The sequence below is a fragment of the Helianthus annuus genome, chromosome 11 (genome assembly GCF_002127325.2).
Source record: "Helianthus annuus cultivar XRQ/B chromosome 11, HanXRQr2.0-SUNRISE, whole genome shotgun sequence".
NCBI classification, from domain to species: Eukaryota; Viridiplantae; Streptophyta; class Magnoliopsida; order Asterales; family Asteraceae; genus Helianthus; species Helianthus annuus.
The window spans coordinates 30,408,775-30,480,863 of NC_035443.2; the positions used below are offsets into that span (position 1 = coordinate 30,408,775).

Here is a 72,089-nt window from a genome sequence, read left to right on the forward strand (position 1 = left end):
GAAATTACCTGAAGGTTTTAGCTAGGAGAATTTTACGTGGGATGATTATATTCCTGATCAAGCCACAGCCCATACAGCTCACACAGCTTTTGTTGCAAGAATTGAAGAAGATAGTGATGATGATGGAACTGAGTATTATGCAAAAAGAATGGTAGAACATCTGAAGATGCTGTCTGAAAGTGATAGTGAAGATGAGAGAGCTAAGAAGAAAAAGAAAAAGGTAAAGACACCGGTGAGTAGTGATGATGAGACAGTACCGGTGGTGAGAAGAAAAGTGAAAGAAGTTCCAAAGTTCGAGATTAATGAAGAAGCTGTTGCAAAGAAGTGTTCAGGAACTTGTGAAAATTGTGAAGCAATGAAGAAACAAAATAGTTCTTTGATTCACAATATGAACAGACTGAAAGAATCTTATGATGTGCTGAACAAAGCGATGAATATGTACAACGACACAAGTGAAGAGCAAGCTACTGCAATGAAGACACTTTAAGGAGCGTTCATGGTCAAGCAAAAAGTTGTGAACAATTATATCGAGAAGTGTGCTGCTCTTGAACAGAAACTGGAACTTCAAAGGATTGAAACTGAAAGAGTTAATCGTTTGTTGAAAAGTTACTCATGTTCGTCTTATGTCATTGACAGGATTTATCCGACAGCTGAAAGTTTGAAGGCATTTGAGGACAATGAAGTAACCGAAGAAAAGAAAGTTTTAGAAGAAAAGATTGAAGAAAAGACTCCAGTGAAAAAGACTAAAAAGAAGAAAGACACTGAAAAGACGACATCTGGTAAGAAACAAGGTGTCAGTTACAACAAGTGTCCACCCCCGCTGGAAAATGGATATTTGGCTAGAAATCCAAATGATGAAAGAGTCAAAAAGGCAACAAATTTACAGTGGGAGTCGGAGTCGTCAGTAAACTTGCCAGATAGTATTGATGTCGTGTTTACATCGTCTGACACTGATCAACAATCTCAATTGATGAAGAAAGTCATGGATCATGTGTTAAATAACGATGAGACAGAGGAGTCAAAGTCGGAGTCTAGTCCAGAGTCAAAGTCTGAGTCCAGCATTCCGTGTCAAACAGAAAAACGGGGCAAAATAGTTTATGACAAAGAATTCCTGTTATCAAAATCTAATTTGGATGATGAAACGTTTAAAGTTGCTTATACTTTGAATGATTCTGACAAATTATATTCTGATGAAGAATTTCTAATAAGAGGTGTCAAAACTGAACTGATAAAAAAGGTTTTCAAATTTACAGAAATTAATATTTCTGAAACAAAAGACTTATGTCTTAATGCAAAACCTAAAAAATACACCTCAAGAGTTCAACAGAGATTAAACAAGAAAAAGGGTTACAGTTCTGGTTCAGGTTTCCAAAAGAAATCTAACCATAATGGTAATTTCAAAAAGAAAGGTTTAGGGTTTACTCCAATAGAAAAACAGAAAAATGAAAAATATATTCGAGATTTTAAATCCAAGATGACATTTGTTTCAGGAACATCATCTGAAGAAGAAGAAAAGAAAGATTTCTGGAGGCAGTCAAACAATGAGTTCCTTGCAAAGAAGCAAGATGAAATGAAAAAGATGGCTGAGCAGAAGAAAGATACGAGAACCTGTTTCCAATGCAACACTGTTGGACATATTGCCAGAGATTGTTCTAAGGCAATAGCACCAAAACAGGGAGTATCTCGTAAACTGAAGAACAAAGTTATTGAGTTTGAACCACCACTTGATAGAACCAAACTGTTCAAAAATTCAATTTTTGAAACTGGTGAATGTTCAAACAAATTTTACAAGAAAAGAGCTAAATCTGATAATCAAAAATGGGTTGTTAAGAAGTCTGTTGAAAGCTCTAGCGATGATTCTGATAGGTCAAAATCAGAGGAGCTATCTTCTGGTGATGAATCTGATTCCACAAAATCAGATGAGCCACAGGTTGATTCAAAAAGTGAAGCTATTTTGAAAGATGAAAAATCAGTTCCGATTATGAATGAGGAGGATTTTCCATCACTTCGGGCTGAAAATTATAAGAAGAAAATTGGTAAAGTTGAAATTTCTAACCAATTTTATTCTAACAAACAGGATTTTGATGCTGAGAAAGTCTTTAACCCCAAGGTAAAACATATCTTTGGTAAGATGATTGACCGAAAAGTCAAAGGGGTTAAAGAATTTTATGAGAAGAAGAGAGGAGGTAAAAAACCGAGTGATGGTGACTCGGTGACACCCAAGGCTGTTCAGGCTTGGGTGGATATTTTCTTTGAATAGAAAAACCTGACTTGCCGGAACTCCCAGGATGGTAAGTGAGGAGTAGGAATCGGCACCTTGAGAATTCAACCAACAGATGATAATTGGTTGAAAAGGTTTGTGGCAGGTGTTTGTTTTTGATTCTACAAGTGGTTAATCAAGGTCATTAAGTTGAACTTGATTTAAATATCATTCAAAAGATTGGTAAACAATGTAATGAAATGACCCCAAACCTACAAATGGTTGATAAACAAACTTATTTTCCGGAAAAACCATTCTGATTAAAACAAACTTAAGTGTTTTGAAATCTTAATGGGAAAATAGTTTGTTGAGAGGGGGAGTTCTGATTGTTTATGCCAAGTGGATGGAAAATTGAGGCGATTCATATCAGTTGTCATGTTCTGTATAGTTTGTTTTCCAATTTCTTTATGTTTTTAAATTTTAGGGGGAGTAAGAAATTTTTAGAAAATCCAACAACATTAGAAAATTCAAAAAAGCCAAAAACATGATAAAATGAAAAATGAGTTTTTGTTGCATAAAAGAGGAAATGATAGTACATCAAGTGGACTATCACAACATGCTAAAGAAATGTAAAGTTAAAAATGTGATAAACAATCTCACTATGGATGTGTCAGTAGGTTTTTACACATTTAGTAGATTGTGACGAGATATAAACCTAAAAATTCAATCTTGCTTATTCTGTGGGTAACAACTTCATGGATATATAGGCAACCCCTGAAATCTTGTTTGAAAGGTCCCTTATTCTGAGATACTAGGTATTTATGCTCAGTGATATCTGGGGTATTATACCGGGACTTCTGCTGTATAGAAATACTGACCTAGTCCCCGTATAATACTTTCTGCAAAATGCTTGAAATACAGCAAAACCCTCAGCAAAAATGATTAAACAATAAAATTGATAATCATTGCTGTTGAAGAAAAGATCCTCTAAAGGGGACACACCGAAAGTCGAAGCCGTCATCTCTTTGCGTATACGGAAGTATCGACCTGAGCTCTCACGGCCCTCGCAATTTAACCCCTTTACCGATATCATCTGTGGTATACTCACCTGTAAGACTGAATATTGGGATCAGGATACGGGAGTATATTTAAGTGGTGGGACACACGAATAAGCTTAAGTAATTAAGACACTAATTGCGTATCTCGAATCAGTTGAAATTTGTGTGAAAATTTAAGAGGACAAACATACTCACAATATAGGTGAATTGTTTAGAGCTTAAAATGAAATCAAGCTTAACGGTGTTGGTGATGTGTCTCAAAAACTAATATGATCCTCTTGCACGAACTCACAAAAATATTGTCTGTAAATATTTTATTTCTGCATTTTGTTCTTTCAAGAAAAACGAAAAAGATTTTAGTGTGTTTTAGCATAAATTTTGAAAAATCCAAAAAGATTTTCGACAAACTGGTATTGAAAAGCTGATCTTTGAAATTCCAAGTGCTAAACATGAAGAACAGGTTTGGGAGAAAATGTATGAAGATGTTATGTTTTCAAGTGATTTTCAGAGAACAAATCATTTTGAATATAATCTGCAATAGTTTATAAAGTTTAAAGATGTAATCTTTGAAGAAACTTATGTGTTGGGTAGAGTTTTACAGGATAATAGCTAGGAAAAGATCCTGAACTTGTGAAAGCCAGACTGTGATCCCAGCTGATTGAGAGGGGGAGTCTGAGTTGCAAAGAGTCAGGTTCTGATCCTAAGATTGATTCTATTGATGAAGATTGAGGAGATCAACATCCAAGAGAGGAAGTTTGTTGATGATGAAAGAGAAAGAGATGATAGGGATTGAGGATGCTTACAGCGTCAAATATTTCAAAGGGAAGCCCAAAAGACTGATAAAGACTGAAGATGCGAAGACTCGACACTGAAGACTCCGTCAACATCCGAGGGGGAGTTTGTTGGTGCATCCGTCTGTCGTCTTCGTCTTGTATCGAGTCTTGCGTAGAATAGGCTAGATCAGGGCACGGAATCCAAGAAATCTGTTATTGGATGTGATTCCGCTCCAAATGACATCATGTCATTTGGAGCGAAACCCCTTAGATTTCTGATTTCGCTCGTATGTACTTATAAGCTGATCCCGCCCGAGAGTGGTTTAGGTCCTGATTTCGCTCCAAACGAAAGGTGGTGATTCCACTCGTGCATGTTCGAGCGGAATTAGAACAACTATAAATAGGTGGTCATTAGGAGCGAAATCACATAGTTAGGGTGATTGTCTTCCGGTGAGCCACGAAGTGCTGCCGAAGTGTTGAGTCGATTGTAAACGTCATCCAGATCAATAGAATCAACAATTGAAAGTGAATACTCGGTGAATTGAACCTGATTTGTCTGTTTCCGCCGTTCAAATCAGGAATAGTTCTTCTGATAGACTCAATTGGGTCCGAATTCGATCCTTCAAAAATTAGATCTATTCAACCAATTAAAACAAAATACTACCATAATTTTATAAAAAAAAAAACTAAAACGATGGCATGACTGTAATTTTTCATTGGGGCCAAAATCGTAATTTGACACAGGAGAAAAACAAAAGGAATGGCAAAACTGTAAATTTGGACTGTGGACAAAATCGTAATTTGGCTGGGAAAAAAAACCAAAACCAATGGCAAAACTGTAAATTTAAACGGGCAAAGGCGTAATTTAGCTTGACTAATGGCGAAATACTAGCATAGCAGTTAGCCGACCATTTCGACAAATGGCAGGAAACACTGTTCCCTGCAATTGTTGTTATATGAAACTATTTTTTAGCACGCCCGCGTTGCAGGGCACTAAGCCGAATATTTATCTCTCATAAAATGTACGTATGTATTTCATTTACTTGTACATACTACTCATAACATGACCTAAAAGAACCACAGCGACTCAATCAATTAAGACAAAACACTACTATAGTTTTGTGAGAAAAAAAACGATGAAAACACTATAATTTTTAATTGGGGCAAAATAGTGATTTTTTCGGACAAATGAACGTGTGCCAGACAACCGCCTGACACGAATAAAAATTACACCTAGTCAACCAATTAAACCAAAACAGTATGTCGCAACCCTCGACCCTTCTCCTTGGGAGCGGGCGGCCGCGAACCAGTATCGGTGTTTATCAATTTGGCAGCGGAATTTACATCAGGACCATAGTTAGGAAATATTTTATTAGAGTAAAATACCACATTTTTATAATAATAAACACATGGGAAATTCTCAAGTTTCCATTGCAAACATATTTATAGGGGTCAACCCTAATTTATTGAAATAAAACATCTTCTTTATTTAGATAACTTTTATAGCCACTTTTCCAAGCCTTCAGTGCTGTCCAGCTGGCTTCTAATTGATTTCACATTTTGTTACCTGAAACGCGTTTAGAAACATTTTATCAGCAAGAAATACTAGCGATTGAATCCCAATTTAATCAAAACAGGTTTTATCATTGTACAGCATTGAGGGCAATCCAGCAATTACATTTGTTTACATCTACTTTAATTACCACCCACGGTACTGTCAATCCTGACTGGTGGAAATGTTACTACTCACAGTGTAGTAACAAATTTTGTATACAAAACCCCAACATACCGATGATAATTGTAGAATCACAAATACTCAATCACTGTGAAATATAATTTAAACATTTGAGGTTTTGTAAAAACAGTTTGCAAAAAGGTTTACAAAAAGAGGATTACTCACATTGCTAATTTAGGTATTTCCCTGTGACTTCCTGGTTATAATCTATTAGTTAAAACAATGCACACGTGTTAGTATAATACCCCAATTTACATTAGTTATACCCTCCCCGAGACAGAACTCCAACGACTGAGTCATGCAGAACCTCGACATGCGTTACGGAGCACTAGATCAATCGGGCAGCGTATCTAATAGGTAACCGGGGGTTATAATACTTACATCGAGGCAGAGATTCGCTATTTTAGTGGGTATTATACCCGATATTATTTCTAATATTAGAGAAATTGAGAGAGAGAGATGGAGTTTTAAACGATTTCAAATGAATGCCGATGGCCTCTATTTATAGTGTCTGGTCGAAACTTTCTCGCGCCCCGCGAGAGATACACAAAGGGGCTTCGCGGCCCGCGAGCTAGACTATCTAGGGTTTTGCTTTATCAAATCAACGGTATAGGTTGGCCACGACAGGGACACGTGGCAGCTCAGGGTTCGCTTGATGGCAAAGCTGTCGCGCCCCACGACAGAGTTAGCTAAGGGCTTCGCGCCCCACGAGCACCCTTAATTCTTGTTTTTATTTGATTTTTGTTAAAATAAAGGTATTTCGGACCTATTTTTCGTATATGGCGTGTATTTTAGGGCGTATAGGGGTGCAATAATGGTTTCGGGAGAGTTGTTATATCCTCCCCACCTTGTTTTAGAACTCGTCCTCGAGGTCTACTGGAACATGTGTGGATATTTCGTCTGCATCTCTGATTAAAGCTCCCAAGTGTATTCTAGTCCTCTTTTAGAATCCTATCTTACTTTGACTAGAACCAATCTCTTATGTTTGAGATTCTTGATTTTCCTGTCTTCAATCTGTAGGAGTCTTTCTACAAATTTAAGTTTCTCATTTACCTCTATGTCCTTGAGAGGTATTACTAGTGACTCATCGGCTAAGCACTTTTTGAGATTACATACACGAAATACATCATGTATTCCTGCCATTTCCTCTGGTAGTTGTAGCTGGTACGCTACAGGTCCTATTCTTCTAATAATCTCAAAGGTCCAACATACCTGGGGCTTAGCTTTCCTCTCTTGATGAATCTTACCACTCATTTCCAAGGAGAAACTTTTAATAATACCGTATCTCCTACTTGAAATTCCAATGGTTTCCGCCTGTTATCAGCATAACTCTTTTGTCGATTGCGTGCTGCTTTTGGTCTTTCCTTGACTTGAATAATCTTGTCCATTGTTTCTTGTACTATCTCTGGTCCAGATAGTTGCTTTTCTCCAATTTCTGCCCAACAGACTGGAATTCGGCACTTTCATCCATAAAGTGCTTCGAATGGTGCAGCATTGATGCTGGTATGATAGCTGTTATTGTAGGAAAATTCTATTAATGGTCAATGATCATCCCAATTTCCTCCGAAATCAATTACACAAGCTCTAAGCATATCTTCCATTGTCTGAATTGTCCTTTCGCTTTGTCCATCCATTGGAGGATGGTAAACGGTGCTTAGATTCAACTTGGTTCCCATTGCTTTTTGGAAACTTGTCCAAAAATGAGAAGTAAAACGGCTGTCTTTATCAGAAACTGTGACAACCCGCACTTTTAGGTAAACACCATTTCCTTACTCTGTCTAATCCCAGCTAAACTCAAAGCATCCGTCCGTGTTATTTTCTTTCACGGTTGGCGATCATGTTTGTTTTACATTTATATATATTTATTAATAATAATAACAATTATAAAGAAAATAACAACACTTGGATTAAGTTAGGGTAACTTGAGTATTCTTAAAAGTTGAGGGGTAATAATGAAATTAGGAGTTTGAACAATTGTATTTAATTTAGTAAATACCCAACCCATCGTCTCCCCCCACGAAAACCCTAAAAAAACATTCACACAACAGCCGAAAGACACACCTCTCGGCTCTCTTCCCCTTCCTCCCTCCCGTTCAGAGTTTCCGGCGGTCGGAGTCGTCCGTTATTTGTCAGACAAGCAAAACTTGAACCCCTCATCCTTCGGTCACCTTCTCACCTTCACAACCCTTCTTCTTGTACACAACTAAACCACGATTCCCTCTAAATTCAGCCATCGTTCGCACAGTTCTATAGACGAGAGAGAAAGAGTAACGTTGAGAGAGAGGGGCTGCGAAGGAAAGAAGAGTCGCAACGGCGGAGGCGTCGGCAACCGCGGCCGCACCGGCGCCGGCAATTCTCTAGTACCTTGATTCCTTCGGTTAGTATAATCTCGCTACACTGCAAATCAAATCCTCTTGTTATGCATAGCGGTATCGATACGTGATTGTTATTATGATTTATGCTCGTATATGGTATTATGTGTTAATTATTTGCATGGTAATAGGGTTTTGGTGGTTAGTTATTAGCATGTTAATCAATGATAAGTTACCTGAATGATAAGGAAATCATGAGTCGGTGATAGATTATACATGATAACATAATTGATATTAGTTCAATGTTGATGTAATTGTTATGTGTTAGGGGAACAGAAAGCACTGGTGTAGAATACAAATTAGCTATTGTGTTAAATGAAAAACTTGAAGCTGAGGATATGTAACCACTATGGGCCGCTAAGGGGAGTGAATAATTTACGAGTTGGGTTGGGCCATACATGGGTAACAGGATTGCATGGATGTATGCATGTAATCGGCCAAGAAAAAAAAATAAAAAGGATGGTTATTAATGTAGTGTTAGTGGTAAATATCACAGATCGTTTCATGATGTTGATTTCTATTGGACCGATCAATTCACCAAATGTGTTTATAATTGGACCGCTAAACTTTAGAGTTGTTGAACTTGTTCATGATTAAACTATGAAATAGGGATGGGTCATGTGCAAGATGTCAGAATGCAAGTGAGGCTCACGTGAAACATTAAAAGATTGCTAAAAATTCTAATTGCATAACTGATTCAATCACATAACTGGTTGGGCCGAAATTAGTGGGTAATGTTATGAGAATTATGGAAAGTTGGATTTGGTCAGTTGCACAATAGAAAGCAGTCACACATAGTTGTTTCGATCACACACTTTCATTCAAATCGCACAAACCTTTGAATTGGATTACGTCCAGGTCGTTCATGCTAACTGGGCTGCATAACTGTTTGGGCCAAGTTTTGTTCTTTTCTTAAAACACCATGTTGGGTAAGTAAAATTGTGTTGAGGTTAATTGGGCCGAAAGTAATGTCGACCCACATATATGTATAACTTAAACACGCCGGGCCTGGTTGCAAAACACTCATTTGGGTCGAACAGTGTAGTTGGGCCGTGCAAAGCAAGCGGGCTGTTGTCACGACCCCCGACCCACCCTGGACGGAATCGGGTGCCGTGAGCAGTCCCGTGGTACCGGTGATTATTTTTGAAAAACATTGCAGCGGAATTTTCATCAGGATCGTGAGTTAGGAAAAATATCAGAGTTTAGAAAACACCGGATTTGATTTAAATAGATGGGATAACTCCCTATTTTAAAATGGTAGCTTTAATAAAAATAAATTTTATTTTATAAAACAATATTTCTTTAATAAGCCATTTCTTGATGCCTTTCAGTGCCGTATCCAGCCTTATGATAATTACCTGAAACATGTTTGAAAAAGGTTTTGTCAGCGGGAATGCTGAGTGAATTCATTCCATTTTTATACAAATATATTGTTATACCTTACAGTATTAAGGTTTTATATTTATTTGTATTTACCTTACTCAATCAGTATTTTGTCACATAATAGCAATTCCAATATAACAGCAATAATATCACTCATTGGTTTACTTTCATCCAATAGTGAATTAATCAAATAACTATACTTTACTGTTATTCAATTTATCTATCATTAAGCAATTCCTATGACTGGGTCATATCACTGTTGATCATTCTTTCAACTAGTGATTCTGACCATATCACTTGTTCATAACACTGTTGATCATTCTTTCAACTAAGGTCTTTGGTCATATCGCTGTTGATCATTCTTTCAACTAGCGATTCTATTCATGGCACTGTTGATCATTCTTTCAACTAGTGCTTCTGGTCATTATCACTGTTGATCATTCTTTCAACTAGTGATTTTAATTATAACACTGTTGATCATTCTTTCAACTAGTGTCTTTTGGACATATCACTGCTGATCATTCTTTCAGCTAGTGACTTTGGACATAATGATGTCTTATTAGTTTGTCAAACATATTATCTCTAGCACCAAGTCATGCAATCTAGAATAATGACATTTCATGTCAATTACTATAACTTACCAAAATATATTAATTCACTAATTGTAATAATATGATATAATAACTTGACTACAAATAGAATACAGTATACTTGACTTTGTTATGGTATCTGCCATTTAGATTTATATATAATAATTATGGTTATGCTAACTTTCTGGGTAATGAAAATCAAATAATGTATAATACCTCCTATATCAGTAAAATATAATAACTTAATCACTGTAAGTATAACTGGTAACCATTTAGGATTTTTAGAAAGCATTTTGTAATATAATTGTTTCACAAAAAGGTGATAAAATTGTGATAAAAGAGTATGGACTCACAAACGGTGAGAAAAGAGAAATGAACTCACAGTGCAGATTTCTACGGGCAAAGTTTAGTCTACAGATAAGCCTTGATGTATTGCTGATTCAATTTAAGCAGAGTCTAGTCTATTGATTAGCCTTTTTATCCTAAGTTTAATAACAAGCACACAATTCTGGGTTAATGATCAATACAGCAGTTACGATAATTTACGAGATCAAATTCTCCCAATGAATGACCAAGTGCAATACTTCAACTCATTTATCGTATTAACGACAAACGACAAAGTATAATACTTCAACTCATTTATCGAATTATCGACAAACGACAAAGTATAATGCTTCAACTCATTTATCGAATTATCGACAAATGACAAAGTATAATGCTTCAACTCATTTATCGAATTATCGACAAACGACAAAGCATAACCCAATGTGGGCGGCACTTAGACATTCTTTGGACATATTAATCCTGGAAATGAATCGTAATAGCGATCGAGTTATACCCTGATTGCGGCAGCGATTTGTGTTTTTGGAGTAATCTGGTGATATCTCAACGTACAGAACGAATTTTCTCGTCGATTTTGTGCCAGAATTCAAGTCCCAACCTCTACTATTTATACCTGAAATTTGACCCTGTCGCGTAGCGCGAGGGGTACCCCCCATAGGCGTCGCGCTACGCGAGGGGTAACCTAGTTTCTATAGGTAGCTTCGTGTCTAAGTAGCTTAGCTGAGTCGATGAAATTATAAAATTCAAAACGGCCAGCAAGTTATTTAGATAATCGTAACTAGGGTTTTGCCCCCCCTGAGTTTTAGGGGCCCTGATCCTGATTCTGATTGTTCTGGAAATTTTAGGGTTAGTGCAGAATTACTTGGGTTTCTTAATTAGGGTTTTCTTAATAGCTAATTACCGTCCTAATTATGGATTTTAGTGACAGTTGTTACAGCTGTACACAGAACTGCGGGCCATCTGTTTTGGGCCGCTGGGTACGGTTACGGGAACTGCATTTAATTGTTAAGTGATATTGGGCTTTCATGCAGTCGCATACCTTCTTGTCGGATTATGTGACATAGGCCGTGCATGCCTACACAATTGAATAGAGAACATATCGTGGGCTGTTGCATTGTGTAACGGGTACCTGAACCAGAGATTGGTGTATGAATGATTTATTACGTGAATATTTACAAGGTGATGTTCATGATTGAATACATGCAATAGTTAAGTGACATGAACTTGTATCGTAAATGCACTATGACTCGGATACTTGGTATGACATGCGTGATGTTATATGCTTAATTGTTTATTGCTTGAACAATACATGTGACTAGATAAGTGAATTATGAATTCGTGAAACTGACTATTTCTGGTAACCACAATAGGGTTTGATTGATCATTGTGTGAAACATGTAATTGATTCTACCGAGCAAAACTAAGGTGAGTTCACTACTTTTGAGCATGCGTCCCGGTGGTTGGGACAGTCAGTGGGTATCCCGTGGAGGGATAAGTCTTTTGGGTAAAAACGGGTATATTGGTTAATATTCTCACCTATCATTTTTGTAAGTCCCTTATTATGTTACCTGGAGGGTAACGGGTATTAGTTGGTAGCGCTACTTAGGTTTGGCACCCTCACACCGCTCCTAGAGAGGACGGATGTGAACTAATGACCCAGTCGGGCCCAGTAGGAGTACGTGGGAAAGGGCAGTCATGTACTTCAAGAGCCGTCTTGTTCGGAATTGAGATATTAACAATATTACTTGCATTCGTTAATGAACTGTTTTACACACCTGGTAACCAATATTTTCATAAACTGTGAACTCGCCAGCTTTGTCTGATACACTTGTTGCATGCTCGCAGGTCGTTAGGTGTCTAGGATTTGGAAACTTGCTGTCTGGAGGAGCAGGAATGGTCATGGGTCGACTGAGGGGACTCATGTGATTACTTAATTATTATTTTACATTGGTTTTTGAACAACGTAGTTATGGTTTGTTATTTGCTTCCGCTGAACATATTGGTTTTCGAATAAACTTGTGATGGGATTTATTTAATAATTTGGAAAACTTTATTTGAAACGTGTGGGTTCAATGTAATTAGTGGCTCATTGTCAGTACGTCACACGCCTATCAGGGACACTCACTAGGTGGTATTTTGGGGGTGTGACAGAAACAATAGATAAAGGAATTCCATGTAATGAAACTATTTCATTTACATATAACTTGGCTAACTGTTCCATACTGAAGGTTTCCTTCATTGGTAAGAAATGAGCAGACTTAGTTAACCTATCTACAATCACCCAGATTGTATCATTACCTTTTCGTGTCTTGAGTAATTTGGTAACAAAGTCCATTGTTATCAATTCCGATTTCCATATTGGCATTTCAAGTCGCTGCAATAAACCTGAGGGTTTCTGATGTTCAGCCTTGACCTGTGAACAGGTTAGACACTTGGCAACATAAGCTGCTATATGCTTTTTCATTCCTATCCACCAGAAATTCTTTCTTAAGTCTTGATACATCTTATCACTTCCAGGATGTATTGTGTACTTAGACTTATGATCTTCTTCTAATATTCGGTGGCGTAGGTTTCCTTGTTTGGGTATCCAGATTCGTTTCTTATGAAATCTCCAAATTCCATCTGTTCCTTATTCTAATTCCTTAATCATTCCTTTCATTTTTTCAGTATCGTCCTTGATTACTGATTCTTGTACGGCTCTAATTTGTTCATTTAAATCTATCTGCAGATTTACTTTAAGAGAAAGTACTTTTCTTGGCATTCATGATATTTCCGACTTAAAGCATCGGCTACTACATTAGCCTTTCCCGCATGGTACTGGATACTACAATCATAATCACTAAGAATTTCCATCCAGCGTCTTTGTCTCATATTTAACTCCTTTTTCCCAAAAACATATCTTAAACTCTTATGATCGGTGAAAATGGTAAACTTACTACCGTAAAGGTGATGTCTCCAAATTTTCAGGGCAAAAATTATGGCTCCTAACTCTAGATCATGGGTTGTATAATTCTCTTCATGATTCTTAAGTTATCTAGAGGCATAAGCTATAGCCTTTTGATGTTGCATCAACACACATCCATAACTTAACTTAGAAGCGTCACAATAGACTACAGAGTCTTCAGTTCCTTCTGGTAACGCTAGTATGGGTGCGTTGGTTAATCTTTGCTTAAGAATTCTAAAGGCTTCTTCCTGTTTTGGTCCCCATTCAAACTTAACAAACTTACAGGTCAGTTTGGTTAAGGGAATGGCTATTCTAGAAAAATCTCGGATAAACCTTCTGTAATAACCTACCAGTCCTAGAAAACTTCTCACCTCCGTTGGTGATTCAGGGACTTTCCATTTAGTAATCGCCTCGATTTTTGTGGGATCCACATGAATTCCTTCATGATTAGAATTCCTTCATGATTAACTAAATGTCCAAGGAATTGTGCTTCTTCTAGCCAAAATTCGCATTTCGAAAATTTAGCGTAAAGCTTTTCTTTTCTCAGCAAATTTAGGAGTACATGCAGATGCGTTGCATGTTCCTCTTTACTCTTAGAGTAAATGAGAATATCTTCTATAAAGAAAATTATGAATTTATCCAAATATGGTTTACATATTCTGTTCATCATGTCCATAAATGCGGCTGAGGCATTGGTTAGACCAAATGGCATGACGGTAAATTCATAATGGCCATACCTTGTTCTGAAGGTAGTTTTAGGAATGTCCTCTTCCTCTACCTTTAGTTGATGATATCCTGAGCATAAGTCGATCTTAGAAAAGAATCGAGCTCCTTGCAGTTGATCAAACATATCATCGATTCTGGGTAATGGGTACCGATTTTTAATCGTGACTTTGTTCATTTCTCGGTAATCAATGCACATACGCATTGACCCGTCCTTCTTATTGACAAACAAGATTGGTGCTCCCCATGGCGATGAGCTTGACTGTACGAATCGTTTTTCCAAAAGTTCGTCCAGTTATTTCTTTAATTCTTGCATTTCTGCCGGTGCCAAATGGTAAGGTGCCTTGGCAATTGGTGCTGTTCTTGGTAGCAGATGAATTCTGAATTCAACTTCTCTATCCGACGGTAGTCCAGGTAGCTCTTCTGGAAACACATCTAAGAATTGAGATACTACGGGAATATCTTTCAATTCTTTTCCTTTAGTGTTAATGATTATGGAAATCATATACACTAGTGATCCTTTTCTTGCATAACTGGCTGTTTTCATCACAGAGATGAATTTCATGGATCTAGATGACTTATCTCCTTTAATTGTGATCTTTTCACCCTTTGGTGAACTTACTTGTATTGACTTTTGATCACATAGAATACTGGCTTTATTGGCTACTAACCAATCCATTCCTAATACAATATCAAATCCAGCCAGATTCATTGGGTAAACATTAGCAATAAAATCTTGGTTTAGAATTTCTATTCTTGCTCCCCGCAAGATTTCAGTGATCTTAATGGATTCTCCATTTGCTGTCTCTACTAGACATTCTTGTTGGAGTTTAGTTAATGGTTGATTGAGAAGTTTGCAAAACGAATTATTAATAAAACTTTGGTTCGTACCAGAGTCAAATAATACTTTAGCAAAAACATTATTAACTAAAAATGTGCCGGCAATGACGTCCGGAATCATCTTAGCTTCTTCGGCTGTCAGAAGAAATGCCCTAGCATTCTTAGTAGTCTTGTTGCTCATGGCTGGAGCTAGTTTCGGACAGTTCGGCTTAATATGCCCTTTTTCTCCACAATTGAAGCATACTCCATTACTGGGTTTCTTCGTACAGTCTTCTTCCTTGTGTCCTGGTATCTTGTAGAAATTGCAGTATGTGGAGCATCTCCCTAAATGCTTCTTTTTGCAGGCCTTACAATAAGGTGCGGAAGTAGAACCTATATTCTTCCCACGGTTGGAATTACCGTAGCTAAATTCTTGGGTAAGCTTCTGGACTAGGTTCTTCCTCTGGTTCTCTTCTTGTGTATGTACTAGTTCATCAGTCAAGGTATTTGCTAGTTCTGCAGCTTCTTCTATGGTTTGTGGTCTAGCTGCCTTGGCTACATGTCTAATCTCGCTGATTAATCCCCAAATGTAACGGGAGATTAATACTGGTTCTGGTGAAGCTAGGGTTGGCACTATTCTAGCATATTCGAAACGGTAGTGTAACCCTTAAAGTCTACTCCAGTCATTCTATAGTTTAAGAACTTATTAGCTATTTGTTCTTTTTCATTGGGAGGCTAGAATTTCCTTTCAACCATATTCTTAAACTCAGACCATTCCATATTATAGACTTTGTCACTTCCCCTAAACTGGAAAATAGTGTTCCACCATTCTAGAGCGACATTCTTAAAAAGATTGGAAGCAAACATGATTTTGTCTTCCTCTACACACTTGCTTATTTTTAAGACTGCCTTAGTCTTTTCTATCCAACGTAGAGCTGCAATGGCTCCTTCATTGCCCGAGAATTCTATAGGTTTACAAGACCAGAATTCTTTATAAGAACAACCATAAGACATGGTTCTTATTCTTTTTGGAATAGGCAATTGAAGTAATGGTCCATTGTTTACGCTGTGACTAGGTTCAGTAGGTGGTCGTTTACTTCCACTATTAGTTTTATTATTTTCCGCTTCCTTAACCGTTTTGATAATATATGGCATAACGTCTATAATCCCTTGTGCCACTATGTGTTGGATGCCACTGTTATCTAATTGGTTGCAGTTATTATCATTATTCGGGTTTTCTTGATTCACTTCGTTGTCCATCTGGATTATAAACATTTACCAAGTATTAATTTCACAGAACAATATTTAATGCAAACAATCACAAACAAACACCTTGATCAAAATCGTCATGCATTGCGACATTTACTCTATTTTATAGATATCTATATTTATTACGAACTGCAACTGGAATTTAAAATACAATACTACTATGCATCAGTAAGTATTGGATTATATATATATATATATGTATATATTTTATCATTATTATTATTACTACTAGTGGGGGTTCATCCAATATTCATATTACGCTCGTCGTATTTCCAAACGAGCCTCTCCCTCATTTGTCTTATCCTTTCACCTTCATCTAATAACTCCTCACCAAAAGTGCAGAGTTCCTGCACGTTTTCAGTACTCATGGGTGGTGCTGGTGCTGGTATCGGGTTAGGGTACTAGGGCATCGATTCTTCATATGGGTATGGGTTTTCTAGGATCTCCTGAATATACTGGTCGTTATCCCAATATGGATCTAGATGGTCAAGGTTAGGGTATGGTGCTACAGGGTTTTGTATGGGCTCCTCCTACGGGTAGAGTTCTCGATAATCCCTATGGTCGTCTTCCCATGGGTCATAATCTGGAGGATGGGGTGCTGGGATTCTAGGGATTTCGTTTGGGTTGAAGGCAGGTACGGGAACCTGGTCTCCTGGGTTAGGTTCTATTTCCATGGGTTGAGTTGGGAACAAGGGTAGTGGCTGTGGTGCAATGATTTGTTCTAAGGTTTGGTCTGCGGCAGTAGTAGCTAGTATGTGGAAATTGGCTAATCGTCTATTGATTATGTCCTGAGTCTGGGCATTCATTTCCCTTTTTGCAGCTGCTAAAGCCCTCTGTTGCTGTAACTTCCTCATTCTTCTCCTACGCTCGTGTGCTCCCCGACTGAACCATCCTCTCTTTTTGGTAGGGAATGGCTCTTCGGATTGCGCTTTGAATATCAATATCCCATCTTCTATGTCAGCTGAATACCCCGATGGGGTAGGCTGGGAAGAAGTTCCTTCATCTCTAGGAGAACTAGACAGTTGACGATAAGAGTCTGACGGACCTTGATCACTCATACTGTAAACTAACAAATTGCCAAACAACACAAAACAATAATATACAGATATGCACGTAATCACGTAGATTATTTCCTAACATAATGGATAAAATTTTGGTGTCAGCAGAACACTTATGTGGCTGAAATCAGTGGCTGTACCTCTAATATCACTATCTGTCGCAACCCCCGGCCCCTCTCCTTGGGAACGGGCGGCCGCGAACTAGTATCAGTGGTATCGGTGTTAATCAATTTGGCAGCGGAATTTACATTAAGACCGTAGTTAGGAAATATTTTATCAGAGTAAAATACCACATTTTTATAATAATAAACACATGGGAAATTCCCAAGTTTCCATTACAGACATATTTATAGGGGTAAACCCTAATTTATTGAAATAAAACATCTTCTTTATTTTGGTAACTTTTTTAGCCACTTTTCCAAGCCTTCAGTGCTGTCCAGCTGGCTTCTAATTGGCTTTCACATTTTGTTACCTGAAACGCGTTTAAAAACATTTTATCAGCAAGAAATACTGGCGAGTGAATCCCAATTTAGTCATAACAGGTTTTATCAATGTACAGCATTGAGGGCAATCCAACAATTACATTTGTTTACATTTACTTTAATTACCACCCACGGTACTGTCAATCCTGACTGGTGGTAATGTTACTACTCATAGTGTAGTAACAAATTTTGTATAAAAAAGCCCAACATACCGACGATAATTGTAGAATCACAAATACTCAATCACCGTGAAATATAATTTAAACATTTGAGGTTTTGTAAAAACAGTTTGCAAAAAAGTTTACAAAAAGAGGATTACTCACATTGCTAATTTAGGTATTTCCCTGTGACTTCCTGGTTATAATCTATTAATTAAAACAATACACACGTGTTAGTATAATAACCCAATTTACATTAGTTATACCCTCCCCAAGACAAAACTCCAACGACTGAGTCAGGCAGAGCCTTGACATGCGTTACGGAGCACTAGATCAATCGGCAACATATCTAATACGTAACCGGGGTTTATAATACTTATATCGAGGCAGAGCTTCGATATTTTATTGGGTATTATACTCGATATTATTTCTAATATTAGAGAAATTGAGAGAGAGGTCGAGTTTTGAACGATTTCAAATGAATGCCGACGGCCTCTATTTATAGTGTCTGGTCGACACTTTATCGAGCCCCGCGAGAGATACACAAAGGGGCTTCACGGCCCGCGAGCTAGACTATCTAGGGTTTAGCTTTGTCGAATCAACGGTATAGGTTGGCCATGACAGGGACACGTGGCAGCTCAGGGGTTCGCTTGATGGCAAAGCTGTCGCGCCCTGCGACAGAGTTAGCCAAGGGCTTCGCGCCCCGCGAGCGCCCTTAATTCTTGTTTTTATTTGATTTTTGTTAAAATAAAGGTATTTCGGGCCTATTTTTCATATACGAGGTGTATTTTAGGGCGTATAGGGGTGTTATAAGGGTTTCGGGAGAGTTGTTATACAGTATCTTAATTTTGTAAAAAAAAACTAAAATGATGGCATGACTGTAATTTTACATTGGGGGCAAAATCGTAATTTCACATGGGAAAAAAACTTAAAACGATGGTAAAACTGTAAATTTGAACTGAGTGCAAATTCATAATTTGGTTGGGAGGAAAAAAATCAAAACCAACGGCAAACCTATAAATTTAAACGGGACAAAATTGTAATTTGACTTGACCAACGAAGATGTGTCAGGCTGGCAGCTAACCGCCCATTTCCTTCAATGACAAGAAAACACTATTTCTTACCGTGTATATTTTTTGTTACAGGTAAAGGTAATAGGTAATATATGAAATATCATATCCATATCAAATAAAGAAATTCTATACTTACTTAAAAGACAAAGTTGGTGGAGATATCTACCGGTTTTGCCTTGCCTCCTAAAGTTATACATAATTGCATTTCAAGTCCCTTAGTTTTGCGGCGATCCTTTCACTTTTGGAGTAATCAATTTTAGTCCATTATCTAACTTTACTATTCTTCTACTTTAACAATTGACATTTTTAGCCCCTAGCTTTTTATTAATTTAAATTTCTTTCCACAACATTCGTTAGTTAATTTATTTTGTTTACCAATATCATTTTTTAGTTAAGAAAACTATTTTTCCATGTGCATATTTTTATGTACGTATCCGTATAAATTTAAGGGTGTCTACGTTTCGACATAAACTTTTTCTGTAAACAAGTTAGGTCAAATATAACACGTTTTCGTTTAGAAAACCATTTTTACGTGCATATTTAAATGTATGCGTCTGTATCATTTCGAGTTGGTCTACATCTGGATGTACTTTTTTTATAATACGTTTTCTTACTTATGTTATGTACGTTTTCATAAATTTTGTTCCGGACAGAGTGGAGTCAAATTGTGGTTTTTTTTTCTTTTTTTTTCAAAGCTTTAATTCATCCTATAGAATAAGTTATGATTGTACGAGAAAGATTTAATTTACTTTACGTTGTGATCCAATCGCAATACTTATATAGGTTACATTGAGTTCAATCAGATATGTCGAAACAAGCGTTTTCATATGCTTAACTCATTACCTAACACTTGAACAAATCTATTCGATACTTGCGATGTCCTCACGCCGCAACGTGCGCGGGGCTTATTACTGGTTCTCTAAGAAAGGACGGAATAATTCTTGTAACGCAATCGTTTATCTTTATAAGGCTAAACAAGAACCGTATTTTATTTCGTAAGTGTTGAAATTAGATCCACAATTGAAATTGAAACGTACAATTATCAGCTATTTGTTTATAACTCAAAAGTAGTGAAAAAAAAAAACAAATTCAAAATGAAAGTTAATTGGATTCTCATTTCTTTTTCTTAAATGTCCACCTAATCTAGCTTTTACCTAAAGGATTATAACAAGAAACCAAAGATTAACAATAAATAATCATCAACGGGCGTTTAGTCTAGTGGTATCATGATGTGTAGAATAATAATACTCCTTTTATGATCGAGTTACGGAGGACAACGATGTAAAACTAGGAATATTATGAATTTTACTAAAAAATAACCATTATATACCTCTATTGAAAACAATCCCTCTCGACACTAACCATTGTTGCTGCGGAACAATCAATTTGCTACCGAACACCTCGACACCAACTTCGAACTTTAGTAGAATAAAATGTTTCACGGGTTTTATATACCAAATAATAAAATTTTATTTTTTTTAAAAGCCTATTTTATTGCACGGGTTGAAGAAATGTAATTTTATATATTAAATAATTAAATAAGTTATATGTATAAGAACCATATGTATTGTACGAGTTGAATAAATGTAATATTATATACCAAATAATAAAAAAATTATATCTTTAAAACCATTGTATTACACGGGTTGAATAAATGTAACATTGTTTACCAAATAATAAAAAAAGTTATATTTTTAAAAACCCACGTGTATTATATGAGTTGAATAAATATGATTTTATATACCAAATAATAAAAAAATATATTTAAAAAAACTAACGGATTTTTTTATATTTAAAGTAGGATAAGATTGAATATTAATCTGAACTAACAGATTTTTTTATATTTAAAGTAGGATAAAATTGAATATTAATCTTTATTTATTTAGTTAATATAAGATTGAAAAATCAAATGATTGAATTGGTGGGAGGTTGTATTATGATAAATCAGTTAACCGTACTGAATGATAAAGATAATAGTGATTGTTGAACAAATTAATTAATCGAAATTAACAGAAACGTTTGTAATGTTAGGCGGATTTTTTTGTAATTATTTGAAAATTAATATCAACTTTGGAATTCGTATGAATTCTTATTAGATTTGATTAAATATTATTGATGATAAAAATTTGTATTAGATTAGATTTTAGATTTGATTAAATATTATTAATAATAAGAATTTGTATTAATTTAGATTAAATATTATTATTTTTAGTATTATTAATAATTTTAATCAATTAAATGAGAGAATGACAAATGTCCCAAAACAGGTTTCTTTTATTATAGTAGATAGATTTTGCAATTCACTCAAAAACTTATCTTGTGTATAAATAATTGGTTGGGTAAATTACATTTTACGTCCTTTAAGTTCAGCAAAATTTCAGACGTTATCCTTTAACTAACGAAATTACAACGGGTTCTTTATGTTTTATTTTTTACAACAGAAGTCTTTTATGTTTTAATTTTCTTTACAGCGGATGTCCTTGATTTTTGTAATCTTTTTGGCGAGAAAGGACAACGCCTGTAAAGAAATTCGAACATAAAAGATATCCGTTATAATTTCGTTAGTTAAAAGATAACGCCTGAATTTTTTCTAAAACTTAAAGGACGTAAAATGCAACTTACCCTAATTGGTTAATTAACTATTTTATGTCTAGGATGATTACTGCTTTAACTTCAAAATTTTTTAGGCTTGGTTTGTTTTTAAAGTTTTGCCAATTTTCCATTTTATTTATTTATATTATATAATTTTTAAAGTGGTTTGTAAAACGATATAGAGTGATAGACCGGTTCATTTTCAAAACAGTTTTTTATGGTACTGAATAAAACTTGTTTTACATGCCAAGTATAAATTGCTTTACACTGAAACAAAATTCTAAAACGTGAGAGCACCTGTATAACATAACAGTTGTATAACAACGAAAATAACAATATTATAAAAATCCTTCACAAATGTAATAATTATGCGTTTCTTTTACTTCACGAGTTCAATGTAAACACGGGGTTTTGCTCGTTTTTTAATGTATCTTCTAATTTGTCAATGACATCACTATATTTCATAACCCAAGTGTAAGTGTGTAACTTTGTAAGAGAGTATAATCATTAATGAGATACTTTGTAAATTACTATGTATGAGTTTCAGCTAGAGGTGTTTTTTAACCAAAACCCGACAACTGAGCCGAATAAAATTAACCTGAACCTGATTATGGTGTTACTTGATTAACCCGAACCCGAACAAGATAGAACCCGAAATCTGAAAATAGTATCGAGGTCCGTAATTACTATTACTATTACTATATATTAATAAAGAAAATGAAATGAATAGTGATTTTAATATATAGTTTTTTTTAATACTTTTATTATTTTAAAATTACTATAATAGTTATTTTACTTTTTAACTTTAATCTCTTTTTTCTTATATGGGGTTGGGATAAGTTTGGTGTCAACCAGTATCGAACCAGTATTGGTATCGAAAATACCGGGACCGTCCTGCTCGGTATCAATACATGAAGGTAAAATCCGGCACTAATACAGAAAACGTCAAAAGTTGGTGCCGAATTGATGTTGGAAATCTTTTGGTTCGGGAAATTAGTGCTTCTATCCGGTACCATTTGCTCATCCTTGATCACGGTTACCGTACGAACAACGGTATCGTACGACTTTTTTTTGTGGATTTTCTTCAACTTTTAATTTTTTCTTTTTTTAGTTTCAGGGGTAGGGATGAGCTTGGTGCCAACCGATACATAATCGGTACTGATATCGAAAATACCGGTTACGGTACCGGTATATGAAGGTAAAAAACGGTAGTGAACCGGTACCAGGAATGCCAAAAGTCGGTACCGAATTGGTACTTAAGATCTTTCGGTTCGGCAAATTTGGTACCGTTACCCAGAACAATTTGCTCATCTCTGACCACGGATTTCATACGAACAATATCGTTACCATACAACTTTTTTGGTTGATTTTCTTTCGGTTATCTTTTAGTGTTTTTTTCTACGTTTTCTTTTTATTCTTGTCAGCAGTTTCGTTCGCAACACGCTCGTAGTAATTTCAAAACACATGTAAACAAAGACTAAATAACAAAAGAAATTCGTCGCGACGCGGCGAACTTCTTTAAACCTAGTTGGGTTAAAAAATGTTAATCGAGTTGACCCGATTAACCCTAATTACATAAAAAACTGCTAATTATATTTAGACATACATAATAACAAAAAAGTCTAAAATTCCTCCCATATGTTTTGTTTTATCTTATGAACACGATGTTTTGGTGTGTCAGACCGGACGGTATAGGGCTCGTCCCCAGGCCCATCCCCTTGTTGCCGCCCCATCCTTGCCACCCCCTTGCTCTATCGTCGGTCCAGGGCCATCCTCTTCGTCTGCCCACAGCCGCCCAAGCCGGGCCTCACCCCCTCACACACACCTATACATACATACATACATACATACATACATACATACATACATACATACGTACGTACGTACGTACGTACGTACGTACGTACGTACGTACGTACGTACATACATACATACATACATACATACATACATACATACATACATACATACATACATACATACATACATACATACATACATACATACACACACACACACACACACACACCCACACACACCCACATACACACATACACACATACACACACACACACACACACACATACATACATACATACATACATACATACATACATACATACATACATACATACATACATACATACATACATACATACATACATACATACATACATACATACATACATACATACATACATACATACATACATACATACATACATACATACATACATACATACATACATACATACATACATACATACATACATACATACATACATACATACATACATACATACATACATACATACATACATACATACATACATACATACATACATACATACATACATACATACATACATACATACATACATACATACATACATACATACATACATACATACATACATACATACATATAAAGGGGTTCATCCCCCACCCCCTAGGTCCATCCCCTTTAGGCCTATCCTCACACCCGCTTACGTGGCGGTCTACGTGGCGGCCCATCCCCTTGGGGATGACCCTCACCATACCTTTCAGTCTCATTGGTTTTTTGAGCGAATAAAAAGATTTTGTTCCATTAATACGATTTGGCGTTTTCTTTTTAGTTTATGCGATTGATTGATTTGTGCTTATTGTATTTGATGTTTTTTAGGTAATTATATATGTTGATTTGTGCTTATTGTATTGTATAAAGTATGCATTTCAACTTGTATTTAAAAATTTGTATACCAATTATCCCGATCCATATAAACCCGAAACTGGTTAACCCAAATTTTATTTGGGTTGGGGTTACGGATAGGATTCCCATAACAAAAAAATTGAATAACTCGAAACCCGATTAAATAACCCGAATAACTCCAAATACTTCAGCGAAAAGTTAGTGAAGCGTTCGGCAAGCTCGTTTATGTTTGTTAGTTTAATAAATGAACAAACACGAACAAGAAATTCATTCGATAAGTTAAACAAACGAACATGAACAGATGTTGCGTTCGTTCGCTTATGTTCTTGAACGTTCGATAATGTGTTCAATTATGTTTATTTGTTTCGTTTTTAAAGGTTTTTATATGTTATATCTTTATTTATTGATTTTAGTCTTTAAAATTTTGAAACAATAGTTAAACTATACACCTTGGTCAACCTCCTTCATTTGGACATTTCAACTTATGTTTGTGCTAACGATTCACAAACTTCTTAATTTTTGTGTTAATCATCTTTATGATAATTATTATGTCAACTAATTTCGGATAGTTATATTAAGTACTTGTTTATATTTGGTGAAATCTTCGTAATTTTTTTGATGAAAAATGTAGATTATTTTAAAATGAATATATAATGTTTTTTTTTGTGTTCATTCCTGTTCATGAACATTTGTTTGTGTTCGTTTACATTTGGTAGGTGTTCATGAACATGTTTATTTTCTTAATGAACGAACACGAACAAGAAATCTCGTTCGGTGAGCGTTCGTAAACCGTTCATGAACATGTTCATTTCTTAATAAACGAACACAAACAAGGCCTTGATTCGTGTTCGTTTAGTTCGTTTACTATCCTAGGTAGAGAGTTTCAGAAAAGTTCTATGGCTTGGAGTTTGTTAGAATTTAGCTCCGTAAAAACTCTTTTGATATGACTCGGTTTTAAACTGAGCAGACCCGGCTTGGCTCGGTTAGAAATCCTCAGCTTGGTTCGTAACTATTTTAGCATATTTTATTTTTATATAAATATAATATATTATAAAAATGGTTATTATTTCCGGGTTTTTAGATATGTAGTTGGATATTTATGGTATATTTGGGTGTTGATTATGATGCTAATGAACTTATATTGTATTTCGTTGAGATTTGAAACTTATTTTGTATTTGGTTGAACTTGATTTTGGTTTGTTGAATTTATTTTGGATATGTTCTTTTAAACTATCGGATCATATTTTAGCTTACTGAGTTTTGAAAATTGTACACTATTTTTTTTAAATGCGAGCCTAGCCATGTCGAGCCCAAATTTAGATTTTAAGCTTGGTTTCAAATTTGAGCAGAGCCGACTCAGTTTATAATCGAGCCGAGTCTAAGCTAGCCCCTGGCTTAGCTCGGCTTGCCTCATTAATAACCCTAATGTAAGCACACACTTGTTTAAATGCTTTCACTAAAACAAAAATAGATTTAACAAAGAACGATCCATATTAAACACATTCTTTCATCATAATAAGATCTTAGTGTTTCAAATCAACTTACTTTTATTCTTGTTATTCTTGTAAAATCATACCAATACATACATTATACCTATGAAAAAGAATGAAAAATTCATAAAACATTGAGCATTATTAAACAACTAGATATAAATTATAAAGAAAACCTAATCACATCATATCTTCTAATTATGATAGAGACTATTACACTAACTCTTAACTAGTACATTTAAACATTCCCGGTCAAGCTAGATGTCGGTTTTGATTCGATGTCTAGCTTCAAATAGATAAAGGAAAACAAATAATAAAAATAAAATTTAAAGTCGTCGATGGTGGATGGTGGTGATGGTAGCAGGTTAGGGTTAGGTATGGTGGCTGATGGTGGTGGAGTTGGTGGTAGTGGAGGTGGTGATGATGTTACATAAGTAGTCACGCTGGCAAATAACTAAGTTTTTATCCACCTCAATAAAAAACTAACTTGGTTAGACCTTGTTTGAAAAGACTCAATAGAGGAAAAAAATTATGTAGTTAGGATTGTCCTATGGAATTTCTTAAGTTGTGATTAATGCTGGCAACGGGTCAAACTTAGGATTATTAAAATCTATTTTTCCTTTGATAATCACTGACATATCATTTTTATGGTATGTAAGGTATATGATAACGTAAGAGTAAAACTCAATTTACAACCCTGTGGTAAGGGACCATTTACACGTCAGATGCCCCTAAGGAACATTTGTCTGTCTATATCCTCAACGTTTTAACAGCGCTACAATTTACAACCTTCTATATATATATATATAGGGTTGGGCTATATAGAAAACCCTATCTATATAAAAAACCCTAGAAAACGCAACCTCCCGACATTTTTTTTTGAAAAAAATAACAAATGTAATATACATGTTTTTAAGACTTTTGAGCCAAAAAAATCAAAAAAGCGCCGAAGGGATAATTTAAAAAAAAAAAATCAGCAATTTCTGTCTTTTTTGCCTAACACATGTTAGGCACTGAAATTTGTTTATTTTTTTTAAAAAAATACTTCGGCGCTTTTTTGTTTTTTTTTGGCCCAAAACACTCTAAAACATGTATATTACATGTGTAATTTTTTTCAAAAAAAAAAATGTCGGGAGGTTGGGTAAAAATGGAGGGAGATTTGGGTTTCCAGAGTTTTCTACCTAAATGAGGGTTTTCTGTCCAGCATTGTCCTATATATATATATATATATATATATATATATATATATATATATATATATATATATATATAGATAGATTAAGCTTTCCAATGAATCAATGATTATCAAATAAAACATAAGAATATAAAGCTCTTTTTGGCCTTCATGGACTTCTTCTCATGAATAAAGGTTTTTTTTTTTACTCCATATTATAGGCTTTCCTAGGTTTAAAATATATAAAAGTTTCTATAAGTTCACTTTTTTAATATTTTCGTTACATATAAACATTTTGAAGGGGTGTCATTTTACCCGTTGGTTGTGAGCACGCCGCATTTTCAATCCTTTTTTTTTGAACGGCATCGCACTTTATATATATATATATAAAGGGCCCAGTAAGGGGCTGGAAAACAGACAAGAAACCGACAAACAACAGAAAGAAGAAAGAAAAGACAGTTACAAAGCATTCGTCACATTAAAATCTAGCCAGTCTTCCCATTTCGGAACTTGAATCTTGGCGCGATGACATATCCACAAATAGGTCTCCTCCTTTAACTGATCAACCATCTTTCTGATTGGAATAAAGATGCCATCAAAAGTTTTAGTGTTTCGAGCATGCCAGATTTTCCACACCGTCGCAGTAGCTATCATCATCACGAGCTTCTTCCACCGTCTACAACCCGGGCTGTTATGCAAAACGGTGAAAATATTCCCCAGTTTGGACATGTCTTGAGGTAAAGGGACTTTAATCCATATGAACACATTCCACCAAAAACCTTTGGCAAAAAGACATGAGGCAAAAATGTGGTCGACAGACTCCTCTTCAATGCCGCATCAGTCACACGTCAAGTTCGGCAAGCTGATACCTCTCTTCTGAAGACCCACTTTAGAGGCGACTTTACCGAGGAGGGCTCTCCAAAGGAGATAATTGGACTTCGGGGTTGCCCAACTATTCCAGTAACCCGGAGCCTGATCACCCCCCTCCTGCTCAATCTCTTTAGCCATAATCTCCATTCTAACTGTTTTAACTTCGAGAGGATTCCCAGCATCATTTTGCCATGCCCAGCAGTCTTTACCACCACTGAAAACAACCTGTTGCAGCATTGCCATGAGCGTTGCAAAACTGGACCATTCCGATGGCGACTCCGGGGCTCTAACCCAATCCCAACTCCAAAAACCGTTAGTAACCGGGCTCTGCAAGTAGGAGGCAACACTGTCGTTCTTTCTCTTTGCCAGATTAAACAGATCGGGGAACCGTTTTAATAGGGGCTGATCGGTGATCCAGATGTCTCTCCAAAACCGAGTGGTTAACCCATTTCCCACTTTGGCTTTTAGTTTCTCTTGAAGTTTGATACCCAACTTGTCTAATACCCTTTCAATGCCACTGATATCCTTCCACACTCCTGTAATCATTTCTTAACCGGGATAAAATTGTCTTCATTGTTTTTCGAGTGGATTGATCTCACTACCCTAACCCACAAATGGTTCGAGTCTTCCCTATACCTCCACCACCATTTTGAGATCATAGCAAGATTAAACTCCCTAATCCCGCCTATCCCCACACCCCCAAAAGTCTTCGGTTTTAACATCCTTTTCCACCGCACCCACCGGACTTTGTGACCTCGGTTCGATTTCCCCCAGATGAAGTCTCGCCGGAGCCCTTCAAGTTTATTCAAAACACTCTTAGGGGCATGAAAAATTGAGAGGAAATAGGAAGGGAGGCTTCCCAAGACCGCTTTGGCTAAAGTCACTCTTCCCGCAAAAGATAAAGTTCTAGACTTCCACGATGATAGTTTACTTGTGAATTTATCAATAACCGGTTGCCAAAATCTTGCCCGTTTCATATTAGCCCCGATGGGGATACCAAGATACACGAAGGGGAAAGAGTCAGCTCCACATTTAGCGATATTGGCCATCCTAGCCACTTCCAAGTCATCAACCCCGACCCCATAAATTTGGCATTTTGCATGATTTACTTTTAACCCCGTTACTAAGTGCAGGCACCTAAGAAAACGGTTAAGGCTTACCACATTTTGATCTGACCACTCCCCCATAAAAAGAACGTCATCCGCATAACATGTTGGTGCACTTGTGTCTGTACTTTGTCTGTATTTTGTAATGTTATAAACGATGTCTTTTGTTAGTCTTGTTTACGTTTTGTGTTTGATTTGTATATGTGTTGGAATGTATGTTTGACCAAGTCAACCATCCTCCTGGTTTGACTTGGCCAAACAGTCAACACTTAGTGGTAAGTTATGTGTACTTCGAAGGATGTCATCGAAGGATGTTTTGTATCCTTCGATGACCTCGAAAGATAGCCTTCGATGGATACTTATGGACCTCGAAGGATATATCATCCTTCGAGGTATGTATGGATCCTTCGGAATCCTTCGGTAGATATTCTGGTCGATAGATGATCCTTAGACCAGATTATCATATCCTTCGAGGTATGTAGTCTGTTTCGGGTATATATACCCATGTATGGGTTCAGTTCACAGAAGTCTTGCAAGTGTTGTTCATAGTGCATGTGAGTGAACCAAGGTCTTGTAGAGAGCATTTCAGTTTGGTCAAGGGCTGTAACCGTGTCCACTGAAATACAAGAGAAAACTTTGATATATTGCGTGTCTACTCTTTCTCTTTGTAACTTGTGCTTTCATCTAAACTATCGGTTTGCACTCTAGCTTGGATTCCGCACTTGCTAGAGTGTTAAACATAACAAGGATTAGGTTTATCCTCAACCTCCGAGGGACCTACATAACATAAGTGTGAAATTTGGGGCCCGTCATTAGGGAGCCTAACCCCGTGGAAAAGACCCAACTGGACCGCCCGTTTCATGAGCATTTCAACTATTTCCATAGCCAAAATAAAAAGAAAAGGTGATACTGGGTCGCCTTGCCTTAGGCCTCTCTTGAACGGAAACTCCCCGGTGGGAGACCCATTGACTAACACCGAGCCCCTTCCCGATTCGAGACATCCTTTAATCCACCTAACCCAAAGGTCCGGGAATCCCATGAACTCCATCATTTTAAACAAGAACTTCCAGTTTAGGGAATCATATGCCTTCTCGAAATCCACTTTATAAATCAACATCTTAAAGGACCGTTTTTTTGCCCATGACACCAATTCACTGACCATTAGAGGGCTATCTAATATATTTCTTCCTCCTACAAAAGCGGACTGAGAGGGAGAAATAATTTTGTCCAATACCCTTTTTAAACGGTTTGCTAAGATTTTGGTTACTATTTTATATAAAGAGCCCACCAGAGAAATAGGACGAAATTCAGAGATCACCTGAGGGTCGTCACGCTTAGGAATAAGCGCGACAAACGAAGCATTGCATCCCGCAAGAAACTGGCCTGTCGAGTGAAAATCCTCCAACATCCTCGTAATACCCGGTTTGAGCTCGTCCCAATAATGCTTGAAGAAATTTAACGAGAAGCCATCTGGGCCGGGGGCCCTATTACCGTCACAATTTTTAATAGCTTCAAGTATCTCAGTACAGGAAAAAGGTCTGATTAGCTCAGCTGCTTCTTCCTGATTTATGGACTTTAATCCCAAGTTTGAAAATGACGGGGTCTTCTCATCGGTTCCGCAAACTGTTTTTTAAACCGTCTTCTCACTTCCTCCTTAATTGCGGCCGGCTCTGTGACCCAAGTACCATCGAAATTCAGCCCATTTATTCTGCCACGAGCTTTGTTTACATTAATGCACCCATGGAAAAATTTAGTGTTATCGTCGCCGAACTTCAACCATTTAACCCGGGCTTTCTGATAAAGATCTCTAGCCCTCTTTGTCTCTATGTTCTTCTTTTTTAACCGTAACTGGACCCGAAGTTTCTTTTCTTCAGCAGACAAAATCATGGTTTCGGCCTTTTTTTCTAACTCCTCTGCCGCGGCTGCAAGCTCAACCACTTCCTTAGCTTCTTTCTCGTTTATCTCTTTTCTCCACTTTTTTTATCTCTACCTTAATGTTTTTAAGCATATTGGCCATGGCCCAGCCCCTCTCGGTTGTCCACACAGTCGAATCTGTTGCATTCTTCACAATTTTATCCAACAAAGTCTCGCCAAGCCAAGAATTAAAAAACTTAAACGGGGGAGGACCAAAATCCAGGTTAACACAAGATAGCGTCAATGGGCAATGGTCTGACCAACCTTTCTTAAGGACTTTTAAAACAGCTGATGGCCATCGATTCATAAAACTTTCATTTAATCATTAACCTTCCAGAAAAAATAAAAGTTTTAAGTCACAAAAGCATAACTTTTTCCGACATGAAGTATTTTATATTATTTGGAGAATAAGATGTTTTTGTTTTTTTTTTTTGGGTAAAGAGGAGAATAAGATGTTCCAAACCATAACAACCTTATCCATTTAATCATTAACCTTCCAGAAAAAATAAAAGTTTTAAGTCACAACACTTTGGTTTTCCATGATTTTGGATGTATGAGTGAATAATTTGCATTTATATTTGTCTGGTTAAAATAAACAATAATATAACATGTCAACATGTTATTATATAATACTCTAATTTATAATATATAATACTCTAATTTAAACATTTCTGTGCAACGAAACTTGTACATTTTGCTTAGACCATGTGTAGTGGTAAATCAAAATAATGCCCTCACCATGGGGCATTATTCGACACGTGTCATCCCAGTCAGCATGGGGCATTATGGCATAAAGTGATGTAGTGGGACATTATTCTAATAATGCACAAATAATACCCCTTTCAATCATTAAAAAAAAAAAAAAGAAAACACATGCTAGTTTCTCATTGGCTGTGACAAAGAAAAAGCTGCTACTCCCTTTGCAAAAGTGTGGGCCATTAATTAACTCGTCAGACATTGGCACTCTCATTGGCCACATGCACTCCAAGTCAACATTCCCCTCTTGCATGTTCAACGTTTAAAAATAACGCCAACATCCATTTTATTTGAAAATAACGCCGGCTAACGCCGAGTGTTGGTGGGGGGGGGGGGTTTAGGGCTTTTTTTTTCAATTTTTTTTTTTAAAAAAAAAACGCCCCACTACACATGGTCTTATATGTGTGTACTGTAATTTTTAGGTTTGGTCTTCTTATTGGATGGTTTGGACGGTCTAGTGTAAAAAGTGAAAACCCTAATGTATCATCACTCTTTTCATTTTACTCCCCAAACACTGAAAGAGAATCGGGAAAGAAGGGATCTGAACACACTTTGGTTGCCCTCTTAGCGGTGATGGGTGGTGGTTTCTATCCGGATGGTGATGATGACGGACGGTGGTGGTGGTTCGAGCAAGCGGTGATTGGAAAAAAATGGAGGTCGGAGTGGCGATGGTTGCGGGAGGAGTTTGCGGCGGTGGTGTTTGAGCGTGGAGGGGGCGAACGGTGGTGGTCAAATCGGATGTGGGCAGGTCCACGATGAAGAAGTCGTTGATGTTATTCTTGGCATATTTAGCCGTCACACAATCAGCAAAGCTTGATTTACAAGAAGGTACTACATATTTGGTGGTTTTTCATTGATTACTTGGTGATTGTTGTCTGTTCCAGTGAAGGTACTGCAGCAAATCTGGGAAAAGTTGGGGCTACAGCAGCCAAAAAATTTGGATCGGTGCAGTGTCAACAGGGGGTGGGTCACCTGCGATTGCTCTTTCGAAGGTCTTACCACCAGTCATGTTAATAACATGTAGGTTACCGATCTTATTAGTTAATTTGTATTTTTAATCAACATTCACAGAGACACAATATTTGACTTCTATTTTAGGCGATGTTCAAAAATATACCAACGAATATGGCTGCTACATATTACTTTTCCCTTATTGATAACATGAAGCTTAAGCTTAACCTAATATCACAATCCCCCGTTAACAATAGTTTCCCAATATTATAATAAATTAATAATAAGACATCAAGACTTGATGCTTATTTTTCCTTTACAATCCAGGAATATAAGATACCAAAACATGTCAGGAGCTCTCCTATTGGAGTTTATTAAGTCCTATTGGAGTTTATTAAGCTTCTGTACCTTAAATCTTTGTAAGACCATAATCAATATTTGTCAGTATGTTAGCTTTTTATGTAATGATTATAATGAAATGAAATTCATATCATTTTATCAATGTAGGGATCTTAGTCTTAACAACCTCACCGTCAGTATACTCTCTGAATGGGCTACTTTGAGCTTGAGCAATCCGTATGCCATATATCACTCTCTTTGCCGGCTAAATAAGTATCTTACAGATAATGTCTAATCATGTATATTTGCAGCACACTAATGGGAAACCGGTTATCAGGCCCGTTTCCAACAACTCTCACAACAATGACCACCCTTCGACTATTGTAAGCCACATCACCATTTATTTAGTTGTTAGATAACAATAATGACAACGCTACTTAATGCTGAACTATAAACATGATGTAACATAACTTCATTTTCACTTTGCATTGCTTCAATTTATTTTTGTACAACAGTTCTTCAATATGGTGGTACTTTCTGTATTACATGTGCCCTCATCACCGCTTTGTATGTCTTCAAATGATACACGCAGAGACAAAGAAAGGTAAAGGGAAGAAAGGGGTAGAGAGCAGCAAGAGAGAGAAACAGAGATGCGGAGCGATGAGTCACCAGCATCCGGCTCCAGACGCGTGCTCGCCTCCCATCTATAGAACCGAAGTCGTCAAGTCGAGGGTTTTTCGGTGAAAATTCAAGGGTTCAGAGGTGGTAGTTGCGAGTTCCGATAAATCTAGGGTTCCGAAACGTTCAATCATCCTTTAATCTATCCAATCACAGGTGAAATTAATCTCCCTCTCTCTCCCTCTCTCAGATTAAACCATTAATTTCATCATTGTTGTTTTAATTTCGTGTCACGAATTCGTAATCCAGATCGATGTAATTAATTATGTTTGTCTTTTGTTTGTTTTTTTTATTTTTTTTGAACGGCGAATTTGGATCACTGACGGACCGCTGGAGTATCATCGTGCCACCAACGGAGCCACCCGATCATATCCATCTCCACTAGGCATAATGCCTATACACCAATTCAGGAGGAAACCCAATAAATATGGGAAAAACCCCCCTTGTGAGAATCGAACCCAGGACCTATTGGTCCAAAGTCTTATCTCACCCCCAAGATACCACTAGGCTATAAAGCCATGGGTTTGTTTCTTTTATTGATGTGGGGTTGTTTGGATGAATTTGAAATGCACTTTGTTTGTATTGGTGAAATTAGGGTTTCGTTTATCTTTCATTCATTGTTTGTTTTGTCTCACGGTTTTGGTATATGTTTATGTTTGTTGTGAAGTTTATATTCGATCTGTTTGTTTACTTTTTTTGTATTATGAAATGATGAGCATGATTTATGAAGATAATTAGCCTATAAAATTGTGTGTGATGATAGATATATCGGGTTTTATTTCATGTTTTTTGTTAAATTTGGAAGAGAGATAGAGACTAAGAGTGAGAAGGGGGCCGTAAAGAGTGAGAAAGAGAGAGGGTGCAGGGAGAGGGAGAGGGCGGTGATCTGGACGTTCTTTGATCCTTAGAGAAGATAAACAGTTTTATATTTCATTATAAAGAGCAAATCTTTGTCTTAGTTATCTTTTTCATAAACATTAGGGTAAATTACAGTTTTCGTCCTTTATGTTTGTAGTAGGTTGCAATGGATACCCTTTAACTTCAATAATTACAGTCATAATCCTTTATTTGAAAAACTCATTACAGCTTTCGTCCTTTACCACTAACCAGGTTAAAAATTTAAGTTAAGTCACATAAAGTGATTCTCACATGAGGGCATTTCCGTCCATCTACCTGCCTATTCCCCCAGTTAATCAAACCCCTCTTTTCACACTTAATCCAAATTAGGGTTCTTCCCACCTGCCTCCACCACCAACACCTGCTGCCCCACACCACCAACATTATTGTCACCAAAAACACCTTTCCCATTGAAACACACCTGACTTTTCTAAATCTAAATCTGAAAGGAAGTGTGAAAGTGATGACTTCGAACCAAGAACCTTCGAAACCACCATTAAAACATTTTGGCATGCTTGAACCTCATCTACAGAACAACTCTCGATTGCAGACATGCAGGATCCTTCCATGGCTCCTCAAAAAGTATACCTATGTGTGAGGGATTAGATACTTCCAAAAAGTAAGTAGCAACCTACACCAGCATCATCATCTTCACCGGCAAAGTGGTGTCGGCCGGAGGCCTTCCTCCTCCAATATTTCTCCCTGTTTCAAATACTTTCTCTCTCTGTATATATATCTTCCTCTTCTCTCGTAATAATGTGTAATAATGTGTGATATGATGTGTGGGATTGGATGAGCAGTTGAAGATTAGATGAGAATCTGGGATTTAGGAGTGTTTGGGATTAGAGAGGGAGAAAGAGATGGTTTTTAGAGAGAGAATTGGGTGTTTCATTTTTCATGTTTTATTTTTAATATATTTTTAGAGACAAAATGACTAAATTACCCTCTTGTGTAAGATACATACCAAATTTAACTTAAATTTATAACCTGGTTAGTGGTAAAGGATGAAAGGTGTAATGAGTTTTCCAACTAAAGGATTGTGACTGTAATTATTGAAGTTAAAGGGCATCCATTGCAACCCGCTACAAACATAAAGGACGAAAACTGTAATTTACCCTAAACATTATGCAATTTTTGTTCCGTTTTACAGGGGATCATGGTAATAAGGCTGACTCAGTATCAAGGTTATGTCAAGGTTATTCGACCGATGAGGTGATTTTTGTTATGCTGAAGAAGAATTATTTTAATTTTTATGACTGGTTTTTTTTAGTTTTAGTTATTTCTGTTATAGGTTATGATGTTCTTTCAACAGGGAGACTGTTGTTGGTTATAGAACCAACTCGAGCCAATGAATCATTTTCACGTTTCCATGCATTTTGTGTTCAATTCAAGGAAATCAGAGTGCTTTCTGTTGTTTGTAGGTCCGCTACATGTTTGTTTCCATGATGAAGAATGCGTAGTACGGTACATGGATCATGGTTAATTGCTTCGGTATCTTGCTTATTTTGGGTGGACATGTGAATTACTGAACGCCAACCACTTCTAATACCATGATTTTGATTATAAAAGCCCTTAACTGCTGTGTTAAAAGGAAGAATTAGAAATAGAACTACAAATTGTGGCCTTGAATAAATGCACTTTGCCATAGGGTTGTACCAACTGCGAAGGACAAGCACTTGCTGATTAATATGACATTAAATTCTTTGAAACTGTAAGTTAACCAACCAACAGATTAATGTTTTAGTTACTTTTTTTAGACCACTTAAAGAAAATATTGAACAACTTCTATAATTGGCGGAGTACATGCACAAAAGTCGGGTAAAGAGGACTAATGAGACGGGTATACGACACAAAGAGCAAATGATGAAAACTGGTCGGCATGTCCGTTGAGGGTGAAGAGAACCACCTGATATGCAGCCTCAGACCTTGAATGTTGATAAAAACGTCCCCTAAGCTAAGAAAGTGACTGAAAGCCCTCAAAATCTTTGGCTGTAAAGGAAGACAACAGTGCACTTCTTTCACAAGCCTATCTTTCCAGGGTTGATGTGTCTAAAGATCTTACTCAACTTGAGCTGTATGACCAGTGCACAAGCATGATGGATATGGGTCTTGAAGCATCATCTGATGGATTTGACTGCAAGATTTTGTTTTTGGAAGCAAGGATTATGTTTCTTTATGACCAAGTTCATCTTTTCACTTAGATGCATCTACTCAATTGTTTTCATTTATATGTCACAGGAGGGTGTAGATGTCGATGCTATCCGAGAATGTAGTTGCCATTGGAGGCTGTGGAGAAGATTGTGTAGACCTAAACAAATCTAATCAGGTACATCATGTGACTCTTGATTTAGTCATTGTACTTTCGGTTATTTTGTTTTTAAATTTGGAATTGAAACTAAACAGAGGAAGTTCAGGGGTTGTTTTGTATTTTATTGAATTTGGAGCTTCGAAACTGGAAAGTGAAAAAAGTAATTGAAAGTTGTGTTAATTGGCATGTTTAATTTGGTTGGTTTATTGTACTCAGAGTTATTGTAACATATATGGAGGTTCAAATGGACGGTATCCATTTTATGGAGCATGCACTGGAGCAGCTGGTGCCTAGTATGATTACTGCTGCAGGTGCAGCCACAGCTTTTAATCCGTAGATGAAAATGGCTTTGTGATTTTAGTAAAATGTTTTATTTATGTTGATTCTCTTTGAGGCATAGGAGCCTAATGCACTCATGTGTAGATTTCATGGTGTGCATGAAAAGTTGAGTGAGGTTTTGGATCGATTAGTGTATAAAGAACTTGGAATCACAAAAGAAGTTCAAAAGTAAGTAAATCTTTGATGTAGTAGCGGAGATTAAATGCTCATATGTCAAATTTAGGGCCACCATTTTTGTATATGTGACTGTAGGAAAAAAGAACTTATGTAAAAAAAACTGTATATCCGGCCGCAACGCGGCGGGTACTTTTCTAGTTAGAAAATAATAAACAATAAGACGACTTATGCAATGAGAATATTATATAAATTCAAGCGTACCAAACAATGAATATGATTTTAATGCTTATTAAAATGTATGTATTATATTCTTGAAAGATAAACATGTACAAGCGGCTAGGGATTATTCAAAAATAGAAAACATTACAAAACAAGAGGCCGGTTAACGTACAATACCCCTTATCCTACATTATGTACGCGATAAGCTCAGCTTCCGATCTTCTATCTATTGAACACTGCGAAATTAATTTATATAATTAAATTAATCAAATTAATATACATAAAACCAACCGCGAAGGATAAAATTGACAACTCCTCTATCAAAATCCTGGTAATTTCGTTCGGTACCTTCTTCTTCTTCTTCAACCGACTCTTCTGCAAATCGACGTTCGCCGGTGCGATTTCATCCAATCGATTGTTCATCCGACGATTATGACAACTACAGCAGCTTTGGGAGGTATTAGATCTCCAATCGACAACAATGTTTACTAGACTAATAAAAATTTTGATATGATTGTTCTTGTCAATACATGCGATTGCACTTTAAATAGTAATATACACATGCGATTTTGTAACTATGACAACTAACTAATAAACTACAGCATAGAGATTATACACATGTGGTTTGTTACCTTGAAAAAAAATAATAGATAACATGCGATTTAATAATAATAGCATGCGAATTCTTAAATAACATCTATTGTAACATGCATGCGAATTCCCACATAATAATCACATGCGAATCCATAGAAAAATAAATAATATTCACATGCGAAAAACAAATAATAATCACCTGGAGACTTATTCATATGCAAAATCCATAGAAAAACAAATAATAATCACATGCGAATTCCCACAAAATAACTTTTGTAATATGCATGCGATTTAACTGGGGCACATGCAAATTCCTTATAGAAAATATTAATAACATGCGAATTTCAAAATAGTAACTTTTGTATCATGCGAATTCCATCTAGGATTTATTATCTGACATTATCATTGAAAAAAATAATAGCATGCGAATTAAATATTATCATGTGACATTATCATGCGAATTATTCCTTGTAAAAGTAAATGCATGCGGATTAAATATTATCATGTAACATGCGAAATTAATTTCTACTGGAATGCTCACTGACGAATTCAACATCTTCAAAATCAACATCTGTGTTTCGTTCGGTGTCGCTCTGTGGATCCATTGAAAACAACAATTGATTAAACTGATACGATTCATAATTACTAGGATAGTGGTGTAAGGAACTCGTGATCTGCTTATTGAAGAAATTGTCTAATTTGCCCTCTGCTGATTGAATGGATTGTTTGATATACCCTTATGTAGGAAAACTGAATCAGGGACACGTGTAGGGCTATTATAATCGCGTACGTATTGTATGATTAGGCGATTTGTATCCTACACTTCCTTTACAAAACAAATGAAAGAAATATACAAATTATATAAAGGCTAATTAGCTAACAGGTCAAGCCCACATTAACATCTTTATTATGTTAACATCCCCCCTCAAACTCACAATGCAACTGTACATTGAAATTTGTCACACAAGAACCGAAATCAAGATGCCGACTGAGCCTTGGTATATACGTTCGCAATATGTAAACTGATAGAACGAAGGGAAGCGAGATGGTTCCAAGCTGAAGATGATGCGAGTAAAATGACAATCAATCTCAATATGTTTTGTCCGCTTATTGAAAACAAAGTTCTTTGCGATCTGCATAACACTTTGGTTATCACAATGCAATGGGGGTAGTCTGAGAGATAGTAACTGATGCGTGTGGGTGTATATATATTTTAGGTGTATATTTTAAGCCCTTTTTACACTTTTTTGCCAAGTTTTAAATTTATAAAACACGATATTTACTAACACTACACACACATATGGGCAAGTGCACCCATCGTGGACGTAGTATAGTGTTGGTAAGATACCGAGGTCGTCCAAGGACACAAGAGCTTTTAATACCGGTTTATCCTCAACGTCTAATCAAATCAAAATGTTAGAAAAGATTTTTAAAACTAAGAAAATAAAACTAAATGCTGAAAAATAAAAATAAAAATAAAAGTAAAATAGATAGACAAGATGAATCACTTGGATCCGACTCGTATATAGTGTAACCTTTGATTATTTTCGCACTTTTGCACTTGTTTAAGAGATTATCTTAGTTATTATAGTAGGCCCCTCTTTTGAAGGTGACGTTACCCTCAACCCAGTAGTTTGAGTCAGCAAGGATACAATCCTAAAGGGTCGGATTATTGAAAGATAATTAATTAAGTTATTAATGCAAATTATGGTAGGCCCCTCTTTTGAAGGTGACGTTACCCTCGACTAAGTAGTCTGAGTCAGCAGGGATACAGTACTAAATAGACGGGTTATAGTATTAATAGTAGTTTACTTTTGAGGGGGTCAAAGAGTTTGGATCCCCGCCATCCAATACCTTTGGGTATTGAAGGAGATCCTACTAAATTTGACCCAGGTCCCTTGCAGGACCTCTAAACGCTGAACAAGGTCAAGACCCTTACCAAACCGTTCTCTTAACCCCCGACCAGGTAGCCAACATACCTCCATATAGACCGTGGAGATATGAATGGTGAAAATCTTTTATTTTATATAGACAGTAAAATAATGTCAAGACACCACGGACAAACGATAAGGAAGAATCACCTTCAACATAAGAAACTAGTTATTAAAGTCATTAATACAAAACCAAATAAAAAGTGCAAAAGATTAAAAATAAAAAGTATTACACTAGACACTTGTCTTCACCAAGTGATATAAGAGACTTAGGCAAACATGGCCTTTGATTGTCAAGAACTCTTACGATCAATCTTGGATCCCGAGACGACTCACACACTCTATGATGGACAATGGATGATGGTGGTGGATGATGGTGTTATGGTGGAGGTGGTGGAGTGTGAGAGAGGTGGTGTGCCAAGGGATGAGTTGAAATGGCTCCAAGCACTCCTATTTATAGGCTGAACAGAAGCCTGGGCACGGCCCCGTGCCCACTGGGCACGGCCCCGTGTCCGTCTGACACTCTCTCTCTTCATTAATTGTAATTCACAATTACAATAAATGCGCCTGCAGTACTTTGGCCACGCCCCCGTGTCCGCTGGGCACGGCCCCGTGGTGGGCAATAGAAGCTTCTACAGGTTTGTCTTTTTTCTGCTGCTTCTTGGGCACGGCCCCGTGCTCGCTGAGCACGGGGCGTGTTCAGTCTTCTGCCTTATCTGTTTTGCTTGGGAGGATGCTGTCGAGGGGTCGGGCAATCCACTTTTGTCCCTTTTCTTGTATTTATGTTAGATTTTGCTGTCTTTTTGCTTCTTTTGTTAATTTGAGCTCATTTAATCCTGAAAGTACAAAAGGAAGACAAAAACACACTTTTTCCAACATTAGTACTAAAAAAGGGTTAGTTTTATGCCACAATTGATATAATTTATATGTTGCATTTTGCGCGTATCAAATACCCCCACACTTGAATTTTTGCTTCTCCTCAAGCAAAACTCTTTATAATGTGGCTTTATTCACTTCCAAATGGAATGGTAGAAGAGAAGGTTTTTGGGCTTGTCATAGGGTGTCGGGATTTTCCAAGATCGTTTAGGTTTTATTTTTATTTATTTACAATCCTATTCGTCATGATTTATTAAAAACATTTCATAAGATAAATTACTTATTAAGGCATAACATACCTTTTTAAAATTCCATTTATATACAAGTTCACATACCTCACGGGGGAAATCACTCACACTCGGCCGAAGGTGTATTTTTAGTGAATCACTCAAGAGCGGCGTGGAACTTATTTCTACCATAAGCTTGCCAAGCAATCAATCCTCCTCCTTTTTAACTTTATACCTTTGTAAATATCAAGAGGACTTTTTGGGTGAAGGGTTAGGCTTGGGCTAAAGGTGGGTGGTTGGGTTAGTGGTTAGTTGAAAAAGGCGTAAAAGGCGTTGGTTTTCGTAAAACATTTTGTTTTTGTGACTATTTATTTTTAATGAAGTATTTATTCAAACAAGCTTTTGTTTGAGGAGCTTTGTTTGTTTATTTCTAACTTCATCATCATTAACTTCATCATCATTCATCATATATATATATATATATATATATATATATATATATATATATATATATATATATATATATATATATATATATATATATATATATATTTCAAGAGTCACACGAAAACCAAGCTTTGTTACTAAAATAAGGGGTAAAAAATGAAAAAGGGATTTTGGTGGGTAAAAAGGGTTTTGGGTTAAGAAATGAAAAGGTTTAGGCTCAAAGGGGTTAACTAGGGGGAATTTTTGGGTAGGTAAAAAGAAAAATGAAAATAATGGTGTTGAAAGAAAAAGGGTTAGTCCTAATGCCTCCATCATTTACTTACTTGGGTTTAAGTTGGTAAGGACCGAGAATGATATCGTGGCAAGTTCTAGAGTCGTAAGAACCAAGCGGCTATTCACACAAGAAACGAAAAATGAGCATTTAGTGTAAAGATATGTATTTGTATGCTCTTTAAAGGCTCAAAACTTACTTTTGTGGGAATGGGTTTTTACGTGATCAGGTATATATAATCAAATTTTAACTAAGTTTGTCATGCCGTTTCATAATTTTCTTATATTGGTTCTTTTTATCACGACGCTATCGGTTGTAAACTTATAAAAATATAACCTTGTTAGACTTAGAATTCCCAACTTAAACTCAGACAAGTAAAAAAAAAATTAAAAAATTTTTGAAAAAAATTTGGGGTGATTAGCGGTTCCAATAGAGTTTTGTGTAAGGCTTGTTATTAGGACTTGCGAAATTCAAGGTTTTAGCATCCCCCCACACTTAAATTACACATTGTCCTCAATGTGTCCCAAAAATAAGTTTTTAGGTTAATTGAATGTGTAAAATGGTGTTAAAAGCAAAATTTTATGTTACTGGCACTCTGGACACGGCCCCGTGTCCGTTGGACACGACCCCGTGTTCAACTGCCAGTAATGAAAACTTACAGAAGATGGACATGGGGGCGTGTTGGCTGGGCACGACCCCGTGTCTGGCAAAAATCTGCAGAAAAACAAACAAACAGCAGGTCTGGGAGGTGGGCACGGGGGCATGTCGGCTGGACACGTCCCCGTGTGGACTGTCTGCAAGGCTGAAAAACAGGTTTCTTTCTCCGGTTTTCCTGTCCTGGCTTTATTAGTGCTAATGATTAGCACTCTAAGCCTCACTTGTACCTGTTTTATCACTAAATACCACACCAAGCAATACCAAACGTCCTAAATTACCAAGTTAATCATCCAAACCATAAAGTAAAAGAAAAATAAAGCAGAAAGTAAAAAGGAGTTAAGGAAAGTAAATTGTCTAACACTCGGCACGCAGGCCGTCAATTGTTTTGATAGAAAAAAGGGACTTTAACCTGTGGGTTCACCATCAACCCGCTCCTGCTCCTTCTTCACCCACCTAATCCATGTCCTCATCGCTGTCATCACCTCCGTCCCCATGACCCGCCATATACTCCCGGATGTTCCCGATGTCGTCTTGGATATCGGTGATGCTTCGCTCAATAGCTCCGACCCGGTGGTATGTGTTGTTGGCAAGGTTGTATGTGTTCCATTTTTGTCTAGAAAAGCATATTCCAAACCTTTCGGAAGTTTCCTTGAGCTCAATGGGTGGGTCTTTAGGAGACTCCTTATTACGTGGCTCATCTAGATCAAGAACTTTAAAGGTTTGTTCTATGGCGACCCCTTCTTCAACAAAGTGGTCAATTTCTTCACTTGTATCGGGTGGTTCATCTTCATTTTCAATTAGGGGGTCATTATTGCCAAAAGGATATTTCATTGCACGCTCAAGATCTATGCTCCTTTTGAATGCCCCTAACTGAAGAGGTAGATTATTAAACTTCCGGTTTTTCAAAGCTTCATGAGTTTTTACAAAAGGTTTTCCCAACACTAGAGGAGCGTCATCGAGGATGACAAAGTCGGTTGGGATTACCACTTGATTTGTTTGAACCAAGACATCCTCCACTACACCAATTGATTTTATTACTTTCCGATTGGATAGAAAAATGGGTATTTGAAGTGGATTAAAATCACTAATACTTAATTTTTCGAAAATCTAATTAGGCATTATGTTAACACAAAGATCTTTATCAATAGTGACATTACTAATAAATGAATTTTGAAAAAAACATGGAACCGGTGTAATGTTAATTTCAAAAGGATCTTCTTTTATTAGTGAAGTTTGATCATTAGTTAACTTAACACTTACCATTTCTTCAATTTTAGTGTTAGTGTTTTACTCTTTTAAAAACTTAGCATGAGTTGGTACTAAACAGTGATTTTCGAAAGAAGGTGACAAGAGATTAATTTCTTCAAAATTAGACTCTTCTTGAATTTTAGCGTTATCGGCCTCACCTTTTTCGTTGTCTAACTCGTGTGTCGGTTTTTCACTTTCTTGTTCTTCCATTTTTACATTTTCAACTATCTCTACGTTATTATTACAAGTTAATTCTTCTCTTGCGCGGGATTCCTCTTCCCTTGCGCGAGATTCTTTTATGCAACGTTCGATAGTTTTAATGTGTTCTAATATCCTATCAGTCACTTCGGTGATAGAGAAAGGATCGGGATCCTTAAAGCTTGAATCCGGTTGTTCGAACCTTGGTTCCTCATAGTACCCATATGAAGTAGATGGTTCACACCATTGTTCTTCATTGTAAGCATATGATGGATATGGGTCGTAATTTTGTTCTTCATAGTACTCATATGAGGTGGGTTGTTCACATCATGGTTCCTCATAATAAGTATATGAAGGTGGTGGCTCATATCTTGACTCCTCAAAGTATGAGTATGAAGGTTCATACCTTGGTTCATCAAAATATGAGTATGAGGGGTGGGGTTCATACCTTTGGTCTTCATAGGATGTGTATGAAGTCGATGGCTCGTACCTGGGCTCCTCATAATAGTTGTATGAATTGGATGGTTGAAATAAGTTACAACATTGTACCGAGTGCGGGTTACCACAATTAGTGCAATATTCTCTCATATAATCATCCTCATCATAGGTGTAGTTGTAACCTCCTGAGTATTGATCCATAAGAATCACTCAGCAGACTACAACTGAGTCTCGGGACCAGAAAACAGAAACAAAGACGGAAACAGAGGCTGGACACGGCCCCGTGTCTGGTGAACACGGCCCCGTGTTCAGGGTCTGTATATGGGCGTTTTAATTAACGTTACTGGTCTCGTTGAGCACGGGGGCGTGTTCAGTGAGCACGGCCCCGTGTTCAGACTCTGTATCTGGGTATCTAACTAGAAATATGTAGCACGGGGGCGTGTTCAGTGAGCACGGCCCCGTGTTCAGGCTACTGTAAATGCAAACTAAACTAAAATGCAGAAAAATGTGCGCGCGTTTTAAAAAAGGTTTTGAAAAACTGATTAGGCCGTCGATTTTAAGCTTTCTTAAAATCCTTGTGTCCCCGGCAACGGCGCCAAAAACTTGATGCGTGTGGGTGTATATATATTTTAGGTGTATATTTTAAGCCCTTTTTACACTTTTTTGCCAAGTTTTAAATTTATAAAACACGATATTTACTAACACTACACACACATATGGGCAAGTGCACCCATCGTGGACGTAGTATAGTGTTGGTAAGATACCGAGGTCGTCCAAGGACACAAGAGCTTTTAATACCGGTTTATCCTCAACGTCTAATCAAATCAAAATGTTAGAAAAGATTTTTAAAACTAAGAAAATAAAACTAAATGCTGAAAAATAAAAATAAAAATAAAAGTAAAATAGATAGACAAGATGAATCACTTGGATCCGACTCGTGTATAGTGTAACCTTTGATTATTTTCGCACTTTTGCACTTGGTTAAGAGATTATCTTAGTTATTGTAGTAGGCCCCTCTTTTGAAGGTGACGTTACCCTCAACCCAGTAGTTTGAGTCAGCAAGGATACAATCCTAAAGGGTCGGATTATTGAAAGATAATTAATTAAGTTATTAATGCAAATTATGGTAGGCCCCTCTTTTGAAGGTGACGTTACCCTCGACTAAGTAGTCTGAGTCAGCAGGGATACAGTCCTAAATAGCCAGGTTATAGTATTAATAGTAGTTTACTTATGAGGGGGTCAAAGAGTTTGGATCCCCGCCATCCAATACCTTTGGGTATTGAAGGAGATCCTACTAAATTTGACCCAGGTCCCTTGCAGGACCTCTAAACGCTGAACAAGGGCAAGACCCTTACCAAACCACTCCCTTAACCCCCGACCAGGTAGCTGATGTGCGTGTAGTGTAATATAATTTTGATGTATATTTAAGCCCCTTTTTACACTTTTAGCCAAGTTTTAAATTTATAAAACACGATATTCACTAACACTAAACACACATATGGGCAAGTGCACCCATCGTGGACGTAGTATAGTGTTGGTAAGATACCGAGGTCGTCCAAGGACACAAGAGCTTTTAATACCGGTTTATCCTCAACGTCTAATCAAATCAAAAACTGAGAAAAAATGTTTTAAACTAAGAAAAATAAAAACTAACTAAATGCTGAAAATAAAAATAAAATAAAAACAGATAGACAAGATGAATCACTTGGATCCGACACGTGTATTAGTATAACCTTTGATTATTTTCGCACTTTTGCACTTGTTTAAGAGATTATCTTAGTTATTGTAGTAGGCCCCTCTTTTGAAGGCGACGTTACCCTCAACCCAGTAGTTTGAGTCAGCAAGGATACAATCCTAAAGGGTCGGATTATTGAAAGATAATGAATTAAGTTATTAATGCAAATTGTGGTAGGCCCCGCTTTTGGCGGTGCCGTTACCCTCGGCTAAGTAGTCTGAGTCAGCAGGGATACAGTCCTAAATAGCCGGGTTATAGTATTAATAGTAGTTAACTTATGAGGGGGTCAAAGAGTTTGGATCCCCGCCATCCAATACCTATGGGCATTGAAGGAGATCCTACTAAATTTGACCCAGGTCCCAAGCAGGACCTCTAAACGCTGAACAAGGGCATGACCCTTACCAAACCGTTCCCTTAACCCCCGACCAGGTAGCCAACATACCTCCATATAGACCGTGGAGATATGAATGGTGAAAATCTTTTATTTTATATAGACAGTAAAATAATGCCAAGACACCACGGACAAACGATAAGGAAAGATCACCTTCAACATAAGTAACTAGTTATTAAAGTCATTAATACAAAACCAAATAAAAAGTGCAAAAGATTAAAAATAAAAAGTATTATACTAAACACTTGTCTTCACCAAGTGATGTAAGAGACTTAGGCAAACATGGCCTTGATTGTCAAGAACTCTTACGATCAATCTTGGATCCCGAGACGACTCACACACTCTACGATGGACAATGGATGATGGTGGTGGATGATGGTGTTATGGTGGTGGTGGGTGGTGGATGAAGTGTGAGAGAGGTGGTGTGCCAAGGGATGAGAGAGAATGAAGCCAAGCTCCTCTATTTATAGGCTGAACAGAAGGCTGGACACGGCCCCGTGTCCGCTGGACACGGCCCCGTGCCCGTCTGACATTCTCTCACTTCATTAATTGTAAATGCGAATTACAATTAATGCGCCTGCTGTACTTTCACCACGCCCCCGTGCTCGCTGGACACGGCCCCGTGGTGGGCAATGGAAGCTTCTACTGGTTTGTCTTTTCTGCTGCTTCCTGGGCACGCCCCCGTGTTCGCTGGACACGGGGCGTGTTCAGACTCTGTTTCTTCTCCTTTGCCTTGGGAGGTGCCGTTGAGGGTCCGGGCAGTCCACTTTTGTTCCTTTTCTTGTATTTATGGTAGAATTAGTTGTCTTTTTGCTTCTTTTGTGATTTTGAGCTCATTTCATCCTGAAAATACAAAAGGAAGACAAAAACACTCTTTTTCCAACATTAGTACTTAAAAAGGGTTAGTTTTATGCCTTAATTGATGTGATTTATATGTTGCATTTTACACACATCAAATACCCCCACACTTGAACTTTTGCTTGTCCTCAAGCAAAACTCTTTAAATGTGGCTTACACTCCCAAATGGAATAGGTAGAAGAGAAGTTTTTTAGCTTGTCCTAGAGTGTCGGGAATCCAAGGTTTTTATAGGTTTTATTTATTTACAATCCTATTCGTTATGATTTATTTTGAACGTTTCATAAGATGAATTACTTATTTGGGCATAGCATGCCTTATTAAAATTCCATTTATATACAAGTTCACATACCTCACGGGAGATCACTCAACACTCGGCCGAAGGTGTATATTTTAGTGAATCACTCGAGAGCGGCACGGAACTTACGTCTTCCATAGGCTTGCCAAGCAATCAATCCTCCTCCTTTTTAACTTTTTACCTTTGTAAATATCAAGAGGACTTTTGGGGTGAAGGCTTGGGTTTAAAGGTGGGTGGTTGGTTAGTGGTTAGTAAAAAGGGCGAAAATCGTAACAAGCGTCGGTTTTTCGTGAAGTACCTTGTTTTTAGTGATTTTTTATTTTGAAGTATTTCTCCAAACAAGCTTTTCTAGCTTTTGTTTGTTTTTGACTTCATCATCATCATTTTTTTTTTCTTCGATCGTCACATAAAAAGGTGAGTTTACGAAAAAGCGAGCTTGTTACTAAAATAAATAGAAAAAAAAATAAAAAGGTTTTTGGTGGGTAAAAAGGGTTTTGGGGTAATGAAATGAAAGGTTTAGGCTCAAAGGGGCTATCTAGGGGGATTTTGGGTAGGTAAAAAAAAATGAAAAATAATGGTTTTGAAAGAAAAATGGTTAGTCCTAATGCCTCCATCATTTACTTACTTGGGTTTAAGTTGGTAAGGACCGGGAATGTATCGTCGTGGCAAGTTCTAGATTTGTAAGGACCGAGCGGCTATTCACACAAGAAACGAAAAATGAGCATTTAATCTAAATATGTGTATTTTTGTGCTCAATAAAGGCTCAAAACTCACTTTTGTGGGAATGGGTTTTTAATGTGACCAAGCATATATAATCGAATTTTTAACTAGACTTGTTATACCGTTTCATAATTTTCTTATGTTGGTTCTTTTTTTATCACGACGCTATCGGTTGTAAACTTGTAAAAATATAACCTTTTTAGAACTTGTTATTCCCAACTTAAACTAAGACAAGTAAATAAAAAAAAATGAAAAAGTTTTTTGAAAAAATTTGGGGTGTTTAGCGGTTCCAATAGAGTTTTGTGTAAGGCTTGTGTTTAGGATTTTGCAAAATTTCAAGGTTTTAGCATCCCCCCCACACTTAAATTACACATTGTCCTCAATGTGTCCAAAAATAAAGTTTTTGGTTGATTAGAATGTATAAAAGTGGGTTAAAAAGCAAAGATTTATGTTACTGGCATCCTGGACACGGCCCCGTGTTGACCGGGCACGGCCCCGTGGTCAAGTGCCAGTAACAAAAATTACAGAATTGAAACAGAAGCCTGGACACGGGGGCGTGTCCGCTGAACACGGCCCGTGTCCAGTTACCTGAACTGGGTGATTTTCTGCAGGGGCTCAGCACGGGGCCGTGTTGGTTGGGCACGGCCCGTGTTGAGCCTTCTGTGATGGAGATTTTTGTCGGGTTGCTCTGTTCTTCGTGCATGGTTCCATTTTTCTCGTTCCCTTTTTCATCCATTACCACCATGAGTGTGTTTTATTCTCAAAACAACCATCAATCTTAAAAACCATCATAACATTGCTAATAGAGAGACATTACATAAAGATAAAAATTACATAAATATTAAACTTATGGAGTTCTAGCCCTATGTTTTATTTTAATTTAGCAAAATTTCCAAGAAGCTACTAATCTTGGTTAGATAAGGCTTTGTAGAACTCCTCCTTTCGGGTGTGGTTCTCCTCATATGTCGGCAAGCCACTCCTCTACCTCCCTTGGAAGGAGAAAAGAGGGCTCGTTCGCATTAGTTTGAGGAGTTTCAACTTCCGCTGGAACTTCTTGTGGGTTTTCCATAGGAGGTTCTGCGGGAAAGTCTCCCCACCCGGTAGGGTTGTTAACACCGAGTGCCAAGTTCCAGTCTTGTTGTGGAAGGACTGGTTCCATAGGGGGTGCTACCAAAATGTTTAACCTTTGGTGCAAAAGGTTAATCTCTTGGAAGCTGCTTTCAAGTCCCATTGTAAGATCGTTAATACGGTCAATGAGGACCTCCTCTACTGACGTCATTTCGTCGAGAGCTTCCCTTAGCGCTATCACGTAGTGCACAAGTGTAGCTTCAACGGAGAGCCTCCTTCCCCTTCGGCTGTTTGAGGAATGAACGGATGATGTTTCACTGTTTTCACTCGCCATTCTACGAAAAATAAACCAAAAGCAGTTTATATGACGAAACAGTTTCTGGACACGGCCCCGTGCTCATTGAGCACGGCCCCGTGTTCATCTTTCTGCAGAATTTTGGAGCAAGGAATCTTGGGTTTTTAAGTTATTTTCTGAGTTTATGCAAGCTTTTTGACAGTAAATAACTCTAAACAATGTTACATAACATGTTTTTACCAAGATTCTATGATCAAAACTCATTGTTCCCTACCACAAAGATTGAAAATTCAAACTTTTCATGGTAGTTCTTGAAGAAAGATGAAGAAGAAGGAAATGTCTAGAAGAGGAAAGGACAAGATGGGTTGTTGGAAACTTCTTTTAGACTTACCTAGGATTGTTTGAGAGAAGATTCCTTCAAATCTCTGTCCCCAAGTTGGTCCAAATGTGCAGGATTTTTGGCTGCATTTATAGAAAACGACAGCCTGCTGGACACGGCCCCGTGTGCAGATAAAATTCTGACACAGTTTGTCCGTATTCTGATGTTCTGATCAGAGGGGAATCTTTTGGTGGACACGGGGGCGTGTTGGCCGGGCACGGCCCCGTGTCGGAAAGCTGTCTTATGAAGTTTTGTCTTTACTAAGGAGCTAATCTATATGGGGTGGCTCTTGACTTGTTGGAACAACCCCAAAGTGCCTAAGATACCTTAATTGTCCTATACTAAGGCGAGAACGCAAGAGGTTGTCGGTGAGGGTAATTCCTATTTTCATTCTAGGTGGACAAGTCCAACCCTTTCCCGGGCTCTCGTTAAAGAAGGTGTATGCCGAATCGCTCAGGTCTATGTATGCATCGAACGAAGTCGATGGGGAGTCCTTCACGGCACAATCGGCACAGGGACGACTATCATCCGCGTCTTTTCTAGGTAAGAAGGTATTTTCGGGAGCAACGAGGTTGTCGGAATGCGGTTCCAACATTTCCTCATGGTCATCATCTTGGGATGGATCTAAAAAATCCTTCCTAAGTTCTTTTGACCAATTGAGAAGTAGTTCTTCTAGTTGAAATAACTCGTCAAGGAGCATTTCTCCTAGAATATCTGGCTGGGCGCATTCGAGGGAGAAATAGTGCTTATTTTTACTTTCGCCCCTCTTAAGGTTACAAGGAATCGGTGGGTCTATATAGTGGGGCCTATAAGTGAGGAAAAACATTTTAATTCCTCATGTTCGCCTCCACATATTCGACACCACAAACCATAAGAGTGCCGAAAGTAAAAAGAATTACTATCACTCATGTTTGTGTCAGAAATTACCAACCGCCGGGATCTAACGGTTCTGTTTTCAGCAACTGAATCTTGGGCACGGGGGCGTGTTGAGTAGACACGACCCCGTGTTCAGCCTACTGTCTGACTTAAAATAGGATTGCCAGTTCCAATGATTGAGCACGGGGCGTGTTCAGCGGGCACGGCCCCGTGTTGAGCCCTGCAGAAGCTAAAAATCTAAGAAAAAATCCTAAAAAATTAAAGAAAAATAAAAATATGATTAGGCCGTTGATTCCTAACTTTCTTAAAATCCTTGTGTCCCCGGCAACGGCGCCAAAAACTTGATGTGCGTGTAGTGTAATATAATTTTGATGTATATTTAAGCCCCTTTTTACACTTTTAGCCAAGTTTTAAATTTATAAAACACGATATTCACTAACACTAAACACACATATGGGCAAGTGCACCCATCGTGGACGTAGTATAGTGTTGGTAAGATACCGAGGTCGTCCAAGGACACAAGAGCTTTTAATACCGGTTTATCCTCAACGTCTAATCAAATCAAAAAGTGAGAAAAAATGTTTTAAACTAAGAAAAATAAAAACTAACTAAATGCTGAAAATAAAAATAAAATAAAAACAGATAGACAAGATGAATCACTTGGATCCGACACGTGTATTAGTATAACCTTTGATTATTTTCGCACTTTTGCACTTGTTTAAGAGATTATCTTAGTTATTGTAGTAGGCCCCTCTTTTGAAGGCGACGTTACCCTCAACCCAGTAGTTTGAGTCAGCAAGGATACAATCCTAAAGGGTCGGATTATTGAAAGATAATGAATTAAGTTATTAATGCAAATTGTGGTAGGCCCCGCTTTTGGCGGTGACGTTACCTTCGGCTAAGTAGTCTGAGTCAGCAGGGATACAGTCCTAAATAGCCGGGTTATAGTATTAATAGTAGTTAACTTATGAGGGAGTCAAAGAGTTTGGATCCCCGCCATCCAATACCTATGGGCATTGAAGGAGATCCTACTAAATTTGACCCAGGTCCCAAGCAGGACCTCTAAACGCTGAACAAGGGCAAGACCCTTACCAAACCGTTCCCTTAACCCCTGACCAGGTAGCCAACATACCTCCATATAGACCGTGGAGATATGAATGGTGAAAATCTTTTTATTTTATATAGACAGTAAAATAATGCCAAGACACCACGGACAAACGATAAGGAAAGATCACCTTCAACATAAGTAACTAGTTATTAAAGTCATTAATACAAAACCAAATAAAAAGTGCAAAAGATTAAAAATAAAAAGTATTATACTAAACACTTGTCTTCACCAAGTGATGTAAGAGACTTTGGCAAACATGGCCTTGATTGTCAAGAACTCTTACGATCAATCTTGGATCCCGAGACGACTCACACACTCTACAATGGACAATGGATGATGGTGGTGGATGATGGTGTTATGGTGGTGGTGGGTGGTGGATGAAGTGTGAGAGAGGTGGTGTGCCAAGGGATGAGAGAGAATGAAGCCAAGCTCCTCTATTTATAGGCTGAACAGAAGGCTGGACACGGCCCCGTGTCCGCTGGACACGGCCTCGTGCCCGTCTGACATTCTCTCACTTCATTAATTGTAATTGCGAATTACAATTAATGCGCCTGCTGTACTTTCACCACGCCCCCGTGCTCGCTGGACACGGCCCCGTGGTGGGCAATGGAAGCTTCTACTGGTTTGTCTTTTCTGCTGCTTCCTGGGCACGCCCCCGTGTTCGCTGGACATGGGGCGTGTTCAGACTCTGTTTCTTCTCCTTTGCCTTGGGAGGTGCCGTTGAGGGTCCGGGCAGTCCACTTTTGTTCCTTTTCTTGTATTTATGGTAGAATTAGTTGTCTTTTTGCTTCTTTTGTGATTTTGAGCTCATTTCATCCTGAAAATACAAAAGGAAGACAAAAACACTCTTTTTCCAACATTAGTACTTAAAAAGGGTTAGTTTTATGCCTTAATTGATGTGATTTATATGTTGCATTTTACACACATCAGTAGCCAACATACCTCCATATAGACCGTGGAGATATGAATGGTGAAAATCTTTTATTTTATATCGACAGTAAAATAATGTCAAGACACCACGGACAAACGATAAGGAAGAATCACCTTCAACATAAGGAACTAGTTATTAAAGTCATTAATACAAAACCAAATAAAAAGTGCAAAAGATTAAAAATAAAAAGTATTACACTAGACACTTGTCTTCACCAAGTGATGTAAGAGACTTAGGCAAACATGGCCTTTGATTGTCAAGAACTCTTACGATCAATCTTGGATCCCGAGACGACTCACACACTCTATGATGGACAATGGATGATGGTGGTGGATGATGGTGTTATGGTGGTGGTGGGTGGAGTGTGAGAGAGGTGGTGTGCCAAGGGATGAGTTGAAATGGCTCCAAGCACTCCTATTTATAGGCTGAACAGAAGCCTGGGCACGGCCCCGTGTCCGTCTGACACTCTCTCTCTTCATTAATTGTAATTCGCAATTACAATAAATGCGCCTGCAGTACTTTGGCCACGCCCCCGTGTCCGCTGGGCACGGCCCCGTGGTGGGCAATAGAAGCTTCTACAGGTTTGTCTTTTCTGCTGCTTCTTGGGCACGGCCCCGTGCTCGCTGAGCACGGGGCGTGTTCAGTCTTCTGCCTTATCTGTTTTGCTTGGGAGGATGCTGTCGAGGGGTCGGGCAATCCACTTTTGTCCCTTTTCTTGTATTTATGTTAGATTTTGCTGTCTTTTTGCTTCTTTTGTTAATTTGAGCTCATTTAATCCTGAAAATACAAAAGGAAGACAAAAACACACTTTTTCCAACATTAGTACTAAAAAAGGGTTAGTTTTATGCCACAATTGATATAATTTATATGTTGCATTTTGCGCGTATCAGTGACACCCATATCTCCTAGAAGCCATCGTAACCAAACAATCTCCCATGTAGCCACAACCATAGCATGATACTCAGCCTCAGTAGAAGATATGGAAACAACATCCGGCTTCTTACTTTTCCATGAGATTAAAGAATCAGCAAGGAAAACACAGAAACCAGTAGTGGATTTTCGATCATTGGGAACCCTATCCCAAGCAGCATCACTATAGGTACGCAACTCCAAAAATGATGTCGAGGGAAACATAAGACTCTAAAATTGAGTCCTACGAAAATATCTCAGGATACAAAGAATAGCTCCCCAATGAACAAAAGTAGGAGCAATAACAAACTGGTTAACCACATGAACAACATGAGCACTATCGGGTCTAGTAACTGTAAGATAAACCAAGCTGCGTACAATAGTACGATATAGGCTCGGACAAAATAAAGGAACACAATCAGTGGGAGAATAACGTACATTGGTTTCAAGAGGAGTGTCTATAGTTTTGTTATCAGAAAGTCTTGCGCGCTAAAATAGATCAGACATATACTTTGTCTGAGAAAGGATATATCGTTTTTGAGATTGAGCCACCTAAATACCCAAGAAATACTGTAGTAAAACCAAATCCTTCATAGCAAAATAGTGAGCCAAATCACGATTCAAGGACTCAATACCATCATAATCATTGCCTATAATAATCATATCATCCACATATAAAGACAAAAAGGATGCGTCCCGCTCTTGTACATCGAATAAACAATGCTGAATCGTGTTACTTGGAACAAAACCAAGGGAAGTAATCATTGTAGAGAATTTATCAAACCAACCACGAAGGACCTATTTGAGGCCATATAAAGCTTTCTGAAGCCGACATACTTCACTGGGTTGATGAGAAATTCCTTGGGGAGGAGTCATGTAGACCTCCTCATGGAGATCACCATTCAAAAAGGCATTCTTGACATCCATTTGACAAATCTACCACTACTAGCCCCTACGTATAAACATCTGTAGCGATCTCCTCCTGCAAGTACAAACCGTTGTGAACCGTAAACTCTGCTAGCGTCATCGAACGCCAAAGATTTGTCAAATGGATATCAAGAATGCCTTTCTGAATGGTGATCTGCATGAGGAGATCTACATGACTCCTCCCCTAGGAATTACTCATCAGCTCGGTGAAGTATGTCGGCCTCAGAAAGCTTTATATGGCCTCAAAGAAGAAACCAATCATATAATGCTTCCATTTAACAATGGTTACTATTAGCAACTTTATATTTGTAGTATTGTATGTGTTTATATACCCAAAATAGAGTTAAGGCCCATTGTATTCATTACCCTATATATAGGGTGTCATTACTGGAATAATACATAGAATATTTTGCATACCATAAGCACTTTTAGTTACCTACCTATTATAGTTTAATCAGTTAAATTTCAACTAGTGGTGGTTTGGATTTTAATCAATATTACATAAGTTGTTAGCTATAATCTATGTGGTCTAGTGGTATGATATTTATATAGGGTATGATTTTATATAGTGTAGAGTTCAAATGAGAAGAAATTTTTTGTAAGAATAAAAAAGAAGAAATTTTAACCAATTATAATCCTTTATTTTACTTCATTTATTATAAGTATTTAATGTTACTGTAAGAGTACATTGGTAAATCTACATAATTCATTAATTTGTAGTCTTCCTCTTTAATAGCTAACTACATTAAATTTTTTATAACTTATCTTCAAAATATATACTTTTTCAAAAAAATAAAATAAAATAATTTAAAGTGTAGGATAAATTACGAGTTGTATAGGATAAATTACGAGTGGTGTAGGATAAATTTCAACGTGTAGGATGAATTTCGAAATATGTAAGATAACTTATGAAGTGTGTAGGCAAAAAAAGTTAGTGTGGAGGATAATAGTCTTTATGACTAATTAATTAGTAAAAAAATGATAATAAATGAGATAAGTAAAAACACTATTTAATGTTTTACAAAATTACCGTTTGTTCTTTTTCTTCTCAATTAAAATTTCTTCTCAAATGAACCTTCCCTATGACTTCAAATCCTTGCAAAGTCAAAGTTAAGTAAAAAATTCATTTAGAAAAATTACATAATTTGGCTATTGCAAGATCAATGTTGATAAGTAGTGGTTAGAAATGAGCATTTGGTACCGGTGTATTTGATGCCGGTACCAGTTTTCTCTGTTTTTCGGTACTGGACGAGTACTGTGCTCATCTCTAGTAGTGGTTTGGTGCAAAGGACTAGTACCGAGGATTGTTGGTATTAAAAAAAAAATTAGAGCGGTCAAGTTGGTAAATCTTGATAATAAACCTGGGCCGGCCCTTAAAATCTATCTCATAGGTTGGTTTGGGGAGCTGGTATGTTATTTTTAATTATTTTTCGTAGAGTTTGTATGATCGAAAATAAAAGTAGAATAATATGTATAAAAATATATATAACTGAAGTAGTTTTATTACATACAAAATGAAAATATGATTACAATTCACAAATTTCTTAATGCTTTATACAAGTCATTTGTTATTTTGTTTGTAAATTTATCGTCTTTATCAACTATCAATTGCTTAAAACCATCTATATTTTTTTAACACACACTACCGATTTAGAATCCAAAAAAACTAATGTTCTGGTTCTAGCCTTGAAACAACAATAATCAGTTTTAAAACCAATAATAGGAAAAAGTTGCATTTATTTAGTCATCCCGGTTAAATACAATAATAAGTGTTGTTGTTTTTTCAACAGCAAATTTCTTTTATTCCCGGTTAGAACCCAAGAACTCCTGATATTTTAATTTGTAACATCAAAAAAGTAATGATAATGGATTAATAGTTCTAATAGAACTCTTAATTAAGTATTAACCAGAACTCAATTTTTATATTAATTATACTGAAAAAAAAAACTCTTTCGCATTATTGGATTATTTAAAATAAAGAAAACTAAAAATAATTTAGTGAGAAAGAATATGTTGATGACATATGATATTCTTTAAAGTCATTTATTAAAATAACATTTATGAAAATAAAGATTCAATAAAAATTATAGGTCTAACTCTAACGTACACTAGTCTTTCGTCTTCTTTAATAGCTCTCTATTATTCTTTCGGTTTCAGTTGTATCTCCGATTTCTCAAATAGAGAGAAAAGAGTCACCGGTATGTTAGACCATTATAACTAGTTATTTTGTTCATCACATTGGTAAATTTATTGTGTTTTGAGTTTAATTTGGTTGTATTCTGTACTTGGATCTTTATAGTTTGATTTTTCAGATTTATATAAAAGTGATTTTTTTTCTTGGGTTACTGTCAAAAATACATGGATCTATGCCAAGAACACTTTGATGTTTACTATAACACTCAACAGATATAAAAGGAAATAAAATATGATACAAATCTCTCAAAAATCTCACCAGCAGATCATCAACACATTAACACGATGATCTGCACTCTATCTCTTAACAGATCTGAACACTGAACAATAGATCTCAACAAGAAATCTATAAGAAACAATAAACCCTAAGAGATCGAGAAAATATGAACAGAGAAGATAAAAAGACAAGATTTACAAACTGAATATGTTGTGGCTAAAACGGAATTGCCGAGCTATCCCGACGGCTTTTTCTGACTCTCTCAGGTACATACATGGAAAACAGCTCTTAGTTGGTCACAGTGAAGGAGACCTAAGAGAGAGAAAGAAATAACTCTCTGATAGAAGTATCTCAAAAAATAATCATCCTAATAGAAGTGTTATGTTGCTAGGTTTATAACACTGCAGGCCCATAACTTCAGTCTACTGTCAGCCCATCATAAGCAGCAGCCTCCAGCCCATGTATAACACACAAAAAATAAACGTATGTAAAATGTATAGAAATAATAAAAGTGTGTTCAACAATGTATAGTTTTCAACACCCCCTCACTTTTATTATTAAACAAATCAAACAACCTTAACCATTTATAAACCATATCATGTTCGAAATAAACAACTCTTTCGTAAATATATCAGCTCTTTGATCCTCAGTTGATATACCAACTGTTTTAATACACCCCTTTCGAATCTGTTCTTTTAAAAGGAACAAATCCAACTCAAAGTGTTTCGCTCTATTGTGAAACACCGGATTAGCAGCTATAATAGTTGTAGTATTATCACAAAACAATTTAACAGGCAAAGACACTGATCAGTTTAACTCATTTAACAAGTTTATAAGCCACATAACTTCGCATGTCACAGTACACATAGCACGATACTCAGCTTCTGCTGTTGATCGTGAGATAGTCGACTGCATTTTACTTTTCCAAGCACTCAAAGAACTTCCTAGAAAAATGCAAAAAACCTGTGACCGTTTTCCTAGAGACCAAACACTTCGCCCAATCTAGACCAAATTGTTTATCAAAAAATATTCCTCTACTAGGTGCTCTTTTCAAATACCTTAAAACACGCACAACCAATAACCAATGACCCCAAGTAGGCTTATGCATAAACTGACTCAGAATATGCACAGAATATGAAATGTCTAGTCTAGTATTTTATAGATAAATCGACTTTCCAACTAACCTTTGATACCCAGTCAGATTTATCAAATTATCACTCGCTTTTTCACATAAGGAAGTTACCACATAATTTGGTTCAATGGGATTAGACACAGGTTTGCAACAGGTTAATCCAAACACGGCAAGAAGTTCTAAACAATATTAACGTTGTGAAAGACATTGCCCATTACTAGTTTTCAAAACTTCAATACCCAAAAAATACTTTAGAGTTCCTAAATGCTTGATTAAGAACTTGGTTTGTATAAAATTCTTTACAACACAACTGGATAAAAACACTTGAACCATATGGTTCAACTAACCATACAACAAAAAACCAGTAAGACATACGAACCATGTGTGAAAGACACTTCGACAGTCCAAGAACAACATTTAAAAACCAGGACATATGGGTCAAACAAACTATCACGACACAGGCCAACAAACCATCATGATACGTTTTGATAAACAAAAAAACACCAAGATACGGTCAATTCACGAACCACACAGTTCCACAACCAGCAAAAACAAGTTCGATAAAATGAGATCCACATGACTCAACAATGGACAACAATTCATGTAGTCCTATACCATTCATACGATAAACAACAAACAGAACATAAGAACTTTCTATCATATCAGAAAGTAAAACAAATTAGAAAACATGTTCTAATTAACAAAGAATTCATAAAATTCTATAACCGGATTAGATTCATTGATCTAATCAAACAAGAAGGAATCACAAGACTCAAAAAAAAATAATAATAATAAGTCTGATAATAACAAAGGGAATATCACCTATATCAGACTACAAGACAAACACATATCTGATAAAACCCAAGAATTACAAAACTCTATACAACTCAGAACAATGTCTGAAAACTTGAATCACATGATTCAACAGCATGAAAAACCACATCACCCTTTTTTTAAGAAACCAGAACCAAGTCTGAACCTTTTGAATCACACAATTCAAAAAACAAATCTGACAAAACCTAGAATCACACGATTCTACACATCAGATAACCAATTACAGCTAAAAACACTCGGTTGAATAAAAAAACAAAGAACGTTTTCAACAAAAAAACATCCCACCAACCAGAGAAATAAACAGGGCTGTAACACATATTCGAGAATAATCTTCACTACATTACTGGTTAAGACACATGAACCACACGATTCGACTAACCAAATAAGAAGATTTTAGACAATACGAAGAACAGATAGAAACCAACACTACGATCTAACGGGACTAGACCCAACAACATGAAGAATCTACAAACGACCCTAGACCAGTGTGGAAAAAAGCACCACCTAGACCAGTGAACTAACATCACTACGATCGGCGATGAAGTCTCAAAGAGACGAATAAGAAACAAATAGGATCACCAACTGTAACACCTCGAAAATTTTAGTCCAATAATATATCAACACGTGTCATGGACTTAAAACGTGTAAAGGATTTATTTAGAGGGAGTAAAGTTGACAAACAAGGAATCTACGTCTGTAAAAGGATTCAGAGTGTCAACAATGAATAGATATATCTTTCAATATCCCTACATGATATTTATACCCTTAAACGAATAAATCATGGATCATACGAAGCTAATTGTGAAAGAAAGTGAGAGATTACAAACTACAGGGGTTAAAAGTGTCAACATGTTTAAAGTATACCTCTGAGTGACCTTCTAGCAAACCTGAAGCTTTGTAATGATTAATTATGCCCACTAGAATGTGTGATAAAAATTTCACAAGGTTTCGATTAAGTATGAGAAAGTTATGACAGTATTCGTATACGAGGGGTTAAAAGCGTCAAACTGCAAAAGTATGTCAATTCGTAGGGTATCGGACCTTACGAAATATGACCATGAGTTAAACATACTCTATTTAACCTTTATATAGCTTAGATATAGGCTTAGAGGTGTTTAGTGCGCAAAAATAAACTTTTACGTCATGCAGGGACTAAAAGTGTCAAAAAGTGCACAAGTTTGCATTTTCGCGCATATTTTGCATTCTGAATATATCCCAACACCAAAAAATTTATGTAACCACTAAACTATTTTATTTTAGTGTTTGGCTTGATAAAATTCTATTCGTCTCATGATTTGGATCGTTTTTCGCGTCCGCCCGTGTTTCTTTGTAATTAGCCGAACAACGTGACCGTACGACCAAACGAACCAACATCCGGCATGTTTTTGGGCATGTTTCATATTCCCCATGCTTAGGCATCATTGTAGAGCCTTAAAAATGGTTTAATGGGCCTTGGATGTGTCGGAAATGGCATTTGGAGGTGCAGGGGCCAAAGCTGTCAACAAATGAAAGTTGTGCTGATCAGACCTGGTCCTTACGGACCGTATGGCTGGACCCTTGCGGTCCGTAAGCCATGCCCAGTAATAGAAAACTAGAAGCCCTTCCTAACACTTGTCATGATCAAATTCTTATCCAAAACCTATAAATAGAGGTGATCTCTTCATTCAAAATTGCTCATTTTTCATCTCTCTTGCTATCTTCTCAATTCTGGAGAAAACCTGAGCATTTGGAACTTCTTTGGAGTTCATTTCAGTACCAAGGACCATTGGTAAGTGTCCTTAACCTCCTAATCTTAGTTTTGATTAGTTTAATGACCTAAAGTCAACCTTATCGTAATTAAGGTTTGACTTAGTGATTAATCACTAATGGTCCAGTAGTTAGTCTAATTAGAAGTAGCTATAAATTGGTAATTATGTAGGTAATAAACCCCTTAGAGGGCACCTACTGATTAGCAACCTAACTTGGTCAAATGTCGGGGCAAACTTGATATTAAAAAGTCAACAGGAAACTAATTTTGCAAATAAAATTATAATTAGCAATATAGAAGCTATGGAACCTGTTTTAACACTAAAATAACTTGGTAATTAAGTTAAGAACATGTCTAAGCATGTTCAACCCGACAATTCTAAGTATAGGCTCGGTTCACAACCGAAAGTCGCAAGGTTTGACCTTTGCTTTGACTTTCAGTTCTGATCCGAATTAGCTTAGTTTATTTATGCCTTAGGGTTCCTTTGTGACCATGTTATATGTTAGTATAACCTCCTAAAGTTATACTACTTGGTCCTTTAGAATTAGAGTTCATTGCATGTTTCCATAATGCCTAAATGTTGACCATAATGCCCTTTTGATATTAAAACTAGATTTTTGAAGATGTTAAAGGACTAAAACCTTTATTACTGAATTATAAACATGTCCATGAAATTTGACATCAGTTTGAGGTTTAGATTAGGAGTTATGCTCATTAGCGTAAATAAGAAGCTTTTTGGTAATTAAATAGCATAATTAGCATATAGCCTATCTAAACCCGATTTTTGATATCAAACTTTTTACCCACTGATGTAATATAATAATTTGGGATTTTTGGAGATTTTTATTTATTTTTAGGCTGAGCGTAACTTAAAGTTATAAGCTTAATTCGGTTATTGCCGATTTTGCCCTTTTGGGCTATAAAATGAGTTTTACAAATCCTTTTGATACCAAACATTTTTCTACTGATTTAATATGATAAATTGATTATTTTGAGCCTTCTGGAATTATAAAAATATCAGCTTTCCTTTAAAAACCCGGAAATGGCTCCAAATCGCCTTTTAAGCATTTTTAACGCATAGTATGTATCAAAACTAGTTTAAATATATAAGGGTTGATGCCTATTGACATTTTCAGTAAATTTTTATATTTAACAGTAAGCCAAAGTTTTAAACTCAGATTTCCAGTTTTGACCTTTTAGGCTTATGTGAAATTACCAAAATGCCCCTACGGTGCATAGTATGGTTATATTTAATAAAATTTCACATATATATGATACCCTACTGTTATGACTTATTAAATTAAGTATATTTACTGATTTAATCAGACCATAACTCAGATCACTATTTAACCTCTTTTATAACCTTTAAAATGACCAAAATACCCCTATGGGGCATAAATTGGTTTTAAACTCGTTTTTGGCATAATGGAAGATATCCTACTGATATCACAACATATAAAAGGCATATTGACTTATGGAACATGTTCATGACTCTTATGGTTACCCGTTACGCATGTTTCGCGTTCGGATCGGTTTTTGTAACTAATTTACATATAATAGCCGAAACGGGTCAAATCATATCATTTTTGTCTCAAAATCCAGAATGTGATTAAGTTACCCATATTAAACAAGTATACAAGCTTGTCGGGTCAAAACCACATTCTAATCAGGTCTTCGCTTTATCATGCGTTTGAACCGTGTCTTCCTTTTGAAAACTAACCGGTCTAAGTCTAAGCTTAATTAAAGACCCGTTAGGATTCTAATAGGTTATTAAAAACATTAGTTCCAGATTAGGAGCCCAGTAAAAGATACGTGCACTTGCTGTATTTGATTTAAACTTTGCTCAGTTAAATACTCTTAATTTATTTTCCCTATACGGGCTTGGGATACAGTACTATAAAAGTACCGCTTGGTCGGGTGTGTAGTCATTTGAATCAGATTGTGATTAATGTATGTACATGACCCGTTTAATATGTATTATTTGGTGTATGGCCTTTGGGGGTTAAATGACCATGTCCGGGATATCCTTGGCATCATTCAAAGAAATGGCCACGACCTAAGCACGGGGTGTAGGCGTACACCAGACAACTGCATTATGTAAAAACTGGTAGCCCACTTAGAGGAATCAGCCTTGTGGGTATTATACCTGTGGCGTGTCAGTTAATCTAGACCGGCCCTACAAGCCGGCCCTGATGGACGACAAATAAGTAAAACTGTATACAAGATTATTTTTAAATAATTGTCCCAAGTTATAAAAATATTTTTGCCGAACTGCATTCAAAACAATTTTCAAACTCTTTTCAAAATGAGTCAGTTAAGTTGTATTTACCAGTGTAAACTGATGTATTTTCCAAAAAGGCTAAGTGCAGGTACTATACGTAATAGCCTGGCTACTCCAGGCATCAATAATCAAGTCTCGCAAGCTCTAGATGTCAAAGTCTGTTGAACAGTTTTTCCCTTTTTATTCGATCCGCCTGTGGATCTGTTTCAACTGTTTTATGATACTTAACATTACAATTTATTCGGTTGAAATAAATCTATCTCTTTTGCTTCCGCTGTGCATTTATTATTGTGTTGTTTGACTATGATAATATCAACTACATCACGATACTCCCCACCGGGCCCACCAGTGACACGTGGTAAAATAGGGGTGTGACAGGTTGGTATCAGAGCCAACACTGAGTGAATTAAACACTAGCCTTTTGTGTTTAATCTCAGTTACACAATTGCACGTTTCTTGATTCTCGAGTCTAGACAAGAACTTAGGACAAATCCTATTTTGCTCTATTTTGTCCTTTATTTATTTTCTGATTAGCCCCTGCATGGGCAAGTCATTTCAGTTAGAAATCCCATTTAGGGCAACCATGTACTTGTTTAAATTTTAATGGAATGGTCTGATTTAAAATAACATTCCTACTATAAGATCTACCATTATAATAAGATGACAAAATCTAAAAAGGACAAGACCTAGCCATGTGTCACCTTAAGACAGGGCCAAGATGGTAGTTCCTCAATTAAATTCAGCTCCTTGATAACATCTCAATTTAGGATTGCTCTGTGTTTAATATTAAAAAGAATCTTAAAGGTAAAACCTAGCCTAAATGTCATTGCAGACATGGCCAAGATGGTACAACCTATTCAAAAGATTCAAAACCTTGTTAACATCTGAAAGCATATTAACATGCTTGACAAATGTGATTCGATAAAATCACATAAGTCATTATTAAATTGGGTTAATCCTAAATTCCCTTATTTATATAATCATCCCTTAAGGATGAAGTGCCCACGGGCTATAAGTAACGTCCTCTAGGACCAAAGACAGTGGTAGCCTATAACTCCCTGTCAAGAAAAGGTAATGAACTTTGATTCAAACCTTAATGCCTTGATTCCATAAAAATCTAGGCTTATAAATTAAACTTGTCTACGTGACTAGGCCTTTTTGTGCCATTATTAACTTATAAATTTAGGGTTATAATGAAAATCCTGAATAAAATAAATATTATTCCTTTTCTGCCAGTATATGTATTAAAAAGAATCTTAAAAGATATAACCTAGCTTGAATGTCATTAAAGAGCTGGCTAAGATGGTAAAACCTGTTTAAAAGAAATTCAGATCCTTATTAACACCTGAAAACGTGTTAACACTCCCGACAACAGTGATGCGATAAAATCACACTTGTCATCTTTATATTAGGAACTTTCAAACCCCTTATTTAGCCTAAATGATCAATAGGAATCATGGCTAATAAACGTCGAACATGATGTACACATCTAAACATCCATCTGGGATGTATACCTACGGGCAAGGATGTATACATGAAAAACATAGTTTTATTTCATAAATTCTTGTCAAGACAATGAACTATGAAATTTTCCGATCCAAAGGAATCATTGATTATGTTTTAAAAATTTCCCTAGTGGCAAGGCATCTGTGCCATCGAAAAGTCCTTTGGAACAAGCCCTTGTGCTATATATATAAAATGTCGGTACGACATTGACAGTCGTGACTTATGTCCCCTGTCTAATAAATATGAAGGATTATATTCCGTTTAAACGCCAAAGATGATTTATTTAAAACCCTAGGCAAAACATAATCAAAAAAATTCAATACTATCTATTGGCCTATATGGTTTATTCGCACCATGGCTATTTAATTATCAAGTTCGACAATTCACTGTATGATCAAATTATTACTACTTGGTTTGTAGCCTTCAAAGCTTCATCATGACTGACCCCTCTGAAGCTCGCAATCATCAAGTCGATCAGAATGATGATGCAAGATTGAACTTAATAGGCACCGAGTTACAGGCTATGATAGATACAGCCGTAAACAAAGCCGTGGACCGCGTATTAAAGGATCATAAGCGAAAGTGCAATAATACCCCAAATAAAGGTTGCAAAAAGGGTAAGGCCGGTTCAAACCAGTCCAAGCCAAAGGAGGCAAGACCCAAATGCAGTAACTGCAGAAAGCAACATTTTGGAAAATGCACGATAGATCCACATGCTAAATTGTGTGGAATTTGCAAGACCAAGGGCCACAAGACCTTGGATTGCAAGAAGTTAGAAGACGCAACCTGCTATGGTTGCAATGAAAAAGGGCACATCAAAACTAATTGCCCAAATAAAATCAAGAAGCCTGGGAGGCTAAGAAAACCCAAGCTGGAAGCTCTCAAATGGATGCTCAAGAGGCTAGTCAGGATGACAATGTCACAATAGGTACTTTCTTTGTCAATAACGCTCATACTGGAGTATTAATTGATTCAGGTTGAGATAAGTCTTTCGTAGACAATGGATTTAGTAAATCATTAAATCTGCCTGTTAAAACTCTAAGCGTTAAGAATAAAGTAGAATTGACCAATAGTACCTTAGAGACTGCTTCAGCAATATTAGATGGATGTTTTATATCCACTAGGAATCATTCTTATCCGCTGTCCTTGTTTCCATTAAAATAAGAGAGACTGGATATAGTGGTAGGAATGAATTGATCGTCTTAAAGATCAAGCCCATATTGTGGGAGATAAGAAGCAAGTAGTTATCAAGACTCCTTATGGTGAGCCTTTGACAATTCAAGGAAACGCTAGGTATAGATTGCCTAAGCACTTGCTGAATTTGGTATTTAATACCAAAGCTATGAGTACGGAAACTCAGAGGAGACAAACAAAAGTCGCGATGCTAGAAATGCGACAAATGTTAATGGTGCATCAAATGTGAACCCCAATGTTAAGGGAGTTAATCTCCAAAACTGTGAATAATGCAGCTGTTAGAAAGGCTATGAGAAAAGTCATGAAAAGGTTCAAGAAGCTGGATGCTGCTTGCTCTAGAACACATGCCGCTGCTCATAAGAAGAGCATTATTCATTCTTCGATTGCAAAGAATAAACCCAACAAAAGCATATATGGCAAGGAGCCCCATTCCTTTTTAGGATGTACTTAAAAAGTACTTCGTCTCTCGGAAGTCAAGAGACTTCAATGGTAAAAAGGGGCCATCAATTGCAGGAATTTGTTGGATGAAGTAGAAACCATTAAGGTATATCAGCGGTTATGCTGGAAAGGACATGGTGAGGTATGCATCACAGTCAATTGATGGCAATACCCTTAATTAGTGAGGACATTAATGAAGTCCACAAGAAAGATCCTTTTATACATTATGGGATGGAACAAGTTTTAAGGACCTTATTAGAAAAGCCTAATATCCGCATCACGAAATGGGAAAAGATGGAATAAGAATTTTTTAACTCTCACCATAAAAGTTCTAGACTGTCGACAGTATGTCGTAATTTTTGATTCATTGGTTGAGATAGTACCCTATTCCATCTACCCAAAATCTAAGCTTAATACAATAATTATTGGTGGTTAGTAACGACAATAAGAGGGCACATTAAGTTGTCAAAGCCTGTTCATTATAAATCCATTATGGATCTACCTCAGCTACTCACGTTTTATAGATTAAGAAATAACCAGTCAAAGATGAGATTGCCCTAGTTTGTCAAGGATTTTATAGCTAAGTTTTAAAGGATTAAGAATGGATGCGGTTAACCCTCCTGATGAATGATTAGAGGCAGTTCACATAAATAATGATACCAGATAAATCCCTTATTGTGATTTTATTAGTTACGTTTGGTTTTAGATGCTGCTAAGTCTCTCATAAAAACCATAAGCTTAGCAAACTTTTAGAAGTTTTTCCCATAAGAACCCCAGATGTTAAGTGTAAGGTAAAACTTACAGACAAAAATCAAAGGAACTATTCCTTCTGTTCTTGTCTGAGATCTTCAGTCGTAAGGTTCTAGTGTACCCTCCCTCCAGAAAGTACGTCAGAATATGTAATTGATATCTCCCTGATCTCTATCGATTACGAATACCAGACGGGATGATAAAAGCACCATATGAGGATTGGTGTATCTTAATGTGTTCCATAGATTGCTTCCATGCCTGATGAGTATGGAGGTTTAATGCCTGGAACCACAAAGATATCCCGATGGTCATATGGTACTAAAGTCAGCTAAAGGTATTCAAAGAAGATATCCAGAAGGGAATTGACCAAGTAAAGGTCTTCGATTAAGGAAATTTGTGGACTTGTAACATATAATGTGTCACTTGTTCGACACAAGCAATGATGGATGAACTGGAGCCTGAGATTTGGAAAATCTCTGTAACCTCCTTGTATCTTGATTATCTTTTCCTAAGATTACCCTGTTTACCTCCTGAGAGGTAACTAGAGTTAAGACTTATATCCCATTGAGGGCTGTACTATTATGAAATCTCCACGGCGACTAGTACCATCATTAGAAGAATCGAAACCCTGATTAAGCAAGTTTAAAATAAAGGATTCATATAGCCTAACTCAGTATTCAGAGAATTCGGTATAGTCAAATAAGAAAGACGGTTCATTTTGCTTATGCATTTGATTACCGCAACCCTAATTAGGTAACAATTAAGAATTGCCATCAGCTGCCCAGGATCGTCGATTTATTCGATTAACGGCAATGATTAGCTATTCCTTAAAAGTAGTTTAAGTAGTGGATGGAATAACCATTTCACCTTAAGATAAGCTTTTCTATAATAGCTGATGTATAAGTATTAAGGCTGCTCCTTGGGAGACCTTGTATAAATGGAATGTTAAACATCTAATGTTAGACAGAAGATTTGTATGTCCAATTATCAGGATCTGAAAGTTGCCTTGGAAACAACGAATAGGATCAAACAAATCCATAATCATCTGTAAATTTGCCAGTATTCGGCAGAAAATCAAGGACTAATGAAAGCCGCGAACCTCCTGAGTTCTTGTTAAGGAATAAGGTTCAACAAAAGATATCACCCTGGAAGGGTGTGCAAATGTGTTAATTATCAAGCTAGTTAAGCTCTGAATATATAAGATCCTTCGAAGGAATCGAATGTATCAAGATTAAATAGCTTATAAGCTAAAACCTACTTAAAGAGCTTGGTTGAAATTGCCATGTATTACACACTAATAATTTAAGGATATGTTTCATCAATAAGTCGAGAAGCATTATCACATAATGATATGCAGATATGATATAATGAGAAACCTGTATCGATGAAGGATCGACAGGTTAAGAAACTCCAAAAAGGATACATATACCTATTATAGAGGACAACTTGGGAGCTTGGATAGGCTCCAGATATGCTATAGAAGTTAAGTCCATTATGCGACAAAAAGAACTTCCAGCATTTTAGCAAATCTCGAGGTCGAGATTTCTTTTAAGGGGGCGAGGATGTAACACCTTGAAAACTTAAGTCCAATAATATATCAACACGTGTCATGGACTTAAAACGTGTAAAGGATTTATTTAAAGGGACTAAAGTTGACAAACAAGGAATCTACGTGTGTAAAAGGATTCAGAGTGTCAACAATGAATAGATATATCTTTCAAAATCCCTACATGATATTTATACCCTTAAACGAATAAATCATGGATCATACGAAGCTAATTGTGAAAGAAAGTGAGAGATTACAAACTACAGGGGTTAAAAGTGTCAACATGTTTAAAGTATTCCTCTGAGTGACCTTCGAGCAAACCCGAAGCTTTGTAATGATTAATTATGCCCACTAGAATGTGTGATAAAAATTTCACAAGGTTTCGATTAAGTATGAGAAAGTTATGATAGTATTCGTATACGAGGGGTTAAAAGCGTCAAACTGCAAAAGTATGTCAATTCGTAGGGTATCGGACCTTCCGAAATATGACCGTGGGTTAAACATACTCTATTTAACCTTTATATAGCTTAGATATAGGCTTAGAGGTGTTTAGTGCGCAAAAATAAACTTTTACGTCATGCAGGGATTAAAAGTGTCAAAAAGTGCACAAGTTTGCATTTTCGCGCATATCTTGCATTCTGAATATATCCGGACACCAAAAAATTTATGTAACCACTAAAGTATTTTATTTTAGTGTTTGGCTTGATAAAATTCTATTCGTCGCATGATTTGGATCGTTTTTCGCGTCCGTCGGTGTTTCTTCATAATTAGCCGAACAACGTGACCGTACGACCAAACGAATCGACATCCGGCATGTTTTTGGGCATGTTTCATATTCCCCATGCTTAGGAATCATTGTAGAGCCTTAAAATGGTTTAAAGGGCCTTGTATGTGTCGGAAATGGCATTTGGAGGTGCAAGGGCCAAAGCTGTCAACAAATGAAAGTTGTGCTGATCAGACCTGGTCCTTACGGACCGTATGGCTGGACCCTTTGTGACACCTGTGTCACTTCAACCATCAAACAAATGCCAAACCAATGAAATATTGTATTTCATACTTGGGATTTGTAAAAATATGTGTGTCATTTGCACACATCAACTCTTGACAAGTGTACGCATAAGATCGTGGCACGATATTCAAGAAACGTCCTAACGGCTTTACTTTTCCTATAAATACCCCCCATTTGTGTTAAAACCCACAAAACTGATCAAATAGCTCTAAGTTGATGCTATTGCTTCATACCTGAGCTCCTGGATCAAGTTTAGCTTTCGGGGACCCTTCGTAAGTGTTCTTTCGTTCTTTTAATCGCTTTCTAGTCCGAAAGTCAAAGTTTTCTTTGACTTTCTGCGTTGACCAGCCTATGGTCAACACGAAGTTCGTTGGAACTTCATAACGTGAGCGTGATCACGATGGTTATAGTCCCTAGTGACTACACCTACTGATCACCACGTTATCTAGGCTCAGTGACGAGTCGTAGTTTCGGCCAAAATGCGCCTTTCTTGTGTATTTTGTAACCAAACTACTCGTGAGTATCAAAACCGTTTGTTTTGATACCAAACCTGTTTTCTAAACTTAGTTAAGCATGTTCTAACATGCTTAGCTCGTCACTCTTAGTTTAGTGTTTATTTAGGGTCGTAAGGTAAGCGATCTAGACAATCGCTTATACTTTCGAACCCGACCCATTTGGTCGATCATTAGGATCCGACCACACACATTAGGTGACCATAGCTATAACCTTCCGAGGTTATACCTTATGGCCACGATGTTAGGCGTTCCAAACGCGTTCTACGCGAACGACGCGTTAAGGTAGCATAAGCTACCTAAATGGGTCGTAATGGGTCGCAAGCACTTAGGTTAGGTTTCATTTTAGTATGTAGGCTTTGTTAAACCATATTTCACGAGTCTCCATACTCGTTTGGTTTACGAACCCGCATACTATCCGATCCTCCGATTTAGGTCCGGTATATTAACATAGTTACCTATATTAGGTGCCGTTGATATCCGTGATCTCTAGCGTTATTTGGTTATTATACAAGAACTTCAAAGCAATCTCAGGTGAGTACATAGTTCCCCTTTTTTACTGTTTTCAACTGTTTTGGGGTGAAGCATGTGTACCTATCTGTTATTTTCATGATTTCAAAGTATAATTGATTATACATATCTCTTAACAAACTGATTGATTATCTATGGTTTAAACACTGATTTCTCAAAGATTATAAAATTAATTGTTGGATTGTACTTATTTTATACATTCACCAGACCGATTGGTAGTATGATATAGCGCTATAGGACTAGACACCCCATTCCTGTTGTCATGGAATGTCTGAAACCAATTTGTTTCTCCATCCAAATAGGGATTTCCTTTATGGTATCCTTATAGTCTCAAAGGTGTAGTTTGATGCACTAGGTCTGAATGAATTCTTAAATCGCACCTTTAAAGTATATTTTGATATACTCCCAAAAAGTATAGTTTGATATACTCTCATGTGTGGTATTGTACAGAACCAACATATGCATTTTATCAACAAACCAAAACATATTTTTAATATGTTATTTACAAATCCAAAGTATACCTTTAATATGCTACTATAAGGTTATTCGTCTAACCTTACATTATTTTACAAAGCATAACTTTTGATTTATTCAAACACTTTGTTTTGTACATTTTTACTTGTGGTTTAAGAAATCTCATTTTACTTACCATACATAACTTTTGTTTATACATTACATGGTTTACATTTAACTTGAGTTATACAATAACATTGGACTATTGGTTTAAACATGAACATTCTATATTGGTGGTTTGGTTTGCGTAAGTGACTTAAGTAACGAGGCATGTGTAATATGATACAAGCATGGTGGATACGCTGCTGGTACTTCCTATGTATAAGTGTTTGTATGGTATTACATATCGTTGCGTTATTTGAACCATTTCAATTTATGTCATATAACATTTTATACAAATAACATACTTTTCATAAGACATTGTTTTACAACAACTTATCTCATACAAACTCATTTTTCATGGTTATTCATTTAACCATACATTATTCCCTTATTTATACATATCATCTGATCTTATCGTTTTTCAAATGATTTACAAGACAAAGCAAATTACAAGGTTCATGACTTAACATTCTCTCAAATATAAGTCATGAATTCTGTTTTCACAAAACCTATGTATCTCACAGGCATTTTTATGCTGACGTACCTATTTTTACACATGTTTCAGGTGCTGTCTTGAGATGATTATTGATACATGCTACATTTAGGATGGACTCGTGCCTTAGCAACTTTAAAACTTGAAAGATCATAGTTGTACTTATTTGATTGTATTAAAACAATGAGTTCATTTAATCAATAAGACAATATTTAAATTTCCATGTGTTGTGAAACAATAATTCTGTTACAACACTCCCCGACGTTTCCGCCACGTCTGGTTGTTCCACGTGGT

The 72,089-nt window shown here is 36.8% G+C and overlaps 2 protein-coding genes across 5 annotated transcripts; one reads left to right on the forward strand and one right to left on the reverse strand.

The window, feature by feature from the left end:
- Positions 1-27,383: 27,383 nt before the first annotated feature.
- Positions 27,384-28,340, reverse strand: LOC110887966. Its single transcript, XM_022135519.1, has 2 exons — positions 27,794-28,340; positions 27,384-27,703 (listed from the first exon to the last, which is right to left on the reverse strand). The coding sequence occupies exons 1-2, from the start codon at positions 28,338-28,340 to the stop codon at positions 27,384-27,386; spliced, it is 867 nt and encodes a 288-aa protein (XP_021991211.1).
- A 3,658-nt stretch (positions 28,341-31,998) lies between these two features.
- LOC110889913 (probable LRR receptor-like serine/threonine-protein kinase At1g07650) lies at positions 31,999-33,909 on the forward strand. 4 transcript variants are annotated; one of them, XR_002564046.2, is made up of 6 exons: positions 32,000-32,398; positions 32,455-32,590; positions 32,849-32,940; positions 33,029-33,097; positions 33,172-33,243; positions 33,376-33,478. XR_002564046.2 is itself a non-coding variant. In XM_022137487.2 (5 exons), exons 1-5 carry the CDS (start codon positions 32,326-32,328, stop codon positions 33,602-33,604), a joined length of 579 nt encoding a protein of 192 aa, XP_021993179.1. In that variant the 5' UTR covers positions 31,999-32,325; the 3' UTR covers positions 33,605-33,909. The 4 variants fall into 4 exon arrangements, 3 of the variants coding, with proteins under 3 accessions (XP_021993179.1, XP_021993180.1, XP_021993181.1); XM_022137487.2 differs by lacking the exon at positions 32,849-32,940 and having other exon boundaries at positions 31,999-32,398; positions 33,376-33,909; XM_022137489.2 differs by lacking the exon at positions 32,849-32,940 and having other exon boundaries at positions 32,001-32,398; positions 33,453-33,908.
- The last annotated feature ends 38,180 nt before the right edge of the window (positions 33,910-72,089 follow it).

What these genes read in the sequence shown, in the direction of transcription:
- LOC110887966 (XM_022135519.1), bottom strand. Translation starts at nt 28,340, where the DNA reads ATGATTACAGGAGTGTGGAAGGATATCAGTGGCATTGAAAGGGTATTA. An exon ending in AGTGGGTCTTCAGAAGAGAG is followed by an intron (nt 27,704 to 27,793) that starts GTATCAGCTTGC and finishes TTTTTGCCAAAG; the next exon opens with GTTTTTGGTGGAATGTGTTC.
- LOC110889913 (XM_022137487.2), top strand. Translation starts at nt 32,326, where the DNA reads ATGAAGAAGTCGTTGATGTTATTCTTGGCATATTTAGCCGTCACACAA. An exon ending in AAAGCTTGATTTACAAGAAG is followed by an intron (nt 32,399 to 32,454) that starts GTACTACATATT and finishes TGTCTGTTCCAG; the next exon opens with TGAAGGTACTGCAGCAAATC. An exon ending in ACTTTGAGCTTGAGCAATCC is followed by an intron (nt 33,098 to 33,171) that starts GTATGCCATATA and finishes GTATATTTGCAG; the next exon opens with CACACTAATGGGAAACCGGT.